The following is a 69,228-nucleotide window of genomic DNA, read 5'->3' on the forward strand; positions in this document are numbered from 1 at the left end:
TTTGCTGGGATTCAGACTCTAGGCTCTGGTGCTGCTTTGGTGAGCACCCTCTGAGCCCTCTGAGCTCTTTCAGTGCTCCAGCTGCTATTTTCAGCCTCCTGGGTTTCCTCCTGCACATGGTTGGTTTAGGGCTCAGGGCCCTGGAAATGGAGTGACTTAATGCAGATTGTTTCCCTCTCTACGGCCCTTTCCTACCTGGGGTTTCCTCCCTCACCCCAAACTCTGCCCTCTGACCCTTGAGTAAACCAAGATTGAGCCTGCTGCTCGCACTGGGGCCACCCTGCTGCTCAGGCTGGAGACCCTCAGGACCAGAGTTCCCAGGGCTTGCCCTTACATTGAATCCCATCAGGCTTCTGCCTGCTTGTGGCTCTGCCAACTTCCTTTAGGAAGTCAAAAAGATATATAGTTTGTCTACAGAGAGCTAGTCTAATACAATCTACTTGCAATTTCTGGAACCCAGGCTTCATGGAGGATTCAACGACACAGCTGACAAGCCCAAGCTAACAGACTAATGTAGTTCCCTGTATCTGACAGTTAGAGAATCACCATTCTCTGAAGGCACACATTTGTGACAACTGATGACAGGTGAGCCCACCGAGACAGTCTCACATATCTCAGTGAATCTGTGTCACAGTGACCCCAGTCTCTGATCATATTACAAGTAAGTTAGAAAAACAAAAAACCAAGAGCATCTAAAATGCATTTTTGAGCCTGAAAAAAAAATAGACATTCTAAAATAGCTGGAGAGAGAAGAATAACTCATAATGCAAATTAGATAGAGCTTGGCATAAAGCAATTATGAAAACAGGAAACACCATGAAGCAGGGCCTCAGTAATGCGGCCGGCACTGGGCTTGGAAAACCAGGATCTCTCCACTGGAAAGGACGCTGGGCTGAGATCAGCGAGGTGGTCACGGTACATATGAAGGAGAAGACAGTGAATAACCGCCCTCCAAGAATTTGAGAGAAACACATTTTTTAAATGTAATAGGAATTAATCACATTGAAAACAAAGACATATCAGAAGTGCTCACAAGACCAGAGAGAGAGAGAGAAGGACAGAGAGAGATGGAGAGAGAAATGGAGAGAGAGATGAAGAGAGATATATGGAGGGAGAGAGATGGAGAGAGAGAGAGATGGAGGGAGAGAGAGATGAAGAGAGAGGGGCAAGAGAGATATGGAGAAGAGAGAGATATATGGATAGAGATGGAGAGATGGAGAGAGAGAGAGAGATGGGAGAGGATAAACCTACAATATCAACAGCGAAAAGGAGACAAATACAGGTGCATCCAAAATTTTACACAATAACAAGAGAATGCTATCAACAACTGCACACAAAACAATTTGAAGTTGTATTTGGGATGAACAACCCCCAGAAAAAGAACATTCAACCAATTCAAGATACCCAAGTGTATCTGTAGCTTGGAAGACGTGAAATCAGAGGTAGAACACACCATAAGGAGGAAAGAAAATCAAAGAACAGAGGTCCCAACCTCACGCAAGTCCTCTGGTGAGTATAAAAGTAAGTGGTTTTTACTGTTCCTTTTATGAATCTAGTGTACTTCAATACCAAAACCAGACAAGAACAGTCAAGAAAGAAGAATTACAAGCCACTCTTATTTTAAATGCAAAAATCCTAAATGAAATGTCAGCAAATCATGTCTGGAAACGTGTAGCAAGCTCTCCTGACCAATGCGGGTCTATTCTAGGAGTGCAGGAATGACTTATGTTACATATAGGATTAACGGAAGGTCAGGTCTGAAAGGGAATTCAGGACGATGCCTCATTCAGGGTGGTTTGTGCGTCTTCTCACCACGCTGTAAGAGGATTCAGCAGTGAGCTTCCGTTCCAGGGTGGGAGACAACACAGACCGTGACCCAGCAGGTGGGAAGATAGCTGCTGGAATACAAGTAAAACACAGCTACGCTGTTACACGGTGTCAAAATTTTCCAGGGCCCTCAGTTCTTAGCAACTACTGTTCCAGTGTTAAAACTTGCTCCTGGGGAGACAAAAGCTGTGGTCTCTGTCTCTGTCCCTACGTGGCTTTCTCTGTCTCTGTCTCTGTCTCTCTCTCCAGTTACTAAATACAAGGTAATTCCCGACAACACCGCTCTTGCATGTAGATTTTAGAATCAGCTTGTCTAGTCTCGTGGGCAACCGTCCTGAAACTGAACAGAATGAGGCAGGTTACGGATGAGCCTGCAGAGGATTGAGCCATCCTAACGCCGAGGTCTGTCCCTCCACCAATTTAGTTTCCTTTCAATCCTTTGACACGTTGTTGGTAATTATCTCCACGAATGTCATAAACATGTTTGTTAGATACCCTTTTTGTTACATTGTAAATGATGTGTGTAATTTTTAAGTGTATGTTCTGATGCTCCTAGTTTGTACAAAGGCATTTCATTTTTGTGGTTGTTGTATATTGATCTTTTATCCAGGAACCTTGCTAAATTCTCTTATTTTTTGTTCCCCTGTAGATTCTCTGGGTTTTAGTAGTGACATCATCCGAGAATGATAAGAATTTTCTTCCATCCTCTCACATCCTTATTCTTTTTCTCCCTTCCTTATTGATTTGGTTAGTCTAAAGGCTGGCCAGGCTTTCTGCCAATGCTGAAGACAGACGGTGACAGTAGGCATTCTTGTTATATTCTTGATTTGAAAGGGACACTTTTAATGTTTCATCGTGTAGTATTTGCCATAGATTTCTGGTAGCTGATCGTTATCAAGTTAAAGAAATTCCCTTCGGTTTCTAATTGGCAATGATATTCATTACAAAAATAATGATCAGATGTTGAGTTTTATAAGGAAAATTTCCACAGCCTGTAAGATGATCGTATGGTTTTTCTTCTTTTCCTGTTAGTGGATTTTCTTGAAACATGTTTAGACTTCAATTTATTGTTTTTGACTAAGTAATATGTTCACGTGGTTCTAAACTCAAAGGGGTGTACAGCCAAAACTCTCGATGAACAGTTTCCCCCCTCCACCTCCCCATACCCCTTTCCTTCCAGAAGATTCCTGTATCCCCAGATTCATTGTGTCCATCCTGAGATATCCTGAACAATAAAGGGACATTTAAAAATACTATTTGGATTCCTCTTTTCTATGCATACTGCACCAATTATTCTGTGCCATCTTAACAAATGTCTCAGAGATCATTGCCCAGGGTATATATAGGGACCCTTCTTATTCTTATTTCTAGTGTAACCACAGGGCGCTCCACTGCACAGGTGTTCCATATGTACTTAACCAGGCCTCCAGGGGTGGACGTCCAGGTCTGGTGGACCCCCACTAGCTCTCATGGAGGGCACCATGTGTGGAGGGCACCGTGCGTGCTCTGTCTGCATGTGTGGGAGGATGCCTGCATGACAAATCCCGGAATGAGAACTGCCATGTCAAAGGTTATGTACACCTGAAATTCACTGCATTTTATCAAATTCTCTTTGCGAGGTTGTTTTGATTTATATTCCCTCCAGCAAAGCACCAGGAGCTCCTTGCCCCATTCTCTTGTTTAACAGACCTGCGTGCATGTTAAAGGCTTTGTTTGTTTTGTTTTGTTCTCATCTGATAAGAAACTGATGGTATCTCTGTGTTCTCATCCACATTTCTTTTATTGTCTTCATATATTTAGGTCAGCTGTATTTCCTTTCCTCTGAATTTTTGCTTATCTTGGTTGTCAACATTTCCATTGGATTCTTTTTAAGAAAATTATTTATAGGAGCTCCTCATATATTAGGGAAAGGAAACTTCTGTGATTGTAACTCATTCTGAGTCTGTCAGTGCCCTTTCGACTTTGCCTATTTAGGGTTTTACCTAGTGAAACACTTAACAATGTTTTAACCTAATTAAACATGAAAGAACGGACGTATGCAACCAAATTCATGAGTCTTTCAGGGTTTTAGCTGCTGGGGTTAGTGTCACACTTAGAAAGGCTGCCCCCCTCTGAGATGATAAAGCCACAAACATAAAGAACAATAATGAGGACGATGATAGCTAACCCATATCCACTGACTCATCTGGGCCTGGCCATTGATTCCGGGAGGTAGCTCCGCCTCTATTTCATCATGCAGATGAGAAATGGGAGGCACCAGGCTCGTGACCTTCGCAGGGTCACACAGGTCACGCCTGGCCCAGCCGGGACTGGGACCCTGACCCTCCCTCCCAGAGACTCTTCTCATCCACTGGGCTCCACTGCCCCCCATTGTCAGTGGAGACCTTGTGACGGTCCACTTTTTACCGTTAAACCATCAATCTATCTGGGACTCATTTTTGTGGAGGTGAGACACACAATCATCTTCTCTTGGCTGTGAAATAATGGTCCTGGTGCCACTTTCTTCCACACTCCATCTTCCCCCGGTTTGAGATGCCTCATGACCTCAGCCTCCACCCTGCCTCTCCTTTGGGTGTGCTCCATCCCCCGGGAGCTTGGTGATTCCCGTGGCCTTAAATTCCATGTCTCCACAGACCCTCAGCCCAGACATCTTGCCTGAACTCCTGAATCCAACCCTCAGCTTCACGGTGTGGGTGCCCCACCCTCAAGCCCCACGTGCTCCCACCGCCCAGCCTCCTCATTCCTCTGATGTCCCCAACTCTGCAAAGAGAAGCCCAGCTCCCTTGGGATCTCGGGCCATACATTTTTACCCTTCCTTGCTTCACGCCCCACTCTGCATCCATCAGCAAAACCTGTTCTCACTCAAAACACACAAAATATATCAAAAAAGGTATCAGGAGCTGTACGTTATTTCCCTCCAGATCTCTGAGTGGGGTCTGGTAGAAACTCCCATCACCAGCTCACAGTGGGTCATGTTGATGTCCTTGCTCCCTTTTGTCTGTAAGTCTAGTGTCCACACTGAATGACATTCCAGAGAGAGGAGGGTCACTGTGACAAGGTCAGGTTTGCTTATAGCTCCCAGTGCCACCCAGGTTGAGACCAGGGGCCCTTGAAGTCCTGCTCTGGTTCTAGAGATTTCAAACTAATTCAGATCCAGTGCCCAAAGGCAGAGATGTGACCCCATACACACTTGTCTTCCTGTAGGTTCAAGGGTGTCCTGGGTCTATGTTGGGGGGGGTACATCAGGAGGTGAACTTGGGGCCCAGGAAGTAGCACTTGCATCAGGGGCTGGCCACTGGCAGGTTAAAACCTCTCTGAGCACAAGGGGAATGCATGGATGCCCTCTTCCTGCTTCTTGGGAACACACTGTCATTGGCTGGAACAATTTTCCTTCTATTTAATCTACAAAAACTCATCTCTGTGTGTTCTTTTGTTACAAGCCTCAATTAGATCCCAACACAGAACCAAGCAAAAACTGGCTTCACTGCTCTAGAAATAGTTGTGGCCTACATGTCAAAACCTTCTAAGGAAATAAAAATGAGAACAGAAACAGAGCAATCTCCCATCGGGGAGACTGTTCCTGCTGACATGAAGCAGCAGGGACCAGGTTCACTCTCCATTCCGAAACAAACAAACAAAAGTTTCTAAAAAGATGAGGGACAAATGTTTCTCAGGCATCGGATTCCTGGCAGTTGCAGGGCAGGGGTGGTCGAGAGAGGAAAACAACATGTGAGAACAAGAGTTGCACCAGCCACCTGCCTGGAGAGAGCTTTCAGGCCATGGTGGTGGTGTGGGACCCAGGTAGATCCTGGCAGCAGGAGGCGAGGAAGGTCGAGACTGCTGGAGTTTACATGGCAAAGACCAGGAGGAGTGAGACAAAGTTTTCAGCTATGATTGTTGCATGTACTTGGGGAAACCACCCAACAATGAAGAAAGTACCATCCAAAAGAAGGTGGGAGAACAATCCTCAGAGGTCACACAGTGCCGGGAATAGTTGGCGTCCTCCCCAGCCAGAGTGGAGGTGTCAACACCTCAGAGTTGACAGGGACCTGGGTGGATTGCCCAGAAAGGTCTTGCCTCAATAGCAGGACAGAGTTAGTTCTAGACTAATGCTGCTCTGGTTCTGACTCACAAGGCTCTCGACTAGGACCCAAGAGGACCAAACACAACTGCATCGCAGAAGAAAGCCCAGGAATGTTTATAAGAGCACAAAAATGTATAGCACCCAACATCGTAAAACTCACCAGACCTGGCATCCAAGCAAGCATTACCAGAATGCAAACAAGCAGGAAAATATCAAGGGAAAAAATCAATCCCTACAAACAGACTCAAATGACAAAGTGAAAGGATTTGTACGTAGGATATTAAAACTTTTGTTGTAATTGTATTCTATATGTTTGGGAAGGCAAAGGGGCACATAAATGTGTTAAAGAGACAGGAAAGATATGAAAAGACCCAAAGACCCCCTTTGGAGGTGGAGGAATGGAAATTATGGTCTGAGACAAAAATTACAGCAAATGAGAATAACGGCAGATTAGTGAACTAACTATCTCCATGAAACTCAGAGAGAAAATGGACTTAAAAAAAGGAGTAGCGCATCAGTGATCTTTGAGACAACTCTAAGCAGGGTAATTAATTGCATGTTGTATTGCATGTAATTGAAATCCCAAAGGAGGGGAAACAAAAAAATATTTGAAGAAATTCTGACTGGAAGTTTTCTAAATAAATCCACAGATTCAAAAATTTAAATGAACCCAGGCACAATAAACATGAATAAACTACACTAAGGCACATAATATTAAAATTTCTTAAAACCAACAAACAGTGATAGAAAGAAAATTTTAAAGACATCTATAGAAAAATGACATCTTACATGTCAAGGAATAGAATAAAAATGATAGTGAGCACTGTCAGAGACAACACAATTTAGAGTTCTGTAGCACAGCATCTTTAAAGCTCTGGAAGGAAAAAGGTAAATCTGAATTTCTCGTTTCAACAAGAATTCCTTCAAAAATGAAGACAAAAAAATACTTTTTTTTCAGACATGAAAGGACTGAAAGGACTAATAAGCAGGAAATTCTTGAAAGAAGTCCTTTGGGCAGAAGGATAATGACCCCTGATGGAAATCTGGACCTATACAAAGCAGTGAAGAGTACCAGAAACGATACATATGGAGGTAAAGAATTATTCTATTGAAAAATGTCTTTAGGCGCACCTGCGTGGCTCAGCCGGTTAAGTGTCTGCCTTCAGCTCGGGTCATGGTCCCAGGGTCCTGGAATTGAGCCCTGTGTTGGGCTCCCTGCTTAGCAGGAAGTCTGTGTCTCCCTCTGCCTGCCACTCCCCCTGCTTGTGCTCTCTCTCTCTCAAATAAAGATATAAAATCTTTTTAAAATTTTTTTAAAAAGAAAAATGTCTTTAAAAGATGATTTGCTATTCGAAGTAAAAATCACAGCAATGTGTTGTGAAGTTTATAATGTGATCTAAGTAAGACATATGATGACACTAGCACTGAGTCCAGGAAGGGCAGGGCGAGTGGAAGTAGCTGTTGCGAACCTTGTAAACAGTACATGAAGTAGCGTATTATTGTTTGAAGGTGTAGAATGACAAGTTAGAGAGACACACTGTAAGTCCCGAACAGACCAGCAAAATAGCAAAACAAAGAGTTACGGCTAATGAGCTGTCAGAGGAAATAAAATGGAATCATTAAAATACTCAATTGGAAAAAGAAAAGAGGAAAAAAAAAAAGAACAAAGAACCTATGTGGCAAAGAGAAAACCAATAGCAAGATGATGGGCTTAAATCCAACCTTATCAATAATCACATTAAATGTAAATGATTTAAAATCCCAATTAAAAAGGCAGAAATTGTCAGATTGGATTAAAAAAAAAAAGAAAGCAAGACTCAACTATACACTACATTTAAGAAAATTGCTTAAAATGTGAAGACACAAACAGGTCAAAAGTAGATGGACAGGAATAGATACACCACAGTAACACTCACCAAAAGAAAAGAGAGCTGCTTGTATTAACTTCAGACAGGGGCACCTGGGTGGCTTAGTCGGTTAAGCATCCAACCCTTGGTTTCAGCTCAGGTCATGGCCTTAAGGTCATGAGATCAAGCCCCACATGGGGCTCCAAGCTCAGTGCAGAGTCTGTTTGGGATTCTCTCTCTCCCTCTCCCTCTGTCCCTCCCCCTGCTCCTGCTCTTTCTCTCTTTCAAATAAATAAATAAATAAATAAATAAATAAATAAATAAATAAATAAAATCTTCTCAAAAATTAAAAAACAAAAGTCTAGACAAAGTACATTTTGAGCAAAGTATACTCCCAGGCATAAAACGTTATTTCGTAATGATAAGTGGGTCAATCCATCAAGAGACTCTAACCACCGTAAATGTTAGCACACCCAATAACAGTGCTTTAAAATACATAAAACACAAATTATTGGCATTGAAAGGAGAAATAGACGAATCTACAATTATTTTTCTTAAAGATTTTATTTATTTATTTGCGAGAGTGTGAGAGAGAGAGAGGGAACACAAGCAGGGGAGAGGGGCAGAGAGAGAGAGGGAGACGCAGACTCCCCGATGAGCAGAGAGCCTGACGTGGGGCTTGATCCCAGGACCCCAGGATTGTGACTGAGCCGAAGGCAGACACTTAACTGACCGAGCCACCCAGGCGCCCCCAAATCCACAATTATGTGAGGAGATTTCGACAACTCTCTGTCAATAACTGAGAGAAGTAACCAGAAAGCCAGGAAGGCAGCGGAGAGTCCACAGCACTGTCAATCCAACCTACAGAACTAACATTTATAAAACACTCCACCCCGAAAACTGCAGAACTCACATTCTTTTCAAGTACACATGAAGCATTTACCAAGGTAAACCATATTTTGGGCCATAAAACTATTCCTAATAAATTAAAAGGATTCAAATCATACAGAGTGAGGCCACAAAAGAACTGAATTCTGAACGTCCAAGAGAACAGTATGTGGAAAACCCCCAAATCCGTGTGTGGTGGGCAGAATTCTAAGATGGACACGTGCCCTGTGCCCTCTGGTGTTACTCGTTTTATGTGAAACGGACAAAGGGAGTTTTGTATATGTAATTAAGGTTACTATTCAGCTGACTTTAAGATAGCGAGATTATCAGGGTGGACCCAACCTCATCGGAGAAATCCAAGTCAGAGACGCCAAGCCTGAGAGAGAAGAGGTTGGTCATTACTGGAGCAGAGGAACGAGGACCTGAGAGGAGCCACGGGGGGCTGAGAACAGCGCCCAGCCGGCGGGGCCAGCCAGGAGGCACAGAGGACGTCAGTCCTCCAACTACAAAGGCCTGAGTCCAGCCAGCGACAGGCATGGGTGGAGAGGACCCTGAGCTCCAGATGGGGGAGGGCAGGCCACCAGCGCCGCCCTGTCGGATCCTGGCCCCTGGGACCGGCACCGAGAAGGGGGTGTTGTTGGAAGCTGCCACGTGTGTAATTGGTCATGTAGCAACAGAAAACGAAAACAATATAGAAATTAAGTAACATGCGTCAGAGAACTCAAAAAAGGAAAATTAGAGAGTGTTTCAAACAGATTGAAAATAGAAACACAAAAATGTGTTGGCTTTAATATGGATGGACCTGGAGGGTATAGTGCTGAGTGAAATAAGTCAGAGAAAGGGAAATACCGTATGATTTCACTTGTATGTACAATCTAAGAAGCAACAAATGAGCAAAGAAACAAGAGACGGGAGTGGAGGAGGGATGGGGGGACAGGGGAGGCAGAAGGATGGGGACAGGGGAGGCAGGAGGGTGGGGGACAGGGGAGGCAGGAGGATGGGGACAGGGGAGGGGATGAGGGACAGGGGACAGGGGAGGCAGGAGGATGGGGACAGGGGAGGCAGGAAGGTGGGGGACAGGGGAGGCAGGAAGGTGGGGGACAGGGGAGGCAGGAGGATGGGGACAGGGGAGGCAGGAGGATGGGGACAGGGGAGGCAGGAGGGTGGGGGACAGGGGAGGGGATGAGGGACAGGGGAAAGGGGAGGCAGGAGGATGGGGACAGGGGAGGCAGGAGGGTGGGGGACAGAGGAGGGGATGAGGGACAGGGGACAGGGGAGGCAGGAGGATGGGGACAGGGAGGGGACAAGGGACGGGGACAGGTAGGGGACAGGAGAGGCAGGGGGGCAGGGGACGGGAATGAGGGCGGGCACCCGTGGTGAGGAGGGCTGAGAAGTGACGCATGCAATTGGCAAATCACTATATTGCGCACCCGAGAGTAATAAACACTGTATATTAACTACACTTGACTTAAAAAACAAAATAATTTTGTAAAAATTCGTGGGATCTGGCTTATGTCATGCGAGAAAAGAGAAGAAGTGCCCAAATCAATGACCTCAGCCTCCACTTGAAGAAATTGGGGAAAAGAAGAACGACATCTACAGTCAGCAGAAGAAAGGAAGTCATCAGTGTGAGAGCAGACGTCTACACCACAGAAAACCAGCGGAGCCAGAGCTGTTTTCTTAGAAATTAAACAACGTAATCAAACTCCATCGTGTCCGACTGATCCGAAACAGCGGGAGCAGACCCGACCGTCTGCAGGGCCGTCACCACAGACGCGGCTAAAACACGAAGAGCGAGGGGGGCTGTGGGGACCCCTTCCCGCCGCTCCGCCGCGGGTGAGAGGACAGACCCCGCCTGCCACGGAGGCGCCCGGCCCTCAAACCAACGGCAGAAACTGAGACCGTAGCTGAAAGCCTGGCCTGGAAGGGCGCTCGTGGTGGCTTCTGCCGAACACTTCAGACAGTGAGCGCTCGTCCCAAGCTGGCTAGACGGGGACCCGAAGGGAAGGCAGCACTGTCTGCGCGTTCTCGAGGCCAACATCGCTCGGGTCCCACAACCAAGCACCGAGAAGAAACAGGCCACGAACAGAAATGAAAAAATTCTTCCCAAACGTTTAGCAAATCAAATCCCCAAATACACAAATCGGATAACACACGGCCACGTGGGGCTTCTCCCGGGAATGCCAGGTCGTTTTAACGTTTGAAAATAAGGAATTTAGCTCATACTATTAATAAACTGACTAAGAGAAGAAAAATCTTGTGACCCTCTCCCCAAGTGCAGAAAAGCATTTTACAAAGCCTGCCCTGGGTTCCTGAGACACGCTCCCAGAGGACGGTGGGCAACAGGGAAGTCCCACAGCCTGAGGACCGTGGGCTTCAGGGACAGCGTCCAGAATGGCACCCGCCCACGTTGGTCGACCAGCTTTCGGCCAAGCAGCAAAACCATGGAGAAAGGATTACCTTTTAAACAGGAGGTGTCGGAGGGACTGGCCAGCCCTAGGAAGGAACACACCCCTCACCTTGCATCGTACCCAAGAGTTCGTTCAAAAGGGAGGAGAGACCCAATGTCAGAGACCACACTCACTATAAAGCTCCTGGAAGGAAGCAGAGATGAAAATCTGACTGGCCTTGAGTCTGGCAAAGATTTATTCAATATGGCACTCGAAAAAACAGCATAAAAATCAACAAATTTGACCTCATCAAAAGTGTTCTTTTAAAACTTCTCTTTGAAAGACACTGTCAAAAGAAGGCAGCACATAGCACCAGCCGGGAGAAAATACTTGCAAAACAGTTTTTGCAAAAAAGTGAAGGATGTTTAGCCAGAATATATAAAGAACTTTCCCTACCCAACGATAAGACAAACACCACCCAACAAAGAAATGGGGGAAAGGTTTGAAGGCACACTCCTCCAAGAGTCACAAGGGACCGACGAGCACGGAAAAGGTGCCCGGATTCATAAATCGTTCGGGAAACGCAAAAGAAACCCACGGTGAGAAGCCACGAAATTCCTATGAGAGCTGCTAACTTTGGAACCAGGGCCCTGGGGAGGGCGTGGAGCAGCTGGGGCCCCACACGCCCCATGTGAGTGGAGAGCAGGCACGGTCTGGAAGTGTCTCTACAAATTCCCCGCCTCTCCCATGCGACCCGGCGGTCTGGATGTCGACACAGAGTCCAAAGCGCACGCCCACACGAAGCCTGGCACGTGGAACAGCCAGAGGCTGGAAGCCGCCCACACGTGCATCCATGCCGAGGCGGACAGGCGGGTTGTGGCGCACACATGTTCTGGGACACTAGTTGTCAATGAAAAGTGACGTGACAGCGATTGTGGCGGGCAGAACTGTGTCCCCGAAGACGTGCACCCCCGACCCTAGGAACCGCGCCGGGGTCTGCTGCCCCGCCAAGCGGAAGCGAGGTTGCAGATGGAATTACGGTTGCTAGGCAGCTGGCCCTGAAGCCGGGAGATTACCCCGGATTATCCCGGTGAGCACCCTGTGATCACAGGGTGCTCAGGGTGGGAGCGGGACATGTGACTTCGCAGAAGGCGAGAGGGATGCCACGGGACCAGGACTGGCTGCCGTGGCTGGCTCCGAAGACAGAAGTGGGTCACAAGCCACGGAATGCGGGCCCTCGGGCAGCCAGAAGGGACAAGGAGCTGAGGTGTTCCTGGAGCCTCCCGAGGGAGCACAGCCCCGTGACCCCCAGAGTCTGGCCCAGTGAGACCCGTTCAGGTTTCTGACCCCTCGGGTTGTGGGTCACATGCTCGTGTTGTTCAGAGCCCTGAGTGCGTGGTCACGTGTCACGGCGGCAACAGCAGGCTGCCACTGATAATGGCAGGGACCTCGGGACCGCGGGACCGCGGACGCAGCAGCACGTGACCACTCCCAAGCAGGTGCCATGAGGACGGTGTCCAGCCGCTCAAAGGAAATGCACGGTTGATTTGGGCTGGGGGGCAGGACCTCAGGACAGGGGGGCGGGGGCACAGACGGCAAGCTAGCCCCGGCCTCGGCGCCCGCGGGCCGCTCCAGGAAGGGTCTACAGGGCGAGGCGGCAGCCGCATCAGCAGGGGTACAGTGCTGGGGTGCGGGGGCCTGGGGAGAGCCACACAGACCTGGTCCTGCCTCCAAGTGCACTGGGGACCACTGGCCAGTTTTCAGAGGAGAGGAATGGTCTCTGACAAGCCCCTGAGGCCTGTGCTATAGAGAGCACAGGAGTCTGGGGGCTCCGGGGTGCAGAGAACAGGGGACTGGCAGCCCGGGGTGGGCTGGCAAAGGGGGTCGGAAGGTGGGGACCCTGGGCGTGATGGGAGACAGCTATGGCTCTGCACCGTGTGGTGCGAAATACGGAGGTGCAGGTGCGTATAGGAAGAACCCCCTGGGAAAGCCGGGGGTGTAGGGGCGAGGAAGTGGGGGGAAGAGGGTGCTGCCTGTGACGGGTGAATTGTGTCCCCCAAATTCGTAGGTTGGAGTTCTGGTCCCTGGTACTTCAGAACGTGACCACACATGGAGATCGAGTGTTTAAGGTAAAGTGGGGTTACCGGAGTGGCCCTGATCCCACATGACTGATTCCTGATGAGAAGAGGGCATCAGGACACAGCCTCGCATGGAGGGACGACCCCGTGAGGACGCAGGGAGAGCACGGCCGTCCACACGTGAAGAGAGAGGCCTCAGGGTGACCTGCCCTGCCCGTGTGGGCATCTTAGACGGGGGGACAGTGAGTCTCTGCTGTGTGAGCCCATCTGTGGTCTTTGCAGAGCCAGCTCTAAGCAAACAAGGGCCCGGCTCTTCCGCACAAGCCTCAGAGCCGCTTGCCCCCTGCAGGAAGACGGTAACACTGATAAAACAGAAGCAGGGTTCCGTAGGAGTTGGGGGCAGGCAGGCCCGCTGATGCTGGGGGCTGCTTCCAGGGGGCGCACAAGGTGTCGGTGCCGGGCCTCTGCTGCTGGCCCGCAGGGGAGCAGGGAGGGCAGGAGGAGGGCTGAGCAGACTGCTGTCACCACCCCGCCTGAGTCCACCTGCCACTGGCAGGGACTGGGGGCTCCCCGCCCCCACCAGACTGAGCTCCCGGCACCGGCCCCCAGAGACCCCCCGTGTCTCCACCGGGCTTGCACTTGGTGACTGAGGAAGGTCAGCAGGACGTGAGGCGCAGGGGCCCGGAAGCGTCGGGGGGGCTGGAGAGGTGTGCTCTGGAGGGAGACTCCTCTCTGAGGGCCCCCCGGGCAAGACTCTGACTCTTCCGCTGAGTGGCTGCCTGACAAGTCCATGCCTCCGTCTCCTCACTGTGAAGTGGGCCCCTCTCCGAGGAGGGCGGGATGGATGTGGCACTCTCCTCGGGCATAGCGGCTGCGTGGGCAACGTCGTCTGTCCTTGCAAGTTGGGGACTAACACACGAGAGGGATGAGGAGCCTGACCAGACGCCCTGGCTGCCCCGGGGACAAGAGGACTGTCACGGTGAAAACGGGGGAGCCCTGGGCCGGCCGGGACCGTGGGTCACCTCCACAAGGACCCCGCCCCTTTCCACGGCCAACGTCCAGGCTCAACACCACACCAGCCACCCCCTTACAGTCTGGGAGCGGGGGTCCAACATGGGTCTCACTGGACTAAAATCAGGGTGTTCTCGGGGCTGGTTCCCCTGGAGGCTCAGGGGGCAGAATCCGTTCCCGGCCTTTGCCAGCTTCTGGGGGCACCACACTCAGTGGTGTCCTCCCACTCCCCCTGTCTCTGGGCCTCTCGTCAGGACCCTTGGGATGCGGCTAGGACCCCCCCAAACGTCCAGGACGGTCCCCCCATTCACGGTCCTTCACCGAGATAGACTAGCCAAGTTCCTCTGCCCAGCGGGGCCGCACCCTCATGGGTTCCGTAATTAGGCTGTTGTGTCAGTCAGGGCTCTCCACAGAGACCACTGGCAGGATGTCTGTCTCTCTGTCTGTCTATCCGTCTATCTCTCTACCCACCCAAGGAATTGGGCGCCCTGGTTACGGAAGCTGCCAAGTCGCAGGAGCTCCAGTTGGCAAGCCGGTGCCCCAGGAGAGCCAGCGTCTCAGTTCCAGTCTGATGGCAGGAGGAGTTCTCTCTTCCTCAGGGGAGGGTCAGCCTTTTGAGCTAGTCAGACCTTCCACTGATTGGACAAGGCCCACCCACCCTGTGGCAAACCGTCAGCTTCACTCAGTCCACCGCCTCCCATGTGCATCTCACCCAGAAACACCTGCACAGACACACCCAGAATCATGTTTGACCAAACATCTGGGTTCCCCGGGCCCAGCCCGCTGGACCCATAAAACTGACCCTTGTAGACACGGGTATCTCTTGTGGGGGGAGGGGCACTAGTCAACCGAGCCCAAGGACCGAGGGACTGGGCAGCAGGAAGGGACAGAGCAGGGCACGTGGACTGCGGGTCAGGGACGGGTGAAGCAGTGTCCTTGCTCTGTCCCCCGTGGGGGCACGGCGCCTGGACTCCGCGAGCTGCCGGACAGGTCCTGAGACCTTCCATGATGGGCTGGGTGTGGGGAGGTCAGAGGTGCCAGCAGGTGGGAGGACAGGCAGGGCCCCCCAGGTGGCAGTGGCCTGTGGGGGGGAACCTGCAGGGCCAGATGGGAGCAGCAGGGCCATGGGCTGTGGCCACTTTGAAGGGCCTTCAGGGAACTTGTCCGGCTGAAAGGCACAGGCCCCTGTGGGCAGGGGGCTGGTGTGGCCGAGAAGAGGGGCTGCCTCCCCGAGGCGCTGCTGCTGGGCTGCGGACCGGACAGGACAGATGGATCCCGGGGGTGAAGCCCAGCTTCCCACGACGGCCCCCCACAAACACGCACCCCGAGAGAAGAAGCCGCCTGAGGAAAGGGAAGGAAGTTGCTGGCTGAGCCTGCCGATTGCAGGAGGGCCTCGCATGTGCTCCGAGGTCAGCAGGGCCTGGGGCCTTTCCAGCTGCCCCGTGCTGGGCGCCCAGGGGCCCCGCCGGCATCCCTGTGACCTGCCTCCTTCTCTCCGACTCTGTCTTCCCCTGTAGGGCTCTCCCTGGGGACAGTTCTACCCATGTCACCAGCTGCCCCTCTGGCCGCATTCTCACATGTGGGCTGGTCCTTCCAGGGACGGCCGGTGAGCCACTCCGCACCTTTCCTCTGCCCCCTTCCCGCCGCATTCCCTGGGGTTAGCGGTGGGCACCAGCCCCTTCACCCTCCCTCTTCCCATCTCTGCCGCACCAGGAGCGGCTCCGGCACCTCGGGGCGTCTCCCAGGCTCCGTGGCTGGAGGCCTCCGGCCCCCACTGCCTCAGCTCCTGTTGGGGTCTTCCTACTTGCTGCCCTGTCCCTTGGCCTGGACGCTTGTCCCCAGTGGTCAGGAGGCTCACCTTCTCCCTGGGTCATCACCCCGACCTCCCCTGTAAGTTGCCACATGCCCCCGGCCAGTGCCCTGCGCCCCCTCCCTCGATGGCTCCTACCGTTGCTGTCCCCTCCTGACTTAGGACACCCATCCGCCGTGTGCCTGCCCTGTGCCCGGGCCGCCCACTCCTGGAGGCTGGGGCTGTACCGGTCCTGTTCATCACGTACCCCCAGAGCCGCAGGGACCCTCACAGACCTCTCCCTGCTGTGGCTGCTCCAGCTGGCCACCCCTGCAGAGACCCTCTGGCACGGGGTCTTCCCAAGGGCACTCCTGGGGGGAGATACCCCACAACCCAGGGACCCCGGGAGACCTCTGCCCAGGGCCTGAGCCTCCTCTGAGAGCACCTCGGGTGGGGCCATGATCCTAGAAACGCAGGCCAGACCAGTGAGCGGTGGGCTGGGGCCAAAAGAGGGGGTCTGCTTCCTGCCCGTCTGCACCCCCACGGGCATCGCTGTAAACAGACTCAGCCCCCGACTTCAGCACTCGAGGGTCCTCACGATACCCCGTGACCTGCCCTTCAGCGTCCGAATCAGCAGCACCCCTCCATCCGTGCACCGTCCGTCCCAGCCAAGCCAGGAGGAGCTGCACAGAACTCCCCTGCCCTGCCCTGCCCTGCCCCGCCCTCACTGGGGCCCACCCAGGTGCGCTCCCTTCGGGGTCTCCACTCACCAGCAAACCCCTTCCACCCTCGGCTGCCCTTCCCTCAGACACCAACCTCCCTGGCCTCTGAGTCCCCGAGTGCTGTCCCCACACTTCTCCCATGCTCTGGGGTCCTCCCTTCAGCCTGCGGCCGGAGGGGACATGTAGCTGGGGCGCGGGGGTGCAGGAGAACCTGGCTCTGGGGGTCCCAAACAGATCGGGTAGGCTGCTTGCCACTCACAAAATCCAGAGGCAGACAGACGAGCGGTGGTGACACAAGAGAGGAGTTTATTTCCGCAAGGCCACTACTGGGAGGACCGCGGACTGGCGTCTCGAACGCGGTCCCCAAAGCACTGAAAATACTTGCAGGTTTATTAAGGAGAATGTGGGGTGCCGGTGGGTGGGTTTGTGCAGGGGGGCACTCAAAGTCGATCACTGTCTTGGGGTCAGTCCCACGGGAGTCCCTCTGGCTCAAGGCCGTCCTTGTGCTGGAGGGGAGTTGTGGTTCCCATTGGGGCATGCTTCCCAGGGGTCTTCCGCCTGAGTTAGGAGAGGAGCTGGAACGAGGAGCTTCATCAGTTAGAAAGGACAGAGCGAGGTCAGAAGGGAGGTGGTCCAAGTCCTCGTTCAGACAGAGGGGGTAGGCTATGCCCCCACCTCTGCAGGAGAGGTCTGTATCACGATCCCATTTTACAGGCGGGAGGCCAAGGCTTACGGAAGCTGAGGGTCTGCCCCAGCTCTTGCAGCGGGTGGGAGGGGATGTGGTGTCTCCAGAGCCATGCTTCTCGGCAGCGTGTAGTGGGAAGTGCAAGGGACAACCCTGGTCACCCGCAGGGTGGGGGTTCCCATCCACAGCCCCCACTGCCCCGCCAGGCCCCTCCAGGACTGAACGTGGAGGCCTTGGCGTTTGCCTCCGGGCAGGGCTGGGACCCATCCTCCCTGTCCCTCAGCTCATGGACCTTCAGAGCCAGGTCCCAGATCACTGCCCCCACCTCCCCAGCTGGGAGTTCGCGGAGGAAGAATCGGGGCATTGTTCACGGGACACAGGGGCCACCTGCTCCCGCCCACTCTCCCTGCCCTTCTGAGTCACTGCTCCAAAGAGAGGGGGCGTTGTAGCCCCAGACCTGTCTGTCTGGCTGCCTGGGAGAGGCTGGGTGCCACAGAGAAGCTGGCATCCCCCAGAGCAGGCAGGTATAGACCGCGAGCCACCGGCCCAGCCCTGGGAACAAGCCTGGCCGTGGGCAGAGGGTGGAGGCCTGCAGGAGTGATAACGTCTGTTCCGGGTCAGGCCGAGGCAGAGCAAGCTCTCCCTCGTGGAGGGAGGTGGGACCTGTCCCCCACCCACCTGTGCACCCCCCACTGTGTGGTGGTCCCTTGCGGGACTGTGAAGCCGGAACCCCCTTTCCCAATGCTCTGCTGCAAGGACATCTCTGGGAGGACTGAGGCAAGACGGCCTACCCCCGCCCCGCCAAGAACAGCTGGCCCAGCGTGACCTCTTCCGGAAAGAGGTCAGCTGCAGCCAGCTGCCTGGAAGGTAGTCACTGGTCACATCTGGGCTGGAGCTGGCTGGGGATGTTTGGGCAGACCCCCTCCACGGCCTCGGCCTCCAGCTGCCCAGACACAAGTCACACCTTTGTTCTGTGGGACACCTGGAGGCCAAGAATACTTAGGGGAAGCCACAGGTATTGCCCAGCTCTTCCCGACACTCACAAAGCCAGCGCCAACAAACAAGGAACCCACCCAACCCAGCCCAGCACACTCAGAGCACACAGTCCAACCACCAGGGCCAGGCCAGCTCAACCAGCCTTCCCATCCCCCACAGCCCAGCGTGCACCCCCCCTCCATTGTCCCTTCCATCCCAGCCCAGCCCTCAGGGCCCCATCCTACCCACCCAGCCCAGCCCCCATGACCCAGCCCACCCAGCCCAGCCCCCATGGTCTCAACCCACCCACCCAGCCCAGCCCCCATGACCCAGCCCACCCAGCCCAGCCCCCATGGTCTCAACCCACCCACCCAGCCCAGCCCCCATGGCCCCTACCACCCAGCCCAGCCCCCATGGTCTCAACCCACCCACCCAGCCCAGCCCCCATGACCCAGCCCACCCAGCCCAGCCCCCATGGTCTCAACCCACCCACCCAGCCCAGCCCCCATGGCCCCTCCCACCCACCCAATCCAGCCCCATGGCCTCAACCCAAGGCCCCATCTCAGCCCCCCAACCCAGGCCCCATGGCCCATCCCACCCAGACCAGGCCCCATGGCCCATCTTCTCACAGCCCTGCTCCACCTCCCCGAGTCCAGCCACCCACCCATCTGTCTCCAGCTCCTCAGCTCAGCCTTCTTCAGGGTAACACTCCTCTTGACCCAGGCTCCATCATGGGTCATTCAGGTGCAGGGGCTCCAGGATCCAGGCCCCTGTCCCTCCTCTTACCTGGACCTTTGCCCTAGCTTTCATGCATATTCCGCTGCCAGACCCGCACCCCCGTCAGCCGACTCCCACACTGTCCCACCCCTGGCCTTGCTCTGACCTTGCCCTTCACGTCCAAGTACCTCAAGGACACCCCCCCCTGCAGGTCCAGCCCACCAGCAGCACACACTCTCTGGGCTCCAAATTGAGCCACTTTGCACCATGACGTTCTCCATTTTGACAAGTGACAGTACGTGGGGGTGGAATGATGCCCCCTCCCAAAGCCATCTCCATCCCAGCCCCCCAAGCCTGTGCATGATGGGGCAAAGGGGTCGATGACCTTGAGACCAGGATTACTGTGGGTCACTGGGGTGGGTGCTTCTCAGGGGGAGGCAGGAGGGTCAGAGCAGAGGGAGCCTGCGAGGCTCCGGGCCATGAGGGTGGACGGAGAGGCCGAGCCAAGGAACGCGGGTGCCTCTCCCGGAGCCTCCAGCACGACCAGGCCCGACGACACCTCCATGTGAGTCCCCGAGGCTGGCTGCGGACTGTGGCCTCCGGACCTGTGAGCAAACCCTCACGCCAGCTTGTGGTACCTCTTCTCCAGCAACCACGGCCACACAGGCGGCTGTTTCTCCGCAACTCACACCACTACAGGCTGACATCCTTATTCTCAGGAGGGGCCAGTGGGGAAACAGTGAATGCTACCCTCTTCCTCTTCCTCACCGCCTACACCCCGTCCTCGTAGCTGAGGAGCCCCACCTGCACTCCTTCACCTGTGCCTGGGCATTCCCTCCCCCACTCCTTCCACCTGTGCCTGGAGACCCCCCTCCCCCACTCCTTCCGCCTCTGCCTGAGCACTCCCTCCCCCACCCCACTACTTCCACCTGTGCCCAGGCACTCCCTCCCCCACCCCACTCCTTCCGCCTGTGCCCAGGCACCCCCTCCCCCACCCTAACTCTGCCAACCACTCCCAGCCTCCCCCACTAGCTGTCCAAGGTCAGCTGACCTGAAGCTAATTCCCTTGCATGGCCTCCTGTGCAGCCCTAGCAGAACTAATAGCCTGGACCTGTGGCCAGGGCCCTGGGCACTGCACCCTCCCCTTCCTTCTGAGGGCCAGGGTGGCAGGCTCTGAGGGCTGGGGTGACTCAGGCCCAGGAACAGGGCAGGGCAGGAGGACGGCGGGGGCAGGCGTGACTCAGCATCTCAGCTGCTCTCTGGCAGCCTCCTGGGAGGACCTGGCAAGAAACCACTTCCTGCCTCATCCTCTCCCAGGGTTCTGCCCTTTAGCGAGTCCCCCTCAGCTCTGGGGCTGCGCGCAGGACCTGCAGACGCCCCTTTTCCGTCTGGAGCACCCAGGAAGCCGCAGGTGCAGAGTGCGAGGGAGTGGCCGGCAGCGCCGCCCGCTTTGTCCTGGGGGCTACTGGGGTCTCAGAGCCTCCCGGCGACACCCGGGCCTGGGGCAGGGAGACCTGGGCAGCAAAGAGCCAGCCAGGAGCCCTGCCCTCCTCCCTCTTGAACTGAGAGGTGGGGGAGAGGGAGAGAAGGGCCTTGGGCGCAGTGCCCAGCACCGTGTTTGCGGGGTTCCTGGCGGTGTGCCCGGTGGTCATTCTTTCGTTCTCCAGGCTGTGAGCCTCCCCTTGTGTGCATGCCCACAAATCACTCATCCCTTTGACAGTCTTGGGGACAACTCCAGGCTTTGGGGAGCTTTCCCATTTGGGGCTGTGGTCAACAGTGCTACATGCACGTTCTTGCTCCTGACTCTGTGGCTGGGCACGTTTCAGGGGGTGTAGGCCTCAAGGAGATGCCACTGGCCAAGGACAACTCGGGAACGGGCCACGCGGTGTGGGTACCAGCTCCCATCCCACGGACTGGCACGGGCCAACTGCCCCGTGGTCCCGACCCCGCCTGGGGTTCTCCAGCATCCCCTCAGCAGCCGTCCCCGCAGGCGTGCAGGGCAGACCCGGGCTCGCATCCGCACTCCGCTGAGGGGAGAGAGGACAAGCACAGGTTCGTGGGTTCACCGACCGCAGGGTTTCCTCTGTGTGGGTGCCAAGTGCCTGCCGTCGTGGGGATCGTTTCCTTCTCCGTTGGGTTGTCCGTCTTCTAGCTTTGTAGCGCCTGGGTTTCAGACGCGAGCTGCCGGCCACACGCGTGTCGTGAGAGCGCGTTGTCTCTCGCTGTGGCTCACCTCTTCACTCTCTTAATATGGTGTATTTTAAGGAACCAAAGTTGTTAATTTTAGCGTAGTCTCATTGACCCTTTTTCTCCTAAGAGACATGGGTGCTCCTCTTTCTCCATAATAGGCTAATTTCTAGAACAGGTTTACATTGGCTGATTTTAGAGTCGTTGGAAGCCCACTCTTCACACACACAGTTTCCCAGCTGCTAACGTTTGTCATCGGTGGTTTTTACAGTGGACGAACCAGCTTTGCTCCACTGTTAACCGAAGTCCATCTTTGCCGTCGGGGGTCACTCCCCGTCGTGCATTTTGTGGGTTTCGACGCGTGTATGAAGTCCTGTACCCACCACTCACGTCCCGTACCGCGTAGTTTCCCCGCTCCGAGCACCCGGGCTCCTCCCGTTCCGCCCTCCCCCTTCCCTTCCGACCCCTGGCAACCAGGGGTCTCGCTACCGTCTCCGTACTTTGCCTCTTCCGGGACGTCGCAGAGTTCGAATCACACAGCACGTGGTGATACGCCGCCGTGGGCGTTCACGGCTGCACAGCTTGCTCGCTTCTGTGCCAAACGGACCACAGGTCACCATCCACCTGCGGAAGGGCCTCGCGGCTGCTCGCAAGTGTTGGCGGTTACGAGCACAGCTGCTGTGGACAGCCACGTGCAGGTTTCCGTGTGGACAGAAGTCCTCGACTCCTTGGGTAAATACCACGGACGCAACGTTCCGTTGGGTGCCTCCCAGAGTGGCCGCACCGTCTGGCGTCCCCAGCAGCAGCGGATGACGGGTCCCGTTGCTCCGCGTCCTCACCAGCGTTTTGTGCGGTCAGGGGCTGGATTTTGGCCATCCGGGCAGGTGTGTGGTGGGTCCCGTTGTTTGGATGGGCATTTCCCATGTGGCGTGAGCATCTTCTCATGTGCTTACCTACCCTCTGTGTTTTTCTTTGGCGACGTGCCCGTTCAGGCCTTTGGCCCATTTTTAAATGGATCGTTCATTTTCTTAGTGTCAAGTTTTAAGAGTTCCTCGTGTACTTTGGAAATCAGCCCCTTACCAGAGGCGCACCTTACAAAGCGTTCTGTCTGCAGGTGTCTCGTTATCTTGACGAGGTCTTTTGCAGGCTTGGCATTTTTGTGTGCTTCCTCCTTAAACAAATCTTTGTTGGTTAAATACATGATCCAGGATCAAGAAGACATTCTCCTTTGTCTTCTTCCCCCCAAAGGATTTCCCATTGACGTTCGGGTCTCTGATCCCCTGGATTGGATGGCTGTGTACGGTGTGAGGGAGGGCTTGACAGCCTCGTTCACCTGCCTTTTATGGACAAGATTGGCTTCTCCCCGTGTGAGACTCTCCCCTGTTCCGGATGTCTACTTGTCTTCTCTATGTCGACACCACTGGGTCTACACCCCAGCCCCTCCCTGAAACTGCTCTCCCTAAGGTCAGATTGCTAAATCCAGTGGTCGGTGTGCAGTCCCATCCTCCACCTGGTCCGTGGCGGGGGCACTTGGAACAGCGGCCCACGGCTTCCTGCAACGGCTCTTTGCTTGGCTTCCAGGCATTCCTCTCTCAGACTCTCCTGTCCCCAGCTGCTCAGGCTCAGTCTCATCGGCTGTTCCCTCCCCACTATCTCACTTCTCGGACCCGAGGGGCCCCAGGGCCCTTCCTAGTCTCTATCTACACTCAGCCCTGGTCGCCTCCAACCTCGTCCCCCAGCTCCCGTAGCAGCTGGCCCTCAACAGTGCACCTTGCATGTCCAACAGGCATGATCTCAACCTGACGCATCCCGGTCTTCCGCCAGATCCCCTGCTCCTGCATCCCTTCCTGACTCTGCCAATAACACACCATCCCTCTGGAGAGTTTGCATAGACCCCTCTATCACACACCGCTTGTCCAGCCCACCGGGAAATCCTACTGGCCTGACCTCTGAAATGTATCCACTGCCAGCCCTGCCCCTCCCCCATCTCAGAGCAGCAGCAGGGTGATGCTGGTCAGGGCCCTGAGCTCATCCCGCTCAGAGGCAAACCAGGGTCCTCCCAGGGGCTGCACGTCTGAGTGCCCTAGCAGGGTGGCCCCTCTCTGCCCCCCCCCCCCCGCCCAGCATGCTCAGCCAGCTCTTGTCCCGTCTGCTGACCCGTCACCTCCTTAGTCTGCTCACATGAGTTCCCCTCATTGCAACACGTTCCTCCTTGTCCCTCCCGTCCTCCCTGTGCCCCGAGTCCCCTGTGCTGTCCCCCACATTTCCTCAGCACACAGAGCAAGGCCCGGCACGCGGCAGGTGCTGGACAGTTGTGTGGGGTAGAGACAAATGGGTGCACAGGGTTCCAGAGGGGCTGACCCATGAGGCGTGGGAGTGGAGGTCAAAGGGAAGTGGCTTCTAGCCCACTCTCATCCTCTGACTCACCCAGGCCTACCCTACCCATCGGGGCCTTGGCTCTCCCTGCTAGAGAGTCAAGGGTTGGGCTGGACAGTCTCTAGACCCTGGCCCCCACCCGCTAGGAGCCAGAGACACCAGAGCCACACCCTGGGCCCCTCACTGGGTTCAGCTTTCCAGGACACTGCACACCCGCTGAACTGACTTGGGAGTCCCGTTCTCACCAGGTTTGTCCTGGGGCCCCAGGTCAGTGGGCACTGGAAAGCCATTAACCCTGTAGCTCTGGGCTGGGCCCACTGCCTTTGGTCCAGCAGGGGAGTACCTCTTCCTGGTCTTGCCCCACATTTGGCAGGGGCAGGGGCAGGGGCCTCTTTGGGAACTTTGCACCTGACTGAGGCTACAGGGATCAAGGGAGCACCGAGCCCCAGGCCAGAGCAGCTGTGTAAGGTGGAGACATGAATCTGTCTAGAGCCGGCTGGTGGAGGCCCAGTGCAGCCCGGATCCCAGCCTATGCAGTCATGGGCTGTGGCACTGCCCACCAGGGAGAGAGCCCCGAGTTGCCCTGTGGGGAGCAACCGCAGGGCCCAGGGGCAGCCTCTCCCACTCCTGGGTGTTGGCAAGGTAGAGAATCAGGGCATCCCAGAGAACCTTGGGGGGAAGGAGCACAGAAGCCAGCCAGGAACCCTGAGCACCACTCAGGACCCACAGCTTTTGGTGGGCACGAGCCAGGGTCTAGGGGCCCACGTATGTCTCCCACACATCACTGTCCAGCTGTGCCAGACGCTGCTCTGGGTGCTGGGGGGTTGTGGGAACAGCACAATGTCCTCACTCTGTACAGAGTGGCCGGACACAGGGTCTCTCCAGGCTTTAGGCCACCAGGGGTCCCTTCTCCGCAGCTCCCCGCTATCCTCAGGGGAAAGCCCAGGGTCTCAGCCGGGGTGGCATCTGCCCCAGCCAGACACATCGTGCTGCCATGTCACACCTCTGAGCTCTCTCACCGTCCATACCCACTGGTGGCCTTGTTGGCCTTGTAAAGGGCCCTGGGGAAGAAGCACACGGGCCCCTCAAAGGCTGCATTTTCTCACACATCTGTGTCTGAACATCCTAGGACACCCATGGTCTTGTGGGCACTGGGGACCCAGGGGGACGTCAGCTAGGACCACCTTCAAGCACTTGCGGTGTCCAGCCCATTCAGAGCCTGTCTGAGACAGCGGCCTGCCAGGCGGGAGGTGATAATGCTCCATGCGAGGGTCCCACTTTGGGGCCTGCGTGGCACGTGGCCGTGGACCCGCTCACCTGGGGTCAGACTCTGAGGGCAGGGATGTCTGCCTGCTTCCCTCCCGGCTCTAGTCCTCATATCTAGAACCAGCCCAGGTGAGTCCACGACAAACGTGTGGAACGGCTGGATGTGGAGGCAGGGCAGGGCAGTGGTCACTCATCTGTGGCCATCGGGCTGATCAGGGTGGGAGGGTGTTGGCTGAGGTCACTTTATTTATTTGGTGGTCACAGAAAAGATGGGGATTCCAGTCCTGCCTGCCGAGGGCCACAGAACCCATTTGCCCGTCTTTAAGTGGGGTAGCTGGCAGGACCACCCAAGAAAAAGTGCCCTATAGGCGAGTCCCCTTGGGAAAGTTCCTCATTGTTCACATCCTGCTCAAATGTCACCTTCCCAGAGAGGTCTGCTCCCGACAAGGGTCACTTCTTAGCACATTCTCAACAGGGACCATCTCTGGAGTGACCTATCCAAACTCCCTTCCTCCTTCATGCCTGCCCCTCCTCTGGCTGGGAGTGGGGCTGGAGAAGTGGACCGGGCCCTCCCCTCCAACAGTAAGCTGGGCATAACTTAGTGACCTGGGGAGGTGGGAGGTACTGGAGGGCAGTGGGTCACTGTGGCCTCAGCAGGACTGGCCCCAGTGAGGGACTCACTCTCCCAAGGCTGGTGAAAATGACCGACCCTGGTGGCTCAAGGTGAGAGACCTGGCTCCTTATCTGATCCCACTGAGCGGCATCCTTTGAGATGGGGCCTGGAAGGGATAGTGGGCCCCCAGAGGAAGGAGGACCCAGGGTAGGGTCAGGGGGGTGCTGCTCTGGGGAGGTGGAAGGGGGGACCTGGGGACAGTTGGAGACAGAGGATGAGGTCCGGACGATCCCCAGGGTTGAAGAAGAGTTGGAAAGGAAGAGGCTTGGGCGAACGGGCCGGGTCCTGCAGCAGGTGCAATGGGGGGGGGGGGAGGAATGTGGAGCAGAGGCCTGGGAAGGGCTGCGAGGCCTTATGCGGCGCGCAGCCCGCGAGTCTGGAGCGGCGACGGAGCTTCGGGCTCCGGGGGCTGCCCAGCTGCCAGTGTCCAGAGTCCCACGCCTGGGTACAAGCTGGGGCTTGTATCGCCCCGCCCGCGCCCCTCGGGCTGGAGAAGGGCTGGAGCCGGCGTGCGCGCCCCCGAGCGCCGTGCGCGGGCCCGGCGGGGGCCCGGCCTGATCGCCCCGCCCAGGCCCCGCCCCGCGCACGCCGGCCGCGGCCCGCGTGACCGGCCCGGGTGCAAACAGTGCGGTCAGCTGACTCGGCCAAGTGCGCCGTCATCCCGGCTATAAGCGCACGACCTGCGGCGCTCCGCTCGGACCCGGCTGACGCCACCATGCAGCCCCCCAGCCTGATGCTGCTCGTCCTCGGCCTGCTGGCTGCGCCCGCCGCCGCGCTTGTCAGGTGAGGCCCTGCGACCCCGTGGGCCCCGCGCGCCCCCGGTGCCCTCCGTGCCCCCTGCGCTCTGGAATGCAGCAGTGCCGCCCGCGCGGCCTCCTGCGGGGCCTCCGCCAGGGCCCCCGCCAGCTCGGAGACCCCTCTTCTGTACCGCCATGGAGTCAGACTCGGGGGGGCACAGGAGGCTGCAGGAGGGAGGATGGCTGAGGCCCAGGCTGACCGAGTCTCCCCAGGACAGGTGGGATTGCTGTACCTGCGCTCGCTCCGGGCCCTCCGTGCGGAAGCCAAGAGGCGCGGCTGCACTCCCCACAGCACCTGTCCCTGCGAGTCGCTTTCCCGCTTGCCCCCCCCTTGTGAACTGGGCGTGGCCTCGCTTGGCTGTGTCCGGGGCTCTGATCACAGCGCCAGGCGGGAGACCCTCTGACCCGAGGAGCCCCCGAGTCTTTCAGAGACAGAAGGGAGTTAGTCTAAGGAGAGGGTCTGGGTGAGGGGCCCGGCTGGTGCCAGGCTGCAGGGGGCTTCCCCACGCGCACCTGTCCTAGTGAGGACCGCACTCTCCTCAGGGCCAGGGGCCTGTCCCCCTGTACCAGGTGAGTCCGCCATGCGGTGCCAGCCAGGCTGAGGACTGGCGCCGCCACCCCCCACCCTCCCACTCTCACCAGGCAGCCTGCTTTCCCAGATGGGGGAGGGGTGCAGTGGGCCAGCCCCTTCTGCTCCTGCACCCACCCTTGGCCCCAGGGCCTTGGTGCCAGGCCTGGGAAGGCATCCTTTCACCTCTGCTGTGGGCCTTTTGCCCATGGGCAGGTGGGTGAGGTCACAGAGCTGTGGGAGCTGGCTGGGGGCCGAGCGGGACTCAGCCTTGCCAGAAGGCCGTTCTGCGTGGGCTTCCCCATGGGCTGTGGCTTGGGGGCGCTAGCCCCAGATGGAGTCTTTGTGGGGAGAAGGCTGCAGGGCTGCGCCTACCCTGGTGCACCCACAGGCCTCCCCTCTGGGGTGGATGACGGTGGGGAGCTGAGCGTGTGGCTGCTTGGGGCCGGGCAGGCGAACCAGGCCCCCTCACACCTCCTCCAGGTGCTGTGGGACTGATGGCACCTGTTTCCTGGGCTGCTGGAGGGCGTGTCCCCTTCCTCCAGGCAGGAATCTTGGACTCTTAATAGCCTACCAGGTCTTAGGCAAGAGTCCCATCTTCCTGAAGCACGCCCTTGGCATGCCAGGAAGGGCCACCTGTGACCTTGAATTCCCAAATCCCCTGGGCTGGGCGCACCTGCCATCCAGGTGTTGGGGTGCCCTCAGGGTGCGTTCCTGTCCCCCCTGCGTCGTCGGAGCTGGGAGCAAGCTGAAGCCCAGGAGCCAAGGATCCAGGCCAGGGGAGGGACCCCACGCATGCTAGAACCAGGCCACCTGACCTCAACCCCGTGCTTTTTCTGCCCAGGCAGACCGCCAAGGCTGGGTGGCAGGGGCCAGCAGTGGAGGTGCTGCAGGGCATCTCAGAGGAAGGCAGACCTGGAGGCAGAGACCCCCAGCACCCAGCGCAGGCCTTGCCTTCCTGGGGTCTGCACTGTGATGGGGACAGAGGATGCAGGGTCATGTTGAAGGAGGGCCGAGGAGGGCTTCTCAGAGGTGGTGGCATGGAAGTCCCATCTGATGGCGAGGCATAGCCAGCCCAGGAGGCCAGACAGGGAAGTGGGGACCATCTCTGCATGGGGTCTGTGCGGAGGGCAGCAGATTCGGGGAGCAGGTGAATGGGTCCCCTCAGAGGGCAACAGGCAGAAGTGACGGATGGACACCGATGCCCTAACAGACCCCACGGGCCACTGCCCCAGAAGAGACCACAGCAGACACAGAGTGGGAACAAGGGATGGGGGGGTGCTTTTGGAGCCCCCGGTGGCTGAGGGTGGGTGTGGGTGCAGAGCAGTCCAGGGGGAGGGGGAGGCGAACCCTGAGGAGCCCCGCTCCCTGCTCTTGACAGAATTCCGCTGCACAAGTTCACCTCTATCCGCCGGACCATGTCGGAGCTGGGGGGCCCTGTGGAAGATCTGATCGCCAAGGGCCCCATTTCAAAGTATGCACAGGGGGTGCCCAGTGTGGCGGGGGGGCCCATTCCGGAGATCCTCAAGAACTACATGGACGTGAGTATGGAGGTCGTCCTCTTGGGGGGGAGCTGGGCAGACAGCAAACACTGATTTCGACGAGCTGGCTCTTAAGAACAGATCTGTGGGAGCGGGCAGGGAACACTCTTCTCGGTGGCCCGCTGTTCTTGCAGGGTTCACCTGCTCCGTGTGGGGAGAGGCTTCTGCTCAGCCACGGCCTCCCCTGCTCGGTGCCCTCCTACTACCCCTGCCCAGTTAAGGACTCCCACCTTTGTCCCCCTGGGGGGCCTGGCCCTGTGGGGGCGGGGAGGGCAGGTGGGCGTGCCGTTGGCTCCCCCGTGATCTCCCCCGCTGCGTACCACTGAGCGTTACTGACCTCAGGAGCCGTCTTGTTCTTGAGGCCAGCCTGTGGGCATGGGGGACAGGGTCATGGTCTATCGATAAGCAAGCTGGGCCCAGGGCCATCAGCTGGGTGTGGAGGAGCCTAAGTCAGACCCGGGCCCCAAGGGGCTGCAGGGTCCTTGAGCTCGGGTCATCTGGGCCTGCCTGCCCAGGTGTAACTTACGCTCTGGGCCTTTTTTGTTCTGCCTGTCCTGCTGGAAGGCCTGCTGCCACCCGTGACCCAGTCCCCCCCTTCCCTTCTTCCTCTTTGGTCAGCAGCCAGCCCTGATCATGCCGAGTGCTCCTTGAGGGGCACACAGGCTCGGGGGTGGGACATTTTGTAAAGTCACATACTGAGCTGGGCCTGGGTTGGCCTGGTCCCAGCCCTGGGGTCGGGTCCTGGGGCCCAGCCTGGCACCTCTGGGGCTGTCCGGGTGGCATTGTTCTGCACGGCCTGCCCCTGAGTGGTAGGGACCTACTCGTGCTGCCATCCAGCCTCTGGTCCACCTGGGGTTGGGACAGGTGGCCGTGCCCTCTGTCCTGTCTGGCCAGAGCCCCAGCCGTGCCAGGAAGCTGAGGCCTCACAGGCATGTGACTGGGCCCGGCGGGGGGGGGGGGGGGATCTACCCCAGGGCCTGACCGACCAGTTCCTGATCCCCCAGTTCCTGATCCCCTAGTGCAAGTACATGTGCGTGCACACACACACACACACACACACACACACACACACACGCGCTCGGAGACTCGCTGAGTCATCACCCAGCCCCCCGAATCTGGACACTTCTCTTAGGTCATGAGGCAGCTGCTGGTTCTCCCTGGAGCCAAGTGGCAGCGGAGACGCTCCCGCGGGGATTGGAGCCAGAATCCCATGGTGACCTAGGGCCCAGGCTCCCTCCCTGGAGCAGGGGGCGCCAGGCTCCCATCTCCTATCCAAGTATCCATGTCCCCTGACCTGGGAGAGCGCCAAAGACGGGGTTTCCCTTTGAGGCTCAGAGGGGCATGTGCCCCCTTCATGTTCACCTGAGCCGTGGGTCAGCACCCCGGGCTTCCCCCAGGCTGCCCTCCTCCCCCAGGTACCGATGGAGAAACTGAGGTCTAGGCAGTGAGAGACTCTGAGCCAAAACTTACGGCCTCCAGGGTGTACCTCCCTTCGCTGCCCTCATGCCTCTACCTGGGAGCCCTCCAGGCTTGGCCCCGGGGTGGGGGCAGGGGCAGGGTGGGAATGAGGTCCCAGAGGCCAGCCCTGACGTGGACCCCGTCGTGAGGTGGAAGTCTCCCCTGTCGGGGTCCTGAGGTCCTGGGGCAGCGGGGTCTTCCAGGCAGGTCGTCCAGGACAGGGACGGCCAAGCCGAAAGGGCCGCTGGTTTCATCTTTCAAATGGGGTGGAGCCCGAAGCGTCCAGGGGTCTGAGGACCCAGGGCTGGGGCCCCTGTCCCCGCGACCCTGACAGACGCCGCTCCCCTGCCCAGGCCCAGTACTACGGGGAGATCGGCATCGGGACACCCCCCCAGTGCTTCACGGTCGTCTTCGACACCGGCTCCTCCAACCTGTGGGTCCCCTCCATCCACTGCAAGCTGCTGGACATCGCCTGCTGTGAGTCGCAGCGCCGCCTCGTGCTACCCGAGGGGCAGGCGGGGAGGACCGGCCGGCCACCGCCTCACGCCCTGCATGCGGTCCCCCGGGCTCTGGGCCGCCCCGTCTCCGGTCCGGGAGGGCAGCTGCGTGGCACCAGTGGGGCCGGCCTCGGGCCCTCTTGGGCAGTGCACTGCTTCTGCCTCTCAGCCACCCCGGACGGGCCTGGCCCCTCTGCCCTGCCCCAGGGCGCCCCACTTTCCGGGTGAACCTGTTCGTGCCAGCCTCGCTTCTCGTGCGGGCCGGGACCGTGGGGGCCGAGGATGGGGCAGGCCAGACCGCTGCTGGCTGAGACCGGCGCTGGGGTCACAGGCCGGCCCCAACCCCGGGAGGATGGCTGGGGGGGTGCTCCGCGGCGGGGGGCGGCGGGCTTGACGGGCTCCTCGGCCGGCGCAGGGATCCATCACAAGTACAACAGCGACAAGTCCAGCACGTACGTGAAGAACGGCACCTCCTTCGACATCCACTACGGCTCCGGCAGCCTGTCCGGGTACCTGAGCCAGGACACCGTGTCGGTGAGTCTGGGGGGGCCGCTCAGACGGCCTGGTGAGCCCGCCGCACCCCCGGGCAGGAGCAGAGCCTGGCCAAAGCCGGGAGCTGAGGAAGAGCATGGGCCAGGCTGGGCGGGGAGCGGGGGGCAGACCCGGCTCCGTGTGTGCGTGTGCGTGCATGTGTGTGCACGTGTGTCTTGTGCGTGTGCGCCCGCACACATGCGCACGGGGGAAGGCCAGGAGGTCTGTAGGGGAAAGGGGGGCCACCAGTACGTGGGTGCGAGAGCCGGGGCGTGGGTCTGGGACCCGGACCTGGGGAGTGAGTCACGGTGAGGCGGCTCCCAGGGTCGCGGCCGGCAGGGGGTGGAGGAGCCGGTCGGGGGGCTGGCTTCTGCTCCGATGGGTTTGAGGTGCCCACTGGGCACAAGGGCTAGGCCCTGTGGATGGGGTCCCCGCCACTGGCTGGGGACTCGGGGTCAGGGGGGGCAGCGATGTGCCGGGAACCCCCGTAGAGGACGCCGGAGGGCCGTCCAGACACCCTGCCTGCCACAGAGAATCTTTGGGGTAGGGCGGGTGGGCAGGTCCCGGATGGTTCTCCCGCGCCTCCGTGTGACCTCTTGGTGTGCAGCTCCCTGGAAGGTTCTGGACTGGGAGTCCTGGGGGCGGAGAGCAAGGCAGTACACAGGCAGCCCCCGGCCCCCAGCCCCAGCAGGACCAGAAGGCGGCCAGGAGTGGCCAGCGCCCAGCCAGCGTCCCGCTTGTCTGTCCCTTGTCTGGACTGTGGGTGGGTCATGGTGGGGGGGACCTTCCTACAGGGGCGCTGCCCCTCCCCCATACCCACCTGCCTGTTGGGGTCGGCTCCTCCTGGTCTGTGTCGGCCCAAACAGGATGTTGCCCTAGCACGTTCCCCTGTTCCCGGTGTCAGGGTGTCAGCCCCTAACAGCCGTTTCTCCCCACATCCTGCTCTGTGTCTTTATTTATCAGCCGCTGCTGGGCCCGTGGTGGGGGAGGGGTGGCGTGGCCTTGAGTCTGCTGAGCTGGGTCATGAGGTTGGGTCATGGGGTTCCAGTAGCCCAGGAGCAGGAGCAGGCCTGGGTGGGGCTGGTCCAGGGCCAGCAGTTCAGAGCTGAGTGCGGAGCCCACCCCTCTGTGCTGACTCCCATGAAAACCGTGTCCTGATGACCGTGGGCCACCACGTCCCTATCCCCAGCTGTGTCCCAGCCAGTGTCGTCGGCCCTTCCTTCTGGGCTGGTGTGCGAGGTGGCGGGTGGCAACAGAGAGGGGCTTGTGGCCATGCTAGCACACACAGGGCCTGGCGGTTGGGCCCTGTGGTTCCCGTGGCCCACTGACCCCCCTCGGCCCCCAGGTGCCCTGTAAGTCGGCTCTGGCAAGCCTGGCTGGCGTCAAGGTGGAGAGGCAGACCTTCGGGGAGGCCACCAAGCAGCCGGGCATCACCTTCATTGCAGCCAAGTTCGACGGCATCCTGGGCATGGCCTACCCCCGCATCTCGGTCAACAACGTGCTCCCCGTCTTCGATAACCTGATGCAGCAGAAGCTCGTGGAGAAGAACATCTTCTCCTTCTACCTGAATAGGTGGGGTGGGAGGGGCCTGGCCCCATCTCTTCCCCATGCCTCACCCCTCCTCCCGGCTCCGTGTGGCTGAACGCTGGGGGCTCGGGCTCCCCGCCTCCCCGTCCACCCTCCAGGCACCGGGGCTGCGGCGTCTGACCGGAGGGGGGCTGGCCACGCTTTTACAGAGGAGCAGGGAGCTCTCGACAGGCTCTGGGGCCGGGGTTGCCCATCAGGAGCGGCTCAGGCCCTGGGCCCACGGTCTCACTCAGCAGGCCCCCCTCCTGGAGAACCAGACCCTGGTCAGGGCTCGCGGCGGCTCCTCTCGGGTCCGTCTGCCCGGCCTTCCCTGGGTGTGGTGGTGGGCAGAGGGGACAAAGCCATGAGCCCCAGTCTGTGACCAGCCTCCAGAGGTGAGGGGCCTGGGGGCTTTCCAGCGGAGGTGACCCCACTGGGGCCCTGAGTGCCGGATGCTGCTCGATGGGGCCGCAGCCCCCGGTTCAGGGTGGAGAGTAGCCCCCACCAGCCGCCGTTGGCGGCAGCGCCGAGTGTCCCAGTGGCTCTTGCTGCACACGGAAGGGTGGGTGACCTGGGCCCGCCAGTCTCCCTCAGGGTGGTGTCAGAGGTCCCGGTGCAGGTGTGGGGAGGACGGAGGTGTGGACTGCATGTGAGTGGGCGGCCCACCGACCACTGGCGGTTACTGTGTCGCGTGCCCCGTCCACCCCACAGGCCCACTTGCCCTCAGGGTCCAGCCCCAGGTGCTCCAGCTGAGTGCCAGCCCAGAAGCCTCCCCTCTCGCCCGGCCCCTGGCCTCGGCCTGGGTGCTGTCCTCGGTGGTAAACACTCAGCAGCCGCTTCAGACGGAGCTGCCCGCTGGAGGCTGGATGGCCCCAGGCTGGTGAACGGGGTGGGATCTTTCCCGGTGAGCCCTCGGGCCCGGGGTGAGCAGTCAGGGGAGAGAGGACCCAGGAGTCTGGCCGGGCCCAGTCTCAGGCTCCCTGGATGAGGGGTGGAGGGGCAGGGCTGTGGGTGGGGAGCAGACAAGGGGCAGCCATCTGGTTTCCACACTGGGCTTTCGGAGGTGAGGGATGGGGGAGGCTGGGGGAGGCCTGGAGGCCGCTGGTAGTAGAGGGAGGACGGGGTTTGACCTGGTGTTTCTGAGCGGGAACCGACCAGGAAGAAGCTGGTGAACTCAAACCCTAAGTCTAGAGAAAGTCTGGAGGCAGGAGCAGGGTTGAGCGCAGGAAAGCTGAGAGGTGAAGGGGGGTGGGAGCGGTTGGGTGAGGCTGAGGGCATCCTTGGGAACAGCAGGTGCAGAGGCCCTGGGGCAGGAATGCGCTGGCTCAGCTCTCGGTGCTGCCCAGTACCTCTTCCCAGAAGCCCTCCCTGGTTGGTTCTTCTCAGGCAGACATGGTCCCCTTCCTTGGGCTCCTAGCTTTCACTTCCCTGTCTGCCTGCTAGCCTGACCCTGGCCCTCTTCAGCGGGCAGACCAGGCACCTCTGCGGGCTGAGCGGGGGCGTGGCCTGCAGGCCACACCGGGTGTGGGATTGGAGCCCCACCCCTCAAGGAGAAGGAAGTCCTCTCCCTTCTCTTGCCTCCTCCGGATCTTTCCATCTCTGTAGCTCCACCCACCCCTTCTGACTTGGCCCCAGCTTGTGGCTGTGTGGCCAGCGGTCAGGCTGGATGCACGGTGTGGGGGTGGGCAGCCCCTCCTCCCCCTCCCCCTCCCCCCCATGCTTGAGCGGGTGTGGCTGACTCCGCCCCTCTCCTCCCAGGGACCCCGGCGCGCAGCCTGGGGGTGAGCTGATGCTGGGCGGCACGGACTCCAAGTACTACAAGGGCCCCCTGTCCTACCTCAACGTCACCCGCAAGGCCTACTGGCAGGTCCATATGGAACAGTGAGTGCTGGGCGAGGGGGCACGCTTGGTTCTGTGGGGAGCGTGGTGTGCGGGGGCCCTTCCCAGCCTCCCACTCAGCAGGCCTCTGGGTAGCTACAGCCCTTGGGCCCGCTCGCCCTGGGTGTCCGTTGCCACCTGCTGGCACCCCGCTGAGCTCCTGGCCCCTGGGCTCTGGCCCTCTTCTGCTTGAGACTTCGAGGCTCGCAGTTAACCTGCTCTTGGCCCCCTGAGCCCTCAGCCTGCCTCTGCTCACAGCCAAGGGGGAGAGAGGGTCCTAGCAAGGCTGTGGCCGAGGCAGGGTGGGGGTCCCAGGCGGCCCTGGAGGTAGGACTGCCCCCCAAGGCCCACCCTGAGCCCGAGCCCAGGCCGTCGTGTTCATGCCCCCTCCGCCGCAGGGTGGACGTGGGCAGCAGCCTGACGTTGTGCAAGGGGGGCTGCGAGGCCATCCTGGACACGGGCACGTCCCTCATCGTGGGTCCCGTGGACGAGGTGCGCGAGCTGCAGAAGGCCATCGGGGCTGTGCCGCTGATCCAGGGCGAAGTGAGTGGGCCGGGCTGTGTGGGTGGGGTGCCCCTGCCACCACCCCCTGCACCGTACCCCAGCTGCTGCGTCTTCTCTTCCTCAGTACATGATCCCCTGTGAGAAGGTGTCCACCCTGCCCGAGGTCACCCTGAAGCTGGGCGACAGGGCTTACACGCTGTCCTCGGAGGACTACACGCTCAAGGTCAGCGGGGGTGGGGCGGGGGCAGGGCGGAGTGGCCTGCGGGCTGGGTGCTGACCACCGCGGCCCTCCCAGGTGTCGCAGGGTGGGAAGACCATCTGCCTGAGCGGCTTCATGGGCATGGACATCCCCCCGCCCGGCGGGCCACTCTGGATCCTGGGTGACGTCTTCATCGGCCGCTACTACACAGTGTTCGACCGGGACCAGAACCGCGTGGGCCTGGCCGAGGCCACCAGGCTCTAGCCGCCCGCCCGCTGGGGAGGGAGGAGTCCAGCAGGAGGAGGCCAGCCACCCCCGCCCTCCCCGCCGCCCCTGCCACACACACTCACGCTCAAACTCACACTCACAACCCAGCTCTGCAGGCGCCGGCCTGACGGGCCTGCCGTTTTGTTCTGTGGTTTTCCCCAGCCCTGGTTGCAGAAATGCCTGCCTACCCGCCCGTCTGTCTGTCTGTCTAATGGAGGGGCGGGGTGCGGGGCAGCCGCCAGCAGGCTGATCCAGAGTGTGGAGCCGCTTCCCTCACTTGGAAGCCCCAGCCTGGCTTGGCAGCCCATCAGTCGGGCATCCCGGGAGCCCCTCCCCCCGGTAGCTCCCCCTCCCCCACCCACCTCCAGCCTGTGCCTCGGGGGCCTGGCTGCCCAGGCAGGACCTCTGGACTGAGCCCCCACCCCGGGCCAGGCTGTCGTCTAGGCCTCTCCGCCTGGCCTGGGGTCCGGAGCTGGGCGCTGCTGGCCTCACGCGTCTGCCTCTGTGGGCCGTTGAGGAAGAGCCAGCGAGGCCTGAGGACAAGCAGGAAGGAGTTGGAAGGGTTGGGGCTCAGGGACAAGAGCCAGCCTTGTGATGCCTTTGGGGTCATCCTGGGGCTCGACCCTGTCCAGGAGGCCATTTGCTGGTCCGGGGTCAGGGAGGAGGGGGGTGGTGTCACCTTTGCAGCTGCCCCCCCCCCCCCCAGCGACCGGGAGCCAAAGTTGACATGGAAATACAGTTGTTTGGGCCTCTTTTTTCTGTGTTGGCGTGTTTTGTGTTTGGTGGGAAGGGCGGTTCTAAATCTGGACGTGGGAAGGAGCTGGTATGGCTGGTGTGAGGCCATTGTTCCCGAGGGCTGACTCAGCCAGGCGGGGGGGGAGAAGCTTGGAGGTGCCCTGGCTCCCCCCCACCCCCCGCCCTGCACAGGGGACCCTGGAGGCTCTAGCTTGCTGCCCAGCCTCACAGGCGGAGGGCTGGCTGGTCCTGAGGCCTGCGGCAGTGACCAGCAGGATGTGGCCTTGGCGGGAGGCTGCAGGCTGAGGCCGGGCAAGGTTGCCAGGGTCTGCACTGGGCACGGTTTTCAGGGAGTGGTCCAGGTGAGTGTCTGCTGTGCTTCCCTGGACAATGTTCCACCAGCAGTGGGGCCCCGGTCTTCCCTTAACCCCGACACCCCATGAGAGCCTGCGTGGGGCTGATGGTGAGTGGGCACCCTGACTCCCTTCTGGGCCTCCGGGCCAGCACCTGAACGCCATCTCTGCAAAGCAAGCTGATGTTGGAGCAGGCCAGCCCAGGGGCCAGAAGTCTCCGGGTCCAGGGATCCCAGTTAGGACTTCCCTCGGGCTGCAGTGATCTCCCCAGGGATCTGGCCTCTTGGGAGTTTGCTGAGGGCTCATGTGCCCAGAGGCAGCTGCACGGCCAGGAGGTTTTAAAGGATGAATAGGAGTTTGTGAGCCACTGGGAGGGCATTCCCTCTTCGATCAGCGGCTCTGGACTCTTGCCCCGAGCCCACTCCCCACCGGGGTAAGGGAAATGGCAAATGTGACAAATGTCACCGTCCTCATGCCTTCTCGGCCTGCAGTGCTGTGGCTGTCGTTGTCCTGGCCCTAGGGGGTCAGGGGACTGCAACCCAGAGTAGAGCCCTAGCTGTCACCTTTAGCAAACCTTCAACCAGAATTGCAAGGAGGCTCACAGACACGTGCCCCGTGTTCTCTGCGCTTGAAATATGAGCGGGGAGCCGGCAGGGCTGCAGGCAGACGGTGTCATCCAAGCCTTTGTGCCCAGAGACGCCTGGAGTCCGAGCTGGCCAGGGAGGAGGCAGACCCCTTCTCCACCGGTACCCCCAACCCCTGGTGGCTGCCCTGGGACCTGCCTCCACCTACCAGGGCCTTGCGGGGCCACCCCCACTCTGCTGGCCCTGCAGTTGTGAGCCTCAGGTCGGAGGCCACCTCCATCCCCTCTCTGGGCTGCAGGGACCAGCACAGCAGGGTGCCCTGGTCCCTCCCCAGGCGCAGTGTAGATGAGCACAGGCTGAGCCTCCAGCCCCCAACCGGCTGTCGGGGCGCTGAAGCTCCTGCCCAGAGCCCAGGACCAGTACGACTGCCCCGGCCTGCGGGGCGGGATCCTCTGGACCCCAGCATCTGACTCCCGGCTCAGATGCAGCCTCTGACCCGACCCTAAGCCTCTAGTCTGACTTCGGAAGGTGGGTGATAACAGGGCACTGCTCGCCAGGGCGCTGGCAGATCCCCGCAGGGAGCCCAGCTCAATGCCTGGCACTCGTCCTGGCTGGCTCGCCATGCTCTGCACCAGCCCAGCAGGCCCCGGTGGGCATTTCCTGCCTCTTGCCCTTGCCTGGAGGACACCCGACCTGAGTGGAGCACCTTCCCTCACCTACTGGGTGGAGGCCAGTGGGGGCTAAAGCGCCCCCCCCCACCACTCTGGATTCCAGGTCCCTGGGAAAGGCAGCCTCTGACTCCACGCTGGAATCTGGAGAAGGCCCCTGGGGGCCAGGCGCCCCTCTCCTGCTGTCTGAGGACTAGCTGGACTACTGTGCTGACCAGCTCCAATGGCCTCTGCCTGCAGCCTGCCTGCCCAGAGCAGCCCGGGGGCAGAGCCTGTGGCAGGTGGGGCGGTGCCTGGCCCCGGGTGAGCTGGTGGCGTGGCATGCAGACTGCAGGCAGGCTGCCCCTCCGGTCAGGCTCGGCCTGAGGCCTCGGGGTCCAGGTGCCCCTACATGTGGCCCTGGGAAGGGGGCAGTGGGTGTGGCGTGAGGGAGAACTGAATCCTGGTCCGCCCACAGTCCCCATCCTCCCTCACGCCTGTGGGCTCTTGGACTGGGCCTGGCTCTGCCGAGGGTGTGGCCAGGGCGGGGGGGGGGGGGGGGTGGCCCTGGTGCCCGGGACCCCTCCCACTCACAGGGGTTTTTATCAACCTCCTGGAGGTTCCTGGGGTTCCTGACAGCCACAGATGAGGCTGGGCCAGGGTGGCCGGGGGCGGGGCTGGAAGGGGAGGGCTCGGGGAGGGGCTGGGGCCTGTCCAGTGAGGTGGGTTCCCAGAAGTCCTCAGACTCAGAGAGAGGTTGGGGAGAGCAGGGGTGGGCAGAGGACTGGGCATAGGCAGCAAGGATTGCCCCTGAGAAGACCCGGGCTCGGAGGAGAGGCTTGTGGAGAAGGGGGAGGCAGGTTGAGCTGATGAGGGAGCAGCCAGGGCCTGCAAGGGGACAGGGCTTGGGGGGAGCTGGGGAAGGAAATCTAGGGCCACCACACATAGGTGCAGCTTCTGGGGGGCTTTGGAGGGTCTGGGGTCTGTGGAGGCTGGTGGGCTGGCGAAGAGGGCACTTGCATGGGGAGAGGGGGGGCTCCGGGAGAGGCAGAGAGGGCTAGGGCTTCTTTCTCCCTTGCGCATGGGACTCACCGGGAGTTTTGCGGGAAGGAGAGGTCATCTGGGGACAAGTGTGAGAGAGAGTGAGAGGGTGTGGAGTGAGCGGAGGCCCCCAGAGGGGGCTGGGGCTGGGCCAGTGGCCATTTTTTAGAGGAAGGGGCATCTGCAGGGGACGGGGCTGGGGTGGGACAGGTAGGGCTGGCAGAGACGCATGGGCAGGTGAGTGGACGGAGACCAGTGTCATTAGGGGCTTGGAGAAGAACATCTGGCCCCGCGGGCAGAGAGGACCAACCAGTGAGGGGTCAGGGCCTTCAAGACTGGACTCAGTGAGGGGTGCAAATTCGGGAGGTGGGGCTGGGGGCTCTGGGCTGAGGTGTGTGGGGTCAGATCTGGGGAAAGGGGGTCAGGAGTTTCTACAGGGGTGGGCTCAGAAAGGACGGGTCCTTGTGGGGGCCACCAAGGCTCAGGGAAGGCCTGGACTTGGTAGCCTCCGGGGCTAGGGCCTCGGTCAAGGGTAGGACTGTGCAAAGGTGGGTGCTAGGGTTGGGGCTCAGAGAGTGCTACAGTTGGGGGCCTGGAGCCTACAAGGGGCTTGGCTGGGGATAGGGGTGTACAGGAACAGGAGAGCAGGTGGGGGCTGGCTAGGTTTGGGGATGTGCTGGGGAGGGGCCCAGGCTCGGCTACCTGTGTAGGGTGGGGGCTCCACCGGGCCAGGACTGGGACTTGAGGGGGGAGGACTGGGATGTGGGGAGGGGAGGGACTCGGCAGTGGGAGAAGGGGCAGTGGAGGGAAAGGGGCTCAGACAGCCATCCTGGTGGCTGGGGTGGGGCAGAGGAGGACAGCAGGAGGGTGAAGGGGCTCCTTCCTGGAGAGACAGGGGAGAGGGGCTAGGGGCTAAGCAAGAGGGAGGGGCAGGGAGGCGGGAGAGGCTCAGCGGTGGGGGACACACGGGGTGTCACTGTAGGAGGACCCATCCCGGCAACCCTCGCCGGCTCTGCAGCCCCCGAGGGTCCGGCTTCCGGCCGGCGCCCGCGGCCCCCACCCTGCGGGCGGGAGGAGGCGGGGAGGTGGCTGCGCCCGCCGGCGGCGCCGTGAGTCAGGCTCGGGCTGCAGCCGCGCGGCCGGCCTGGCGCTGCGGAGGGAGCGCAGGAGCGGGGACAGCGGCGCCGCCAGCCCCGCGCGCTCCCCCCGCCGAGGCTGGGCCGCCGGGACGCGGAGCGGCCGGGCAAACAGCGAGCCGTGGGCCGGCGGAAGGACGCGCGGACCGCGGCGCAGGGGTCGGCCCGCCAGCCCAGGAGTCACCAGCAGGTGAGGGCGCGGGGCGCGCCTTCCGTGCGGCTGCAGCAGCCCCGGGCTGGGGCGCGGGGTGTCGGCTGCAGACCCCCGGGGTGGGGGGACGCAGGGCGCGGACACCTTAGCGCCTGGCTGGAGAAGTGCGCGTTTCCCAGAGTGTCCTTGTGCGTCTGTTTGTGCCACGGGCTGGGTGGCTTCCTGCGAGCAAGCGCTTGGGGTCCCCGCGACTGCTCTGGGCCGGGGTTGGGGGCGGGGACGACGCGCACGAGTTTGGGGCGCCCGCAGTGGCCGTTTCCATCCCTGGGCGATTGCATCCGAGCCCGTGTGGCTGTGTATGTCCACGCTGCGTGTCACAGTGCAGAGCTGTTTACCTGGAAGCATCTCAGCACACGGGTGTGCCCTGGGGTCTGGAGAGCCTTGGTGTCCGAGGTGTCAGCGTTGTCAGCCTGCAGGTGCTCCGGAGAGCTCTGCTCATTCTGCCAGAGTGGCTCAGACGCTGTCATTGTGGGTTTGCATGCCCTGTGTGTGTCGGGGTGTTTGGGATGCTGGCGTGCTCTGTTTATTGCAACAGCCTGTCGGTTGGGGCGTTGTTGGGTATGGGGGGTGTTGCTGTTGTGTGTCAGTGGGTGAATGTTTGTGCGCAGATGGCAAAGTGATGAAAAGCCCCCGATGTTCCTGCCAAGGCTGCTGTGAAGGGCTTTGGCATCGGGGTGGCTGGGGCGGGTTGGGGAGGCAGGTGGCAGGCTGGCAGCTGGCTGCCTTGGTGGGGATTTCCATCTCCTTTGGGGCTGCTTGTGAGTGTGCAGAGGAGATGCTGCAGGACACCAGGGCAAGCCCTGCAGGGCGGGCAGGACCCAGCTCGTTCTTCCTCTCCGCCTCCCTCCAGGCCCAGGGCCCCGGCCAGTGCCCAGCCCCGCTGGGAGCCCCGGCCAGCACCACGGACGGCGCCCAGGAAGCCCGAGTCCCCCTGGACGGGGCCTTCTGGATTCCAAGGCCCCCAGCAGGCTCGCCCAAGGGTTGCTTTGCCTGCGTGTCCAAGCCCCCAGCCCTACAGGCTCCAGCGGCCCCGGCCCCTGAGCCCTCAGCATCGCCCCCCATGGCGCCCACCCTGTTCCCTATGGAGTCCAAGAGCAGCAAGACAGACAGCGTGCGGGCCTCTGGCGCCCCCCAGGCCTGCAAGCACCTAGCCGAGAAGAAGACCATGACGAACCCCACAACGGTCATCGAAGTCTACCCAGACACCACCGAGGTCAACGACTACTACCTGTGGTCCATCTTCAACTTCGTCTACCTCAACTTCTGCTGCCTGGGCTTCATCGCGCTGGCCTACTCCCTCAAAGTGAGCGGGGCAGGGGAGGGGCCGGGGGAGCGGGCGCTGGCCGGTGGGGGCGCCTCGTGGGATCCGGAGACACGTAGGGCGCTTGGCTAGCTCCGAGCCAGCAGGGAGGGGCTGCCCTTCCCGGCCCTGGGCTGCGGAAGCTTCTGGGCTGCCTTGACAGGGCTCGGGGCCGCGAGACTGCATTCTCTACACAGCCAGCCAGGTCCTGGAGGAGCACCCAGGGCTCAATGTCCTGTGCTCTGGGTGGGGTCGTGGAGTTGCCCCTGGGCATGCGGGGACGGAGCCAGCACACGGATGAAGACCCTTGGAGCCCTTCCCCTGTTGATCGGAGGACAGCGTGGAGACCTTCTTCTCCAAGCCCCTCACAGGGACCCTGAAACCGGGCAGGTATTCAGAAGCAGGCACGGTAGACAGGGTCTCTGATCGACTCACTGTGTTCTGCCTTCCCTCTCCCACACGGTTCTAGACAGTCCGTCCTGGTGGCTGGGGTGCCCAGGGGAAGAGAGCCACAAGCACGTCCCATACACCCCTGACTGCAAACCCTGAGTGGGTACGATTTGTAGGAGCCGCTCGGCACTGTGAGAGGAGCTGGCTGGGGGCAGAGCAGGTTGCCAGGCAGACAGGACCTCACGTCCCCAGGGCAAAGCAGAAAGAAATGGACCAAGATTGCAGGAGGGAGGCTATGATCCACTCACAATCGAAGTGGGGAGCTCTGTGCAAATGTGTAAGGACTGAAGGGCCCACCAGCAGGACCCATCTCCCTGCCACTCCGGTAGGGGTTGGCTCATGTCTGGCCAGATCATCACTGTCCCCGGATTGCAGGTCTCAGCCCAGGTGGACGTCACTGATTGCAGCCGCCCAGTGAGGTGGGGGCGGAACGTGGGGAACGGAGGGAGAGGAGAGTCTAGGCCAGGGAGGCTGGCCCTGGAAGGACAGAAGCCTGGACAGCTCTGCCTCTGTGCATCTTTGAGCCCCGCCCCTGTCCCTGGCATCACACGCCCTGGCCACCTCCTGACTCATCGTCAGCATCACCCACCGCCAGGCGCACCTTTGCCTCCAGGCCTGTGTACTGAGCTCTGGGCTCCGCTGTATGGGGACTGCGTTGTGTGAGTGAGTGTGTGTGAGTGTGCATGTATGCACGAGCGTGTGTGCCCATGTAGCTGTGAGTGCATGGGTACGAGTGTGTATGGATGTGAACGTGTAAGTATAATTGCATGTGTGAACATGTGGGCTTGAGTGCGTGCGTGCATACAGGTACAACTGTGTGTGTGTGCGTGTGCACGAGTGTGTGTGCCTGTGTGTGCTGTGGAGGCAGCAAAGGGAAGGGGGCCCTAGACATTGGGAGGGTGGAGGCTCTGGGCCGACCTCGGCTCTGGCTCCACTGGGACAGGGCCAAGCAGAGGGCAGAGCTGTGGGGGCAGCTGGCGGGGCTCTGCCTCCCCTGGTGCCCTCTTGCCGTGCCCTGACAGTGGCCTGTAGACTCGAGTCTGGCTGTGTGGGCTCCTGTCCGGAAGCTGTGCCCTCCTCCCCTTGGCTCGGCTGTGGGCACCGGCTGGCACAGGGCAGGCCCATCTGGTGCAGGGTGTAGGTAGGTCACAGATTTCTGAATGGTGCAGGATTTGCACTGGGGGGGGGTGGGTAGGAATTAGTGCTTCTGAGGGGCAGAAGGGAGCTCACAATGACTCTGCCCTGGGGCTGCTCCCCCATGTCCTTCCTGGGGGACAGCCAGGGCAGAAAAGCTTGAGGCTTGCCAGGGAAGAGGGTGCAAGGTGAGTTGTGTGTGGGGGGGTGCAGAACCGGCTGGCTCAGACTCCTGCACCTGGGAATGTGTCCATCTGTCCATCCAGCTGCATGTCGCCTGGCTTGCTGCACCCTGCACCATTTGTAGCCAGTCATGGGCACTTCCAAGGGCGCCTAACAGGTCAGAGGGTCTTGGCCAAATTCCCAACTTGGTCCCTTAAGAGCAGAAAGCTCTTGACAAGCCACCTTCATCTGAGCTCATTCCTTCATCTGCTCACAAAACACGTTGAAATGAAACGACGTCCCAGTCAGCACACCTGAGCAGGGCAGAGGCTGGCATTCAGTGGTGTGAAACCAACACTGTGTCCCTGTCTGCTTTCAGCTGTCCATCCACCCATCAAACCAGCCAGCCAGCCTCTCCACCCACATGGGCCAGTTCAGTTCAGTGCACGCTGGGTCAGCAACACAGATTGCAGCCTTCTGGTGCTTAGCTGAGTGTCCGGGGAAGGCAGAGACACAGAACGTCGACTCTCCACTCTTGCAGGAGACACGAGCTACTCATAATGACCACTGACTCCCCCTTGTTAACCAAATAAAGGCCAGAGTCCTCATCTCGGCATCCAAGGCTCTTCAAGATCCATTCTCAGCCATTTCCTAGCCTCACCACACACTCCCCGCCCAGCCTTTCCGTGAGCACACCTCGGTTTGCAACGTGCTATTCCCGCAGCCTGAGGGTTTTCCACCCACAAAGACTCTACTGACTCCCTCTGGCCGAGCCCCCACTTCCCAGCAGAGACTCCCTGCCCCAGTCATGGCTGCCCACCCCACCAGAACCATCCCTTCATCTTGCTGTCACTGGTGCCAAGGCAGGGCTGACCACAGTAGGGGTTAAAGGGTGTTGTATGAATGGGTGGATGGACAGAGGACACCCTCAAGGTGGAAGAAGTGCCACAGTGTTTCAGAAAAAGAATACTTCATTCCTGATTTGGGACAAGTTTGGAGCCGGGCATGGGAGACTTATGGGAGGATGCATCGTTTTTACTGGGCAAGGGGGGTAAGGAGACAGGTGTTCCAGATGGAGAAAAACACATAAACCAGGACCTGAGGATGGGGGAGTCAGGGAGGCCTGGACAAGAGGATAGTCCTGGAAAGCCGGACACGGCTGTGCAAGGAGGATTTGAAAAATTATGTGAGGGGTTTGGATTTCATCATGTGGAAGACACAGAAGAGAAAGATACGGTCGTAGCTGTTAAATCTGCAGCCAATGTGGAGGAAGGGGCCAAAAGAAGCCCAGAGGCAGAGAAAAGTTAGGGCCCCAGTGTGGTGCCCAGGAAAAGGAACACATGGCTTGAATTGGGGCAGGGAGGGCGGGTAGGAGAGGAGGAGCAGATATAATGACATGGTGCCCGCTCAGTGCGGGCCTACGAGGTTGTGGACTTCCCAGTAACAGGGAAGTAAAAAAGATTGATTAGGAGAGGGGATACTGGGCCAGTTTTTGTACATGCATATTTGCCCATTACTTGTTTTCTGAATATTAACATCATCCACCCATCCATCCGCCCATCCTTCCATCCGTCTTTCCATCCATCCACCAATCCATCCATCCACCCATCCATCCATCCATCCTTCCATCCGTCTTTCCATCCATCCACCAATCCATCCATCCACCCATCCTTCCGCCCATCCTTCCATCCGTCTTTCCATCCATCCACCAATCCATCCATCCACCCATCCTTCCATCCATCCTTCCATCCGTCTTTCCATCCATCCACCAATCCATCCATCCACCCATCCATCCACCCATCTAACCATCCCCATTCATCTATCCACCCATCCGTCCTTCTACCCATCCATCCATCCACCCGTCTAACCATCCACTCACCCAACCGTCCATCCATCCACCCACCATCCCTTATACATTGATCCATCCTCTTTTATTCCCTTCAACCCATCCAAATAGTCAACCAACCCTCCATTCATCTGTGTTTATACATGTTCCTTGTGCATCCTCCTCCCTTCCCTACTTCTCCCCATCTCATCCCACCTATTTTATACATCAATGCACTTAATTATTTATCTAACCTCAATTGCTAAGTAACTTTCTCCATCTTACTTACCCATTCTACCTGTCAGCCATCCATCCATCCTCTGACCCAACACATCAATACATCCATTCATCCTTCAAGCCATCTGCCATCCCTTCTGAGCCATGTGCATCCATCACCATGTACCTGTCTTCACACTCATCCTTGCTCATGCATACTCTATTACCCCTTAAGTCATCTCATCCATCTATGTGCTCTCTACACTATCGTTTCTTTCTGTTCTCCCTGCCTTCTCATCCATCCACATATCCAATTACACTTCTTTGGACTTTGTGGAAGAAGAAAGAGCTGAAGAGAAGGAAATCCTAAGATTTATCCTAGATGAGGGTGGCCTCCTCCTTGGGAACATCTCTTCATAACCAGAGAATCTTGGAAATGGGTCCAGCTCTGCCCATAACCACTGTCTTCCCAGGATTTCCTGGGCTCCAGCCTACTCCCTGTATCTCAGCATCCCTTCCAGGAGACTGTAGGGACTGCCACCTATTCTACCGAGGCATAGTGCCTATTCTCAGGTAATCCCTGCTCATTTTAGATTAGGAACCCTGTCCGGAGTAGAGGACGCTTACATCTTCCATTGTCTGATCATATAGCTCTCTGAGACCGACTTTCTCCTTTATCTTCTGTATCTGTTTATTGATTCCCGCTGTATTGAGATACGATTGACGTGCGACCTTGGGTAAATCCAACATGTACAATACGATGATATGATCCATGTAGATGCTGCAAGATGATTGCAACAAGGGGGTTCGATACCACACCCGTCACCTCACGTAATTCTCGTTTTTGAGGTTTGTAGTTTTTGGTGGTAAGAACACTTACGATGTGCTCTCAGCCAACTTTCGATCAAATAATAGAGTATCGTTGACAATCCTATGTTATGTCAAATGATTTCAGACTTACTGAAAAGTTGCAAAAAGAAATACAAAGAATTCCTGGGTGCGCTTTGCACAGATGTTCCCAGGACTAGCCTTTTTCTTCTCTCTGGCCGCCGGCCTCACCTCCTCCCTCTGGCCTCAGGTTCGGGACAAGAAGCTTCTCAACGACCTGAATGGAGCGGTGGAAGACGCCAAGACAGCCCGGCTGTTCAACATCACCAGCTCCGCCCTGGCCGCGTCCTGCATCATCCTGGTCCTCATCTTCCTGAGGTACCCGCTCACCGACTACTGAGGCCCCACCGGGCACCGCCGGCCGTGGAGACAAAGCACTGGGACATGTTTGTTTTCACGACTGATACGACATGGGATGCTGTGTGGTTGGGGCAGAGCGGGGCATGTGCCCTGGAGCCCCCCTGAAGCTGTGACCCGGGCAGCGAGGCCGCCAGAAGCTCCATACAGTACGGGGGCCGCGAGCTTCGGGCCGGCCCACCCTCTCTGCCTCCTGACCCTCTGCCTCTGCCTGTTTCTGGGGTCTGTGGGCGTCTCCTTGTGCTGCTGCACCCTGGCTTCCACTGGCTGCCCTCCCTGCCCTCCTGTGCCCGCCCCCGGCTCCTGGGGCCCCTCTGACCCGACACCCAGCAAGAAGGGCTTCTGTGGGAGCTTCCCAGTGTGAGGGGGCTGCCAGCATCTGGGGACTCACTCTGTCTTCCCCGACCCCAGCTCCCCAAGCTATGACCCTGCTCAGAGTCTTGTATCTGTGAACTTTCAATAAAGTACATGTCTGGCTCCAGCCCAGCCTCTGTCCCACGGCCGAGCAGGGCATGGGGGAAATTTGGCGGCTTTGGGGACCCCACTCTGGCACTGCCCGGTGGTCCAGGCCCCCAGGGCTGACTGCAGGGGAAGGTCTGCTCCATGACCCAGCAGTCTTCTGCCCACGATGCAAGGGGACTGAGGGGGGCTTTGGCAGAGGGAGCCCCAAACACAAGCCCCCCTGGGGGTTAGGCAGCACGAACACAGCTGCCCGCCAGGCTGTAAGTTAGAGCGAAGAAACCAGTGCATCCCCCAGGAGGGTACAGAGTCCCCGTGGCACGAGGTCATGGTCCTCGCGGCACGGGGTCATGGCCAGTCTAGGAAACCAGAGGAAGTTCCAGGCAGCTCAGGGGCAGAGAGGGAAGGAGGAAGGCCTGCAAACTCTACCCCAGGCCTGGGGGCGTGCTGAGCAGGGGAGGGACCAGGCGTGCTTTGAGGGTTTTGAGGATGGTGCTGTTTGGAGCGTCAAGACACCTTGGAGGGGACAAGATGGGACACGGGCTGTAGCGAAGTGGGAACCATGGTGTGTGGGCTGGGGCTGGGGCAGCGGCAGAGGGCGTCCACTGCGTCCCAGGGCGAGGCTGATGGAATCTGGGGACAGACTGGGTACGCAGGTGAGGCGGGCAGGGAGGAGCCAGGGGGGATCCCTGCGTGTCCGACTTGGCCAGGGCTGTGCGCTAATGTGAGGACCCCGGAGGAGCCCTGTGGGGGCAGAGGAGCCATCTGGGCTGACGCTGCGAGTCTGGAGGCTATGTGTGGAGCCCGGGCAGCCTGAGCACTGACAGCCGTTGCGGAGCCCAGGGAACACCAACTTTTCCAGGATGGCTGGCAGGATGAAGGGGCATCCCTGTAGGAAAGCCGGGAGTGTGGGGGGCCACGGACGGAGAGGCCAGAGGGGCCCCTTGGGTTTAGGGGCCTATAGGGAAGGAAGGAAGCAAGGAAGGGGCAGAGAGCTGTGCTTGGAGGGATGGGGACGTGGCAGCGAGTGGCCATGAAGGGAGAAGAGAGGCGTGGGTGCCAAGCCCAAGGCTCAGGGTCCCTGGTGATGGAGAGCCCTGGGGGGAAGGCCAGGTGACTGAGACGGTCATGGGGGTCTGGGTGTCAGAGGACAGAGGGTGCAGACAGGGCCCCATCTGGGCAGCGTACAGACAGCAGGAGAGAGACGTTTCCTTCACCCAGGACAGAGGCAGAGGTGTGGGTGATGGGGCGGGACTGTGGATGTGGGGCCAGGAATTGGGTTTCCCTTCTGATCTCCCTGGGAGAGGGCAGCAAGCCTGGAGCAGGGTAGGGCTCAGTAGGGAGTGAGGTGTTTGGGGTCTTTCCTGGGCAAATGAACCTGCCTCGGACTCTGGGGTGGGTGCAAGGGTCAGCTGAGGGCATGCATCCAGGGCCTCTGCAGTTTTCCCACGAGGTGCCCCCCTGCGGCAGACCCACCAGAAGGAAGATGTTGACGGGGCTGGAGAGCAGGGCACGAGGCTGGGCGTCTGGTGAGGATGGAAGGACTCTGGACAATCCCAAAAAGGCCAGGCTGCTGGGACTTGAATCCCTGTGGGTCCATGGCTCCGCAGGCCGAGTCATGTTGAGCAGGGAGGCGGGAGTTTCTGTGAGAGGGCCAGTCGAGGCAGGGTTCCTGGGAGCAGCGGACCTGGTCTGAAGACGTGTTTCCCAGGTGAGAGTGCTAAGCAGCCGTTAAGAGAGTCCTCAGGGGCTTCAAGCAAACAGGCCCTGGGTGGTTGGGAGGTGCATGGGTGAGTAAGCAGGACTCCAGCCCTGGCCTGACCCAGAAGCCCAGGAGGAGGGGTGAGGAGGAACGGAACACCATGGCATGAGCCCTGACCCCAGGCAGTGGCAGGATGGGGGGTGGGGAGCTGGGACCCCTGCAGGGTTGCACGGAGTTAAATTGTGGCCACGCCGTGGAGAGGAAGGGGGAGCCTTCCAGATGGACCCCAGGAGGGTGGCTGGTGGGGGTGGGGGGCTGGAGGGCAGGGAGCATGTGGGGCCAGCTCAGTCCTGGATGCTTCCAGAGCCTCTGAGGTCACACCCAGGTGGGTTCCCATCACTGCCCAGAAGCTTCCTGGAGGAGGCAGGGTCAGAACGTCACGCAGTGGGCATCTGGGGAGCTGGGGACTGTGGGTCATGAACCTAGGCCCTACCCTGCTGTCCAGGGGGCTTTGTTATGCCTGGCGGGGCCGGGAACCTAGAGGCCAAATGTTTTCTTCCCTCTTTTCCCTTAAGCCTTTGTGCCGGCAGCTGGCTGCCCCCTGGGACAGGTACCCAGAGGAAATGCATCCCCAGGAAGGAGGCCTCTGCCAGCTCGTCCCTGGAACATGCCCCGCCCAGATGAGGCTTTTGGGTGTTGTTGCAAAAGTGGTCCCGTGGCCTTGCAGGCAGCAAAGGTGCCCTTAGCCTGCAGATGTTTGTGTCCTTCCTGGGCAGTGTGGGGCCACACCCGGAGGCACCGTCTCCCCAGCCCTTGGGCTCAGGGAGGGGCTGGTCCTCGCTGGGCGGGGTGTCTGTGGGGGTGTCTCACCCCGGCAGGCGGGCAGGCACGGGCTCTAGCCTCCGCCTCTGGCCTCCAGGTCCGTGTCTTTGCCCCTCAGGGCTCCCCCTGACCTTCCAGCCCTCCCTGTGCCCACACCCCGTCCCCTCCGTGCTTTCATTGGTTTTGCACAATATCGGGCAGGCAACTGCCAGTTAGTAAATACTTGTAGGAACGAATGAGGCAGTCACCTCGGCTCACTCTCTGCCTGTCCTTCTCCATGTGCCCCAAGTTTCTGCATCTTTGGGGGCGACCTTCCCTGCCCTCCCTCTCCCCCATGCTGCCCTGATTGGCCCTGCCACTGCCCTTGTGACCTCCAGCCCACTGTCCAGTTTCAAAGGATCGAGACCAAGTGGCTGAATGGAGAGACTGGCCGTGTGCACGTGTGCATTGAGAGGGGGGTGCTGTGCAGTTCGCCCCCAGCCTCTCTTACCTTGGCCACGGTGGTCCACAGTTCTCCGGCCTGACCCTCTTGTCCAGACATTTAAACCACAGAATGGTCACGTGCTCTCAGCTCCCCTCCTGCGCCCATGGGATAGAGTCTACCGGCTCAGATGGGGGCACGGGGGTGGGCAAGTGCCTGACCTCGACAAGCCATGGGGTCCAGGGAGAGGTGCTAAATCCCACCTCAGCCGGGGCAGGTCCAGAGAGGCTGCTCAGAGGAGGAGAGACACCGTCCTGCCCCGTAGGCACCTGCTGGTCGGCAGACGTCAGCGGGAGGGGCCCAGCGGACGGGAGACACGCAGCTCAGGGGCCCAGCCGGAGGGGCGTGAAGAGCAGCTGAGCAGGGCAGCAGGGGAGGAATGTCAGCTCCGGGGCATCTCGTCCTCCTTCCCTTTTGGCCTCCTGGGGGAGGCGGGGCGGGGGTCCCGGGGCTTCAGTCTGCGCTCTCCGACACTCATGACACGAGCATCTTTTCATACGCTTCCTGCCACGGGCAAGTCCTCTTGCTAAATGCCTGTTCTGCTAGCTCGAGCACATCTTTCCTCCCGGGATTTGTCAGGGGCGCCCCGGTGGTCTGTCTACGCCCCGTCTCTGCCCCTCGACGGCCCACATGGAGGCTCTCAGCGCGCTCTCTCCCTGGCATCTTCTCATAAACAGAAGTGTCCGATTTCAAGACGGTCACAACTACCAACACCTTCCGTGAGGTGAGGGCCTTTCTCCCAGGACACAAAAAGAAGCAAATGTAGAGAAAAACACCTGGACATTTGCCAAATCGGGGCACACGGGGGTGACGCTGGGGTGCTGGTGAAGTCCTACTTCTTGACGCCCGTGGTGGCTACGTGTCTGTTTTACGAAAGTGGTTACGTTGTGTCCCCATGCCTGTGTCGTTCCTCACGACACGCATTTCTGCGGACGTGTTCATGGAAGCCAGCAGTGGGAGATGCCTCGAGCGTGTGTTAACATATATTTTCACATACGTACGAGAACAAATTCGTAAATGTGCGAAGCGCAGCTTGGACTCACACGCTTTCCCTGGGGAAGTTGTCCTTGTATTTATTCAGAAACAAGCACAGTGCCTGCAAGAGAATGTCTCTGGGAGAAACCACACGGACAAGAGTGAGGTGTGAGGGGGGCCGTGGGGGTGGAGCCGAGAAAGTTTGTGGGGAGAAGGCAGGTGCGCCGGGCGGGGGTTGTGGGGATGACGGGAGGCGGGATACAGACAGCAGGTTTGGTCAAATACTACATGTGCTAAGACTGATGGGAGTCTGTGGGCAAAGACGCAAGGGACGGAGGAGCCACGGTGCTGGGTAGGACGGGGGAACCCCGGCACCCCCAGCTCTCCCCACTGGGCGGGTCGGCAAGCCGCTACACCCCGAAAGCAACAAGCTCCCTGGTGCCCAGATCCTGGCTCTTAAGGTCTCTGCCCACCTGCAGGGGCCGGGCTCCCCGGAGAACAGCGGGCAGCGGGCACTGCCCAGGCTTGGGACGGGCCGGGCGAGATGACCAGGAAGCAAAGACCTGAGGAGACGTGAGCCCCGCTCCGGCCAAATCAGGCACGACTGAGTCTGCGTCCATCATGTTACTAACGATTCCAGTCCACGAAGGCAGCAGGAATCCGTGAGTCCACCTGGAGGCCCGGTGAGCACCCTGGGGGCCAGTCACAATCACAAGGGGAGCAGGGAGCCCCAGGAGGCCGTGTGTCAGAGGTGCCCACCACCCCTCCTGGGCTGGCTTCTGTCTTCCCTCGCTTTTCTAGAGGGTTCACGGGACTCCGGGCAACCGTGCACTCACTGCTCATCAGCTTTGGTGATGAAAGGACCCCTCCTCCTCCAGATGGAGGCCACGTGCAGGCCTGGGTGTGTGGGAAGGGCGTGGCACTCCCTCTCCCCAAACTTCCATGAGTTCCCCAGCCCGGATGCTCCCCAGACCCCACACTTCCGGATGTTTCAGAAGCTTCACCACGTAGACATGATCGATCGATCAGTAACTCGCAGGAGGAGGGGGTGGGCTGAGAGTGGCAAGCTTCTAATCAGGTTTCGTCTTCCTGGTGATCGGGACCCCCCACCCGAGTCCCCTCCTGTCACCCAGGAAATTCCAAGCGATTCAGGAGCTCAGGGTCAGGACCGGAGTCAAAGACCAAATATTAGAACACAAGACGCTGCTCGGGCTCTGCTCACCGGAGGCTGCGCGGGGAGCCCGGCCGGGGCCCGACGTGGATGGTGGCGGGGATGTCACGCAGCCCGGGGTTGACGGACACACCGCGCGGGATCACGTAAGCAAGCGCCACACATGCCCACACCGACAGATAATCCCAGCAGGACCGTCCCGACACCTGCGGAAGCCTCGGGGCCACGGAGTCACGGGAAGACTGGGGCCGCTGTCGACCGTGGCGCACTGGCCACTACAGACACTCCGCGGCCCCCTTGCACGCGCCTGCACTACCTTCCTAAACCGCCATGACTGTGTCCCATCACGTCTCATTCATAAGTTTTTCTGGTATGATTCATGCTTTTGCCAATAGGATTCACGTCCTCCCGACGCTTCTCACACCGTTCACGGCTCCCAGGTTTGGAGAGGTGCCCTTGGTGTTGCTTCACAGGCGGTCCCCGCCACCTAGCAGGTGTCCCCTCCTGCAGGGGACCGTCTCCGGGCAGCACCTGCCTGTCCTTGAACAGTCCCATGGATCGGAATCACCGTAGCTTTATGGTGCCTCCAACCGCCTGTGGGAACCTCCCGCAGCGTCTTCTCCAGAATTCCTTGACGATTTTACCTTCGATAGTCATTTAATTGTAGAATCCACTTATCAAGCAGGGGACAAGCCCCGCTGGGATTCCGATTAAAAATATAGATGCATTTAGGAGGAATTTACATTTTTATGAGATTGGGTTTTTCAAATCTGTAAGCATGCCATAAAGTTTCGTTTATTTAAGCCCTTTAAAAAAAAAGATTTATTTATTTGAGAGAGAAAGTGGGGAGGAGGGACAGACGAGAGAGAGAATCTGAAGCAGACTTCGAGCTGAGCACGGAGCCCGATACGGAGCTCGATCCCACGACCCTGAGGTGATGATCTGAGCCGAAACCAAGAGTCAGACACTTAACCGACTGAGTTAAGGGACCGGCCCTCCCAGGAGCCCCCTCCCCCGAGTCACCAAGGCGCCCTATTCAAGCCCTTTTAAAGCTCTCTCCAAAATGCTCTGCAGCTTTCTGCAGAGGTCTTACACATAATTTGTCAGATTTATTTCCAGATATTTGATTTTTACACTCTTGTAAATGTTACAGTGTGAAATAGTCCCCTTCCCAAGTGTCTGCTGGCGATGTGAAAAGCATCATTCGACTTCTAAGGCACGATCTTGTATTAAGCATCCTTACTAACAGGATTTTTATTTTCATGGTATTTTTTGCAACTTCTGCATTTCCCACATACCCAACCCGGCGTCCGTTCATCTGCAAGCTTACTGTTCCCACTGTTCCTTTCCAACCCGCAGACTCTGTGTTTGTTCTCCTTAATTCTCTGGGACTTCAGTTACACTGTGGAATAGAGGTCATCCCTCCCTCACAGATAAACCTTCCCAGGCTGCACGATTTGGGATGACATTTGCTCTAGGTATTTGCAGACATCATTACTAGCTTAAGGAACTTCCCTGTTAGTCATAATATGCTAATACTGACATTTTTGCCATAATGCCACGGACAGGAGAAACTTTGCAAATTCTGCAAAAGCATGGACTACAAATAAGAAAGCCGACAGGAACACAGACTTGGGGGCAGACGGCGCAAAACCCGTGGACCTCTGTGACCGGAGCCGACAGCGACCACCAGCTCCCCATGGTCCCCGCGGGGCAGGAGGCCAGCGCCCCAGACAGCACCCCTCCGCACGCTCGCACGCCGTGCTTATTTCTATGAGTCCTTAAGGGCATTCATTCCAGATTTCACCCACTTTAATCATCCGACCCAGAGTGCAGACATTTCCAGGCTTCTTGAACACAAGGGGACACAAGGGGAGGGTCTTCTCCACGTCCTGATCTGTGCCTGGGCGTCTCCCGCACAGGACTCCGGCACTCCCCACTGCGGTCTTCAGGGATCCCAAGACGTCCTCTCTCGTCGTGACAATGCTAACCTCAATCATTTAACATCGTTAACATGCGGGGGGAAACGTGTCTGCATAATCACGGTCCTTGTGCTGGACCGTAGCTCTTTATTTACCCACTGCGTTTGGGCTAATTTGCGTTTTGTGAACATGCATCGTAGCAAAAATGACTCAATTTTACTAAACTAATACCCAACACGATTGAATAATTTTCTGCACCTTTTGATTTGATTATGTGATTTTCCTCTTTTAATAAGTTCATTTGCAAATTACATCATTTGATTCCCCCAATATTAAAACAACCTTGAGCTTCTGAAATAAATAAAAAATGTTCATTTCATAGTATTATTTTTTTTTAAAGATTTTATTTATTTATTTGACAGAGACATCCAGCGAGAGAGGGAACAGAAGCAGGGGGAGTGGGAGAGGAAGAAGCAGGCTCCTAGCAGAGGAGCCTGATGTGGGGCTCGATCCTGGAACGCTGGGATCACGCCCTGAGCCGAAGGCAGACGCTTAACGACTCTGCCCCCCAGGCGCCGCCGTGGTATTACTCTAAAACACTGCTCTGTTTGTCGTGATTTTTCTTTTCTGCGTCTGTGTTCAGGAGTGTGATAGACTTTCCTCCCTCACGCGGTCCTTGCCAGTCTTGGGCGTCACGGCGATGCTGGTCTCGGGTTGTTTCAAGGGGTTTTATTTACGTTCTATATTTGGTGCATTCGCTGGTGAAGCCGTGGGGCCCTACGCTCTTTCATAGGGAAGTTTTGATTTTAGTTTCAGTCCGTTTAATAGTCAGTGTTTTACTTCGTGTCCCGTTTGGTTGTTCCCGCCTCTGGTCTCTCGCAGTAAATACCTAACTCGTTCCTTTTCATGTTCTCTCATTCCCGCATGGACACTAGCCGCTGTCCAGTCTAGGACTCTACCCCCTAAAGGCTACTGACCATTCCTGCTGCATTTAACACAACCATTTCTGTTTTACTCCTCACCCTGCAGTACACTGAATAAATAAATATAAGAAGCGGTCTTTCATCCTATGGTTTCAAAGACGCGTGTATCTCACTCAGCACGACCGCGTGCGGTCAGAGCTGTGATGTCACACAATGTGAACTGTGCACAGCGTCGGTCCCGCCGTGTCTCTGAGCCCAGAGCCGCTGCCACAGGCGGGGGGGTGGCTGCGGAGCCGCGGATGGAGGGAGCCGTGCAGGGCGTGAAGGGGTAACACGGGCCGACAAGGTCACTTCCAGCTGTTCTCGTTCGATGGAACCAAGTTTCTGTGTAAAGCAGCTTTGGTATCTGGGGACATGACGAAGACGTAATTGTTTCACATTGAAGTTCATGGCAATATGACTTTGTCCTCTGGTTCGTCAGGGTTTTCATGGAAAGGTCAGGTCATCTCGGGGTCAGGCGTGCTCGCGTTTGAGCCGCGCGTTTTGGATTACTCTTGTGAATTGATATCACTCTCCCGCCTTTGAGGTGTTTTCATTCAATTCGGCGGGAGCATTTGAAACAGCCACCTTCATGGGTAACAGGAGCCAGACTTCACACCGTCAGCCCCGGACCGTACGTGACACTGCTTGCAGCTAGAAGGATGTCCCGAACTGCCCTGTATGTTTACCAGCCTCAGCAGACCCGTGACAGGGAATGTTCTAGTTCAACGTTCTCGTGCACTTGCAGCCGAAGAGCCGTGTGGGCAGAGAATGTTCTCTGTGATTTCAGTCTTTCGAAGTGTTTCAGTGGTTACGGTCCATCGTCTGTTACTGTGTCCGAGCACCCTGCAAAACAATACTCTTCCGAGGCATCGGAGTCGGGCTGGGTGCACGACCTGCCGGTAAAACTCCCGCCTTCTGTCGCTTGCTGGCTACGGTCGGAGGTGCCCGTGGCTGCACCCCGAAGCCTCACCCACGTTGGCCCTGAAGCCACAGAGGCGCTGGCAAGGCAGGCTCCTTCCCGACCCCCTACTCTCCCGGAAGACAGCGGCCTCAGGGTCCTGAAGACCGTGCTCGGCCGGTCTGTGTCTGCAGCCGGCTCTCGCGTGCATCCCTCCCTCCCCCCATTCAGGGTCAGGTGCGCGCCTGGCCCCACGCTGTCTCCGTCCCAGGGCGCCTTCCCACCTGCTCTCTCACAGACATTTCCCAGGAAGTCCTCTGGTGGGACCCCGTCCTGGTGTCCAATCCCCAGAAGACCCAGACCCACAGGAGCAGCACCAGGGGGTTTGAGAGGACAGGGTGGGGGGCGGGGGGTTTGGCGACTGAGGCGCCCCCACTCTGGTTGTCGGATGGGGCACGGATGGTGCCGGGAAGACCTGGAGGCCCCGTTGTTAAAGGCTTCACCGGCGAGGATGGGCAGAAGTTCCGGTGGAGGAGAGCCCGGGGAGGTGTGATGAGGCAGCTATTTGGGGGGTTCAGGGGGACAGGGCCCCCAGAGGCAGCAGAGACAGCTGGCTGTGGCTGAGTTGTAGTGATGCCCCGTCCAGTGACAAAGAAACAGGACGTAAGGGACCCTGAGAACAGAGATGGGGACACAGGGACAGATGCCTCCAAGGATGCTGACTCTGCGCCCCCCAGATGCTGGACCTACAGAGGTGGACCCCCTCTCCGGTAGGAGCCGGCCTTCTCGGACCTCGGGAAGTCGAAGGCCCTCCCACACTGGGCAATGCCTACCCCCTGGAACATGCCCCCGTCTTGTCACCTGGCCACCAGGTGGCTGGGGCTAATTCTCACGTAATCCAGCCGGGGACGTGTGGAGCGTGAGGAAGCCCAGGGATGCCGCACCCCTGCAGAATCACAGAGCAAGCAGGCATCCTGGGGGAGCCAGCAGGTATTCCTGGAATCAGACTTCTGTTTCCATATATAAAATTAGTGTATAATTTACATATAGTAAAATCCATAGTTCTCTGAGTTTTGGCAAGTACATAGACAAAAACCCCCACCGAAACCAAGACACAGGGCAGGTCCACATCACAAAGAAATTCTCCCGTGTCATTTTTGCCGTTAAGGCCTCCCCCCACCCCAGGCCCTGGCAACCACTGATGTCTGCTCTCGGTCCCCAGAATGCACCTGAGACACTCCCACCGTGGCAGGTGCTGCCCGACGTGGCTGCCCCGCCACGTGTCCACCCACAGACGGAGGGACAGTCTCCCCCCCTCTGCCCGAGGGTGGTTACGGATCCACACTTCCACGCAGGCTTTCAAGGGAACGCGGACTTCTTTTACCCCTTGAATCAATGTCTGTGAGCACGACTGAGTCACGGTGAGTGTGCTTAATTCTAGAAGGACTGCCAACCGCATCCCACGCGGGGCTATCCCCGCTGCACCACCGCGGGCGGCTCCGTCCTTCCCTGCGCCGGCGTGGGCTGTTTTCATTCCAGCCACTCTGCCAAACACGCAGCGGCCCCTCGCCACGGCTGTCACGTGTGTGTCCCTCCTTACTGGCCACTTCAGACCCCTTCTGCGTGCCTGGCCGTCCGTGTGGCTCCTTTGGGGAGGGGTCTCTTTATGTCTTTAGCCCACATTTTAATACCTAGTTGTTTTCTTTTTATCGATGGTTGAGAATCCCTCGTGTGCGCCAGACACAAAGACACTTGTTTCCGAGGGTCTTCCTCCCCCGTGGCTGGTGTTCTCCGTCTCTCAGCAGTGCCTTCCGAACACAACACTGCTTCATTTTGAGGAGGTCCAATTTACCTCATTTTTTCTTTTGTGGGTATCGCCTCAAAGACATTTTGCCCAAACCGGAGTCATGAAGATTTTTCTCCCTTACTCTGCATTTCAATCTAAGACCCATTTAGAAGTGACTTTTGCATCCGGTGCGAAACGTGACTCAAAGCTCATTGTTTGGGCGTGGAATTCCGATCATCCCCCTGCCTTGTGTGGAGAAGACGTTTAGCTGTCCATTCATACGTGAGTCTATTTCCAGGCCCTCCATTCAGCTGACCCCTCATCCCCCGCGTGGTGTCCCGACCTCGGTGCGGTGGACGCTTTGGGCCAGCCAGCTCCCTGTGGCGGCGGTTTGCAGCACCCCCAAGTGTAGCAGCCAGACATGCCTGGAGACCCCGCTGTATTCATCCCCCAGGGCCGCTGTAACGCAATTTCACAGAGGGGGTGGCTCACGCAACGGGGTTCACCGTCCCCCGAGGTCCAGGCATGGGCGGGGCGGGGTCCTCCCGAGGCCTCTCTCCTCGTGTGAGGACGGCCGTGCTCCCCCTGTGTCCTCACAGGGTCGTCCCTCTGTGCGCATCTGTGTCCTGGTGTCCTCTTCCTATAAGGACCCCGGTCACACTGGGTCAGGGTCCCCCCGGTGACCCCATTTCAACCAGATTACCTCTCTTAAAGACCGTCTCTCAAATGAGGTCACATTCTGAGGTCATGGGGTTAGGGCTTCAACATGTGAATTTGGGGAGCACAGCTCGGTCCACAACAGTTGCCCAGTCAGTGACTTTCTAAGAGTCCCCAGCGTCAGGGGGTGGAGGGGACGTGTCCCTCACTCACGTCCAGCCCTCCCCTCGGGATGAGAGACTCGCATGCGGGACAGACCCAGCCTCACGATTGGGCTGCTCTGGGGCTGATGCTCGGAAGCACGGCGGCGGGCAAGGACCCGGTTGCTTCACCAGGAGAATTTGATCCTGTTTCTGTTGTTGGTTGTTTGGAGACATTCCTGGATGCAGTTTGGTCAGTTATAGTTAAAATTTGACTTATTTTTTTCCCGGAAAAAAGTATACAACACCCAGAGTGGATCCTGGCGTGGACTTCTGTGGACTTCTGCTGAGGACGACGTGTCCGTGGAGGCTCACGGACCGTTACCACGTGCTGGGGATGTCAAGCGTGGGGAGCTTGTGTGCGAGCAGGGGTACACGGCAATGTGTACACTTTCCTCCCAATTTTGCCGCGAATTTAACGCTGCTTTAAAAAACACAGTCTATTTTAAAATAAGTAACATCCATTTTTTAAAAATAGCTCCCCAAAATGAAATCTTTCAGTATAACTCCGATTAAACATTCAGAATCGGTCTGCTAAGTACTGCACAACACTCTCGGAGGAAACCACAGACGGCCCGACACCGCGGACGGAGGGAGCGCGTGCGCGGACTGGGAGAGCCAACAGCACAAACACGTCCGCTCTTCCAACCCTCGCCTGCAAATTTAATGGGATTCCAGTAAAAATCTTAGCAGAATTCTCTGGTAGATAAAGACAAAGTGGAGTTTTGTCTGTTTCCGAAATCTATGGTGGAAAGCCAAAACCGTTCTGAAAATGGAAATAAAGTGGGAGGAATGGTATTCCCCGCCTGTAAGCCATGTTTGCGAGGGACCACGGCCCCTGCCAGGCGCACGCTCGGCGATGCGGGGCGACCGCGTGCGGACACCCAGGAAGCCGCCTGAGATCCCTGAGCTCTGACAGAGGCGCAAAGACAGGTCACGGGGGAGGGACAGCCTTTCTCAACAAAGGGAGGGGACCAACTTCACAGCCGCCTTTCAAAGACCCGAGCCCCACAGTCGTAGAAGTCAAGTCCCAACCAGTCATGGATCCCAGTGCGAACCACGCCCAAGTGTAGCACGTTAGGAGGAAGCGTCGCGGACCCGTGTGTATAAGACACAAAAGTAACCAGGGGGGTTGGCTGCATTCTGGAGGAAGGGGTAAGGTAATGCGACCTCACCGTTCTCCCCAAAGGCAGGAGGGAGAGCCGACCTGGGGGATTTACGCCACCTGTCTTCTTCAACTTCTTCACCAAATGTTTAGCCTTTGGGGGAGCTCATGGTTGTCTTAAAATGTCACTTAGTAATAAAGGGACGGGCGGGGTCTCTGCCCTCAGCAGGACATCCTGGGGAGCTCCACAGATCGCCCCCCAGGGGAAATAGGGAAAAATATCGTTTAAAAAATATAAACGGTCACTTAGTCTCTGACAATGGCCTGATTGCCATTTCAAATGAAGCAACATTTGTCCAATAAAATCTACCAAAAGCCGGTATGAAGTGTGAGTCGGTGGCGTCTGAACCAAGACGCGTGCCCTCCCTCCCTGTCCCAGCTCGGCTCGGCTCCGCTGCGGACCCGCACGGCGGTGAACAGTCTGCCCTCCCTGCTTCCCGGTGCGGCCGCTCTCCGGGGAGGCAGCCTGGCGCACCCCTCCTCTTGCCCCCAGTCACCTGTTTCCGAGGCTGTCTTCTGGATGAGTGTGCCTGAGAGGCGGGGGCACCCCTCCCGCACGGACCCCACCTGCGGAACCTGCAGCTGTCACTTCGATGGCGGGGGCCGGTGGGGGGAGACGGTCTAACACCCAGACCTCAGACTCACAGCAGAGAGGTCTCCTGCTCTCTCCATGAACGGTGGGCTGGGGTCCTGGGCATGGGGTGGGGGTTCCAGGAGTGTCAGCCGCATGCAGGGGCCCACCGGGCTGTGAGGGCCACTGCCCCCTGCCCTCCCTCCAATGTCTGGGAGCGCGAGGGCGTGGGGGCCGCCGCAGGAGAGTGCCTGCGGCCACCTGCAGCTGCACCTGCGTCAGGAGACGCGTGACCTTCAGTAACGAAGGGGCAGCACTCATAGTCACTCAGGGAGGTCGGGGGGCGGCCACTGGGGGCTGAGGGTAGTGACTCCTGCCATGCTGGAACGTTCTTGATGGGAGGGCGGCTCTAGGAGGGCTTGTGAAAACCCAGGGAGGTCCCTGCATACTGTGTCCCCTTTCCCGTGGCTTCACTTTCACGCCGTGTGCAGCAGCCGGAAGTGGACATGTTCTGGGTCTGTGCCAGTGGTGCCCGCGGTCGCCCTTCTCCAGCCCTCTGCGTGCTCCACAGTGACCACGCCTGCTTTTGTGAGCTCGGCGAAGGATTTAAGAGGATCTTGCTTATTGCACCCCACAATTACCTTTATTTAAAGACTTTTAAGACCCAGGATTTCCCAGGTTGTGCATCTTCAGGTGTTCCTAGGGTACAGCACTGGAAGTACCAGGTCTTACCCGGTGAGGGCAGCCTTCTCTGCCCCCACCCCCGCTGGACTTCACAGGACATGTCCTCCCGCCCAGGGGCAGGGCGAGGAAGACCCAGGCTGGGAGGCAGCAGACCTGCTTGCTCCCACGCCCCCGTGGTGGCTTTGAGGTTGAGGCCGATGCCTCTGCCGCGGGCTCTCTGCAGTTCACTGGGATCTTGCCCCAGCAGGCCCAGTGGCCGTGCATCCCAGGAGGCCGGCGTGGCCCTGCCACGTGTGCACACCCGCAGGGGTAAGTGCGGGAGCCTTTCCACAGGACGGGCATCCTTCCCAGCACTGGCTGGTTGAGCTCTGGCCTCGCGGTCCCAGGTGGCGTCACACAGAAGAGGGGCAGAGTCCCTGCAGCCATCGGGCAGTGTGCTGGCCCGCGTTCTCCAGAGCCACGGAACCAACAGGATGTGTAGATAGAGAAAGATACTTATTTTAAGGCGTTGGCTCACACTGTTGTGGAGGGCTAATGAGCCCAAAGTCTGGGCGGGGAGACCAGCACCAGAGGCTCAGATGAGAATCGGGGTATTAGTGCAAAGGCATTCTGCAGGCAAACCCGTAGGAGCCCATATTGCTGATGGAACCCAGAGGCTGGCCACTGGCAGAATTCCTTCTTGCTTGGGGAAGTCCATCTTTTGTTCTACTCAAGCCTTCAACTGATTGGATGAGGCCCACCCACATCGTGGACCATCGTCACCTTCGCTCAAAGTCTGCAGATTGAAATATCAATCTCATCCAAAAAGACTCTCACGGAAGCATCCAGAACAATGTCTGACCAAGTATCTGGGCACCATGGCCCAGCCAAGCTGACACATAAAATTAGCATCACATGCCGGAGCATAAGTCACATCCTTACTCTGTGTCAACCAGTCATGCTTTCCCTGAATGTTAACTTCAGATCCGTTGTCCCATGTGTGACTTCATCAAGCTCTAGACTTGCAAAAGTGCCACTCTTCCAAATCAGGCCTGTGACTGGGTCCCTTGAGGCTCACTGAGGCAGCCCTGGGGACCCTCTGCCCTGGAAGGCACCTCTATTCTGAGGCCCATCACCCCACATGACTCTTCACTCTGGCATGACATGAAAGTAATGCTCTCTAAACCTCTCTGCTCCCGGTCTTAGGCAATAAGGCCTATGTGGTGTCTCTTTCCTTTTTTGTCCTGGCTGCTAGGGAGCTCACAGCAAAAGCTGGACTCTTTGGCAGTCATCTCCCTGGACCTGCGACCATGATGTCCTGGGGCCCTCTGGTCTTTCTTTCCTTTGGGGGGGTCATATTCTTGCAGGACTTCTGCTCTAAAATAACCTACACCCTCTGGGTCCATCAGCTGGCATCCAAGCAAGGCAGGCCAGCATCAGGCCTTGGGGACAAAGTGACATTGCTGTAGACGCTGACTGCACACTTACTGGCTCTGTGGCTTCAGGAAACTTCCTTTACCTGCAGGTCACCTGTTGTTTTAATGATACACTTGGGACCAAGTATGTAGACATTTCCCTCCGGCCCAACACAGGACGCTCGTAAGTCAGAGGAGTGCTGGTTGACCCTAGTTCTCACGTGAAGGGAGATGCTGCATTAGGTCCAGATGGAGCAGTCACCTCTGGCCGGCAGAGAGCTCCGCTGGCCGAGGACAGCCAGGCAGAAAGACGCAGCGTTTCCGGTGCCCGCGGCTGGTCCCTAAGACGTGGAGGGCGGCAGCCTGGGGGTCACACTCTGTTGCCTCCCAGAGCAGAGGGCCTGTGCTTGCCCTGACGCCGCTGCTTGGTCTTGCCTTCCCTCCATCTCTATTACATCGAAGCCCTTGTGCTGGCTAGACCTTCTGTCCCCGTCACAAGCAGGACGTGCAGCCAGACCAAGGGGTTGGGATTGCAGCTGTGACACCTGTGGCCTGGGATCTCCCCCAGGTGCGTGCACGTGCACACTCCATGCTGGGGCTTGGCCCCCGGAAATGCAGAAACAACGGGACCAACCTGTGGGAGAACTGAACAGGGAGAACTGTTCCCTCCTAGAACAGGAACCTGGGCCAAGTGTCTTTGTTTCCCTTTCTGCTGTGTCCCTGGTGGAGCAGAGAGCCTGACACAGCAGGCGCTCAGGTGACGTGAGTGAAGACAATGGACGAGCAGAGTCCAATGACGAAGACATTGGGGAAAGAACGACAATGGGAACAAGACGGACAGATGCAGAACCTTTTATTTAAAGGGATCAAAGGGCCTGTTGGACCCTAGGAGTCTCAGCTATAGTTTGTGCCCCTAATTCTGATCTTGGCGGCAGGGCTGGCTCAGTGGGGAGCGTGAAGGGAAAGGGCAAAGAGGGTCAGTAGGAGATGCAGACATGGAGGGTCCCCTCCTGGGCTGGACCTGGAAAGTGCTTGTGGGGGAAATTTCAGGATGTACGTGTTGGATGACAGGAGGGTGGGGTGACAAGGAGGAGTCTCCTCCGAGTAAGTAACTGGGACGGGGTCACAGGACCAACCAAGGGCCATGACAGGGTCATTAGCTTCCTCAGAACTCAGAGAAAGCTGTCTCTGGGTCTGGAGAGCAGCCCAGAACTGAAATGAGATGGGGAGTCTTCCTGGGGAGACAAAGCTCACCTGAGGCTTATGGTCAGCATCTCAGATCTTGCACTGGCAGCAAATGGGGACACAGCAGCTGGACTGGGAGCAGCAGGGTTTGCAGCAGCTGGACTGGGAGCAGCAGGGGACACAGCAGCTGGACTGGGAGCAGCAGGGTTTACAGCAGCTGGACTGGGAGCAGCAGGGCTTGCAGCAGCTGGACTGGGAGCAGCAGGGCTTGCAGCAGCTGGACTGGGAGCAGCAGGGTTTGCAGCAGCTGGACTGGGAGCAGCCACACGAGCCACAGCCCCCCTTGGAGCCCCCACAGCTGGAGCCACAGCCCCCGCAGCTGGAGCAGGAACAGGCTGGCACACAGCAGCACACGGGCTTGCAGCAGCAGACGGGCACACAGCAGCTAGAGCCACAGCTCCCACAGCCGGAGCCACAGCCCCCGCAGCCGGAGCCACAGCCCCCACAGCCGGAGCCACAGCCCCCACAGCCGGAGCCACAGCCCCCGCAGCCGGAGCCACAGCCCCCGCAGCCGGAGCCACAGCCTCTGGAACAGCCACAGCAGCTCATGGTTCTGGTGGGTTGAGGGTGGAGCAGGTCAGAGGAGCAGGTAGAGAGGACAGGTGTGCAGGTGTGGAGCCTCCTGGGCCGGGAGCCCTTTTTATACCTGCCAGCATCAAGTGAGATGCTGGGCACACTTCCTGGTCCCTGTTTGTGCCACTCCCCCAGGGAAATTATATTTGTTTGTTTGTTTTTAATCTTAAAATAACCTCAGTGGTATCACAGTTTTGCACTTTTTCTTTAGTCCATGATTTCCCCTCATGTGTTCCCTGACAAATAAGAGAGCCTCCATTTCTGTGTCAGTTGAAGGTGATGGGAACAGGGTCCGTGGCTTAGAGGCCGTGTTCATCTCTGCTACCTGTGTTGGTTTTCTGTGGCTGCCAGAACAGATGACCACAGGCTGGACGGCATGAGGCAGCAGACATTTATTCTCCCGCCGTCCAGAGGCTGGAAGTCCAAGATGGAGTCAGCAGGGTCGTGCGCTCCCTGAAGGTCTGGGGGAGGACCCCTGCTGCCTCTTCCAACTCCTGGGGGCTGCCGGCATCCTTGACGCTCCCTGCCTCGCGCTGGTGCCTGTCTTCACGTGGCCTTTCTCCCTGTGTGTCTGCACCTCACCCCTCTTCCTCTTTTCTCTTACAAGGACACCAGACATTCAATTAGGGCCTCACCTCGTCCAGGACAAACTCAACTTGATTCCACCTGCAGAGACCTGATTTCCAAATAAGGGCGTCTTCTGAAGTTCCAGGAAGACACTGTTCAACCCACTGCACTGTCTCATCATGTTCCTGATGTTGCCCCTGATGCCGCCCTGGCTGTGGAAGCCCAGGGTGTGTCCATAGAAGGCACAGGGGGAGGGAGTCCAGGGAAACACTCTGGAACAGTCAGTCCCATCCTGCCTGTCACCTCTGGGAAGAACAGGACTCAAGGTCAGGACAGGACCCAGGACTAGGAAAGGACTCAGGATCATCACAGGACCCAGGACTAGGAATGGACTCAGGATCAGGACAGAATTCAGGATCAGAATAGGATTCAGGACCAAGACAGGACCCAGGATTAGAACCAGACTCGGCATTTGAACAAAGCTCAGGATCAGAATAGGACTCAAGACCAGGACAAGACTCAGAAGATGACTCAGGATTAAGACAGGACCCAGAAACTGGACCAAAACTCAGGATTAGAACAAGACTCACTATCAGAACAGGACCTAGGAACTGGACAGAACTCAGGATCAAGACAGGACTCAGGATCACGATAGGACCCAGGACTAGGATAGGACTCAGGATCAGGATAAGACACAGGACCAGGACAGAAGTCAGTGTCAGGACAGGGCCCAGGATCAGAATAGGACTCAAGACTCAGGATCAGGACAGGACATAGGGTCAGAACAGGACTCGGAATCCGGACAGGACTCAGGATCAGCACAGGACACAGGGTAAGGACGACTCAGGATCAGGACAGGACTGGCTGATTCGGGGATGTCTTGTTTAGGGTTTGGAGGTGGCTCTCCAGAGCTGGAGAAACAACGGGAAGCTGCCATAGCAGCTGAGAGGGGGCCACTGCTCCTGTGGGGCTGGATTGGCAAAGGGGGCCAGTGACTGAAACCCTGAGAGAACCACGTTGTGGGCGAGCTCTGCCCCCACCCCAGGTGCAGGACTGTGACCATCAGCATAGGAACACCACCACGGCCAGCACAAGGTGACTGCCAGAAAGAGCTAGGAAACACGCTGTCGCTGATGGCATCCTTCAGAAGCTGCGGGGCAGGGGTGCGCACATGATATGTCCTTGGAGGTCAGCCATGGGGAACAAGGGCAGAGGGTGGACCTGGAGGGTCCCAGCACCAATGGTGGCACAGGCTCAGGACCAGCTCCTGAATTTGCAGGGCCTCTGAGAAATGAAAGTGTAGAGCCCCCTGTCCAGAAACAGTAAAGAAATTCAAGAGCAGATACCAGCTCTCACCTGTGACGGTGGTCACCATCCGGAGCCAAGTGGTGACAGGTGCCGGCAAGGATGTGAGAAGAGGGAGCCCGCGTGCGCAGCCGGTGGGGACGCAAACTGGTGCAGCCACCCTGGAAAGCAGAGGGACCGCCGTAGGACCCCGCAATCCACTTCTGGGGGTGCAGGTGCCAGAATGAACCCAGTATCTACCTCCAAGAGGGATCTGCCCCCCACGTTCACTGCAGCATTACTCACAGTAGCCACGACACGGGAACCACCCCCGTGCCCATTGACGGATGAACGAGTAAGGACATGCGGCATCTACACGAAGGAATACTGCTCACCCTTAAAGACGGGAGGGGTTCTGGCACATACCCTGATGCAGATAAACCGGGAGCACATCGTGCTAAGTGAGGTGAGTCAGCGAAAGACAAAACCCTCACGGTATCCCTTGTCTGCGGAATCTAAAAATTAAAAACGTTGAACCCATAGAAACTGAGAGAGTAGAAAATTGATTGCCAGAAGAGTGTGTTGGGGGGAAAGAGATTGGTGAGAGAGAGAAATAAGGAATTCAAGGGGGGTCAGAAGAGCAAGCTGAAACCAAGCTCTCATCCACCCACCACCCATCCAGCCATCCACCCACTCGCAGTCCTCCGCCCCCAACGGTGGCTGCCTGCAAGCCCTGCCCCACGCCCCACCCCTGTCCACAGCCCCTCAGGGTGAGCTGGAAGCTGCAGGGTGTGGGGCCATGGGCCTCATGGTGGGAACTCCAGTCCTCCGTAGAACCACACAGGGGGCAATCCCCACCTCCCCTCCCTCTAGTCATGTGACCCTAGGCAAGCCTATAGCCTCTCTGGCCCTCGGTTCGTCTGTAAGATGGGGTTCAGTGAAGGAAGGGCTGTTTGCAGGATGCCAGTGGACGAAAATGAAAACAAATCTGCTGGCCCCCAGGCTCCCAGCAGGAGCCCTTGCTCTCTGTGGACTCTGGGGTCAGTGCTCTGGTGTGGCTCCTGTGCCCCCTAGCATAGCCTGCATCCCCCATGCCCCCCAGAGCACAGCCTGATCCCCCCAACGCCCCTCTAGAGCACTGCCCAGTCCCCAGTCACCACCACGCACCCCTAGCACAGCTGCCCCCCAATGCTTCCCCCCCCCCATCTGCTACAGGCCTGAGGGTTGAGGACAAGGGGCTTGGAGGAGTGCAGGGGGGTGGGGAGAAGCAGTGGGAGCAGAAAGCCTACAAGACCCATGCTCGCCCCCTGGTGCCCGCCAGGCCAGGCCTGCGGACACTCAGGGAGGGGGAGCTGGCCCACGGGGGTGCTCAGAGGCCTGGACAGCCTGGAACTGGCCACCGTTCCCCGAGGAGAGGGTCCGGGCATGGCACCTCTGGGGTCCTCAGCAGGAGCAGAGCTGGGTAATGAGGCACCCTGACCTCGCTGAGCTTCCCCAGGGCTGACCCCGCCCCCCCAGGCAGGGACAGGGCAGGAGCAAGGCAACCGCAAGTCAGGCAAACAGCTCCTTCTGCAGGTGCCCAGGGTTGTCGGGCTGGTCAGCCGCCCTCTGGGTCACTGCAGCGCCCCACTGTCCCTCCAGGGCTCCGCCAGTCTCCCTGGGTGCTGGCCGGCAGGTCTCTGGCACAGGCCTTCACCGGTCTCTCCGTGCCCCCCTCCTCCGCCCCTGCCCCCTTGTTCTGCCAGGTGCCCACATCCAAGCCCCCCATCCCCATCACTCGGGGGCTGTGTCCTGGGTAGACTCTGGTCCCCACCATGACTGTCGCCAAGTTACGCATGCTCCCTGTGCCTTCTTTGCTCCACTCTGAAGTTGCAGTAGTAATCGCAGCCCCCCCACCTCCATTAACGAGCACATTCCCTGGGCAGGTGCGGCGAGGTCTGTGCGCTCAAGAGGGCGCCACCTGGTGGCAGCATCTGCACACGGCAGGCTCCCGACGGTGGAAGGGCGCAGGGCGCTGCATGCGGAGACCTTTGGGGTCTGGGGTCTACAGGAGCGCACCCGCCTCTCAAGGAGCCATGTCCCCAGGTGGTCAGGCTCTCCTCTCCTGACCGATCTGGATGAGACCACGCGGAACCAAAACCAGGCAGATTTCTCCTGCGAAGTTTTGTGCTTCCCTATCACAATGCCTTTGATGCTTCTTAAAGTTTCTGGGGGCTCCTCTTCCTGGGGCCACCAGCTGAGCCGGCCAGCCAGAGGTCTGGCGGAGGTCAGCGAGGATTTCTGCCGGAACATGTGGGCAGCGCCCGCCCGCAGGGGACATTTGGTGTGGGGAGGCTGTGGGCTGCACCTGAGGCTGGGAGCTTGGGGACCCCCGAGGGGGTGGGTCAGGGTGTCAGTGGCCTCCTGGGTGGCTGTGGTATGGGGCTGGCTGAAATCTCAACCTTGAGCCCCCTCCAGCCCCTGACCCTATGGAGTGGGGTCTCCTGCTTCCTACGTGCCATGGGGACTCCGCTGCTAGGGTCCTGCCTGCTGAACGCAGGGATGTCTGTACCCTTCCTCTCCGACGCCCCTCCACTGTCAGCTTAGGAGGCCATGGTCGACTTGGGGGGAGGCCTTGGGGAGGGAGGGCCTCCCTGCTCGTTTCTTCTCTCCGTCCCGAATTTTCCACCGACTAAAGACCTTATTCTTTCTGCTGGTTAATGGCCATTGAGTCCGTCCCCTTGGAAGACCCTGGCGGCACCCAGGGACTGAGAATGGTGCATTTCCAAACTGGGAGAAGGTGACGAGCTGTTGAGCCTCTGGCCTCAGCCTCTGGTGGCTGAACCGGCGTGAACGGGCTTCCTCAGGGCTGCCGTGGGGATTCGCAATCACGAGGGCACCTGGCCGCAGCGTGGGGGCCCGTTGTGCGGAGGCAGCCTTGTGACGTCCACAGCTGCTATGCACCCCTGCTTCCCGGGCCCTGGGCCCTCAAGAGGCCCTCTGAGAGTGCCCTTCCCCGGACAGCACGTCCCGCTCTGGGTACTCGTCCTGGCGTGGGGCCTGCGACACCACAGACGGCCCGAACCAACATGCACTGTGCACGGTCTGGAGCCTGAAGCCTGAGGTCAGGGCGTCGGCAGAGCGAGGGCTGGAGGGGCTCCTCCCCGTCCAGTGTCCTCCCCCGAGGAGGGGCAGTGCTCTCTGCTTCTGTAAGGACACTGATTCTACCTGCACGACCTCGTCTACCCCTAATCACCTCCCAGGGGCCCGGCGTCCCGACACCCTCCCCTGGGTGATTAGGGAGGCTTCCTCATGTGAATTTAGGGGAGCACGGTTCAGTCCACAGCAAACCCCAATCGGCTCAGGAC

At 58.8% G+C, this 69,228-nt stretch overlaps 2 protein-coding genes across 2 annotated transcripts; both read left to right on the plus strand.

The window, feature by feature from the left end:
- Positions 1–26,127: 26,127 nt before the first annotated feature.
- Positions 26,128–36,076, plus strand: CTSD (cathepsin D). The gene is made up of 9 exons (XM_045770721.2): positions 26,128–26,298; positions 28,262–28,421; positions 30,233–30,356; positions 30,792–30,910; positions 32,253–32,479; positions 34,232–34,354; positions 34,750–34,894; positions 34,980–35,078; positions 35,151–36,076. Exons 1-9 carry the CDS (start codon positions 26,231–26,233, stop codon positions 35,316–35,318), a joined length of 1,233 nt encoding a protein of 410 aa, XP_045626677.1. The 5' UTR covers positions 26,128–26,230; the 3' UTR covers positions 35,319–36,076.
- A 2,834-nt stretch (positions 36,077–38,910) lies between these two features.
- On the plus strand, positions 38,911–46,477 carry IFITM10 (interferon induced transmembrane protein 10). Its single transcript, XM_087855216.1, has 4 exons — positions 38,911–38,918; positions 39,800–40,007; positions 40,879–41,331; positions 46,194–46,477. The coding sequence occupies exons 1-4, from the start codon at positions 38,911–38,913 to the stop codon at positions 46,341–46,343; spliced, it is 819 nt and encodes a 272-aa protein (XP_087711342.1). The 3' UTR covers positions 46,344–46,477.
- Positions 46,478–69,228: the final 22,751 nt, after the last annotated feature.

The sequence above is a fragment of the Ursus americanus genome, chromosome 24, assembly GCF_024610735.1.
Source record: "Ursus americanus isolate L20-20 chromosome 24, mUrsAme1.1.p, whole genome shotgun sequence".
Lineage (NCBI taxonomy): Eukaryota > Metazoa > Chordata > Mammalia > Carnivora > Ursidae > Ursus > Ursus americanus.

What these genes read in the sequence shown, in the direction of transcription:
- CTSD (XM_045770721.2), top strand. Translation starts at nt 26,231, where the DNA reads ATGCAGCCCCCCAGCCTGATGCTGCTCGTCCTCGGCCTGCTGGCTGCG. An exon ending in CCCGCCGCCGCGCTTGTCAG is followed by an intron (nt 26,299 to 28,261) that starts GTGAGGCCCTGC and finishes TGCTCTTGACAG; the next exon opens with AATTCCGCTGCACAAGTTCA. An exon ending in TCCTCAAGAACTACATGGAC is followed by an intron (nt 28,422 to 30,232) that starts GTGAGTATGGAG and finishes TCCCCTGCCCAG; the next exon opens with GCCCAGTACTACGGGGAGAT.
- IFITM10 (XM_087855216.1), top strand. An exon ending in AGCCCAGGAGTCACCAGCAG is followed by an intron (nt 40,008 to 40,878) that starts GTGAGGGCGCGG and finishes GCCTCCCTCCAG; the next exon opens with GCCCAGGGCCCCGGCCAGTG. An exon ending in CGCTGGCCTACTCCCTCAAA is followed by an intron (nt 41,332 to 46,193) that starts GTGAGCGGGGCA and finishes CTCTGGCCTCAG; the next exon opens with GTTCGGGACAAGAAGCTTCT.